This window comes from Antechinus flavipes, chromosome 2 (genome assembly GCF_016432865.1).
Source record: "Antechinus flavipes isolate AdamAnt ecotype Samford, QLD, Australia chromosome 2, AdamAnt_v2, whole genome shotgun sequence".
Lineage (NCBI taxonomy): Eukaryota > Metazoa > Chordata > Mammalia > Dasyuromorphia > Dasyuridae > Antechinus > Antechinus flavipes.
Window position 1 is genome coordinate 643,996,713 of NC_067399.1, and position 72,089 is coordinate 644,068,801.

General features: G+C 39.4%; 1 long non-coding RNA gene across 1 annotated transcript; it reads left to right on the forward strand.

The window, feature by feature from the left end:
- The first annotated feature begins 1,671 nt into the window (after positions 1-1,671).
- LOC127547177 (uncharacterized) lies at positions 1,672-29,237 on the forward strand. The gene is made up of 3 exons (XR_007950086.1): positions 1,672-1,959; positions 11,649-11,710; positions 28,547-29,237. It is a non-coding gene; the product is annotated as an uncharacterized LOC127547177 (long non-coding RNA).
- Positions 29,238-72,089: the final 42,852 nt, after the last annotated feature.

Sequence of the window (72,089 nt, forward strand, 5' to 3'; positions counted from 1 at the left end):
GCTCATTTCAATTCTTCATTGATGGCTTGGATGAAGGCAGAGATGGCACTCTTATCAGATTTGCAAATGGCATGAAGCCAAGGGGGCAGTTAATACATTAAATGTGTTCCCTTATAGAGGAGCTGATGTGTGTTAATGCCATACTGTATGCTGACTTGTGTCCTCTCCTCAGGCACATATTCCTTTCAAAGTCCACTGGACACTGGAAGTGGTCCCATCACTTTAATGAGTCAAATATATTATAAACAACATATTCTTTTCCCCTATCCACACATTTGTGGTGAACAAGAATTCAGAAGACCTTTAAGTATTTGAGTAAATCATCATAGCAAAGACCTGTATAATACAAGATAAATACAGAATAATTGGGAAAAGTCAACTCAATTCCAACCTCAGACATATTCTACCTGCTGTCAAAGGGGAGTCCACAAGCCTTATACCTGAGGAACAGAATTTATAAGTTTATTCAGCCTTTTAAGGGAAATCCTACTTATATAGAGGGTAAGGGAGGACAGTGAGCACTGGTCTGCTTGATCATTATTGTGCATGGCTTTAGCAGCTCATGGGAATATTACAATTCAGTCTGGGTTCCCTCCTACTCCCCTATGTAATCATTGTCTACAAGGTCTTTGGTACACCAAATGACTATGAGGGAAAAAAAGGGCTGAAGTCATACTTCATATAAAATGGTAATTCTCAGTGGATGAGTGGACCACGTTATTATTTAAAAATCTACATAGTGATTCAATCTTCCCGATAGTAGGAGGGGTAGCACAAAAGGTATGTTTGTAGGATTCAGTTCATGTGCTCTGCCCACTAGACAAGGGCAATATGTCATGGAATATGTCACTCTATACCTGGAGGGCAATGAGATGTGAGATAAAATGAGGAACCTCATTAGAAGTGATGTGTTCTCACATGGAAGAGGGATTAGATTTGTCCTGCTTTGTCTCAGGAGTAAAAGTAGGAGCAGTGAATAGAAGCCACAAGGGGAAAAACTTATTCACAATTAGAATTATTCAAAAGTAGAATAGGCTGCCTCAGGAGTTAGTCGGTTCCACCTCATTGGAAGGCTTTAAGTAGAGGCTGGATGACCTCTTATTGAGTGTTAAAGAAAGAATACCTTGTCTAGTGTAGGTTGGGCTAGCTCTGAAATTCTGTTATTCTGTGATTAGTAAAACCACAGAATTGCAAGCTTTCCTTCAGGTAAGGCGGGCAGCCTTTGCAATGGTGAGAAGCCCAGCAGAGAGAATGAAATGAGCCACAGGATCATAGGATCAAAGACCTAGACTGGCAAGGACATAGTAGACATCGAGCCCAATACTCTCATATTACAGAAACGGAGTCCAGAGATATAACTTCACTTGCCCAAGAGGCAGAATTTGAACCTAGATTTTCCTGATTTCAAATCCAGAAATCTATCTACTACATCAATAGCAAAGTGTCACCAAACCATAGGACACAGGGAACACAGTGATGAAATCTAGAACATGCCCTTCCCATTGATGGTGAGGAATTGGTAGGGATTGCAACTGTAAACCATGCCAGTGGCTCCTTAGCCAAAGGATGTACTATCAGATGTCATTTCATCATCATAGCCACCAAAAATATCTAGTGACTATTTATAAAGTCCTCAACATTCCCCATAACTGCTGTTGTTGTTGAGGCACAGAGAGAGTGCTAGTGTATTAAGACTGGCCAGTAGGGATCTATAAGACAACAAAAAGTGTAAGAATCCATCGGAAATTCTGATTTTCCCTTGGATGCAAGGATTGGGATTCAAAGACAGAGCAAGCTCGAAACACAAGCATCCCTGCCTATTTCTGGCAAAGTAACTGTTGTAGAATTTATTAGGGGCTCATGGATGAAAATTTATAGAAGAACATATTGGAGATGACTCTAAATTCAGTGTGGAATCCAAATTCATCTGGATCTATCTGGAGACAGATGTCTAGGAGGGTAAGCGAAGATTCAGTTGACTATAATAAAAATGGTACCTAATGGATCTTTCATTGGTTGATCTCCAGAAGGTCTTAGTGTGCTCTGGGTTCTTCCGGTCAGTGTAGACTCCATCAAAACTGTATCTCCAGACTTCAAAGATGGCTCTGACCATGAGCAGATCCTTCTTCTAGTTCTCTTTAGTCAATTAGTAGTTGTGTTTGCAAAGTTGGGACAAGTAAATGAGAGGAGATATTCCATGATAATGTTGGGTGCATTGATTTCCAATGAGCTATTTGTTAACATCTTAAGATAAAGACTGAAATGCACTGATTCGTTAGGCTTCTATGTGAATTCTATCTCCAAAGCTTTGGAGTGCTTCGGAGCTCTGTGAGAATTCTCATCAGGGTGGAGAGCCTGGGAATAAAATGGGATGAAAACTAAGAAACTGCTGTTGGAGTGGGTTTTTGTTTGGTTTGGAGGTCACCCATTCTAATGGGGCTTCCATCTTTTTGGAGTCCATGGAGTTTTCCCCACTGTGTACCCCCAAGGACTACATCTCCTTCACAGATTGGCATTTTCCCATTTTGGCAGATAGTAGTTAGTGCTGGCGCAGCCACTGGAGGATGACTTGAAGTGGTCTGACATGCTGGGCAGAAACCCAGGAATGGATGAAGGAATCATTGAGGTAAACCACTTCACCCAGTTCTGCCAGGTTTTGGAACTCTCTGAAATCACAATTCTTTAAAGGAATTTTTGCACAAAACAAATGGTATTGCTTTGCATTCAAACTACCTTCCCAAACTCATTATACATGTACTCTTTGGTCCAACCAAAATGGCCTTCTTGCTGTTCCTCATACACAATACGCCCAACACTCCGTTTCCCATTTTAGTACTTTTGTACCGTCCTCCCTCCTCAGCCCTGCCTGTCAGAATACCTAGCTTTATTCAAAGCTCGTTGTAAATGCTACCTCCCACACAAGGCCATATACTTTCCTCTATAGGAGCACCTTTCCCCACCTTGAAAAATCACATTATTTATTCCTTATACATTTTCTATAGTTAAGCACATTTAGTGTGCTCTCTGGACTCATTCTTCCACTATCTACCTGAATTGGTAGATCGGGTTCCTACCTGGTGGCTCTAGGAGAAACCCTGAAGGTCTTGAGTTTCTGATACCATCATTTAAAAACTTTTCACTCCCATGAACCAGTTTAAGCAAGTACAGAAAAAACATCCCCCAAAATTGGAAGGTGCGCCCTAGTCTCATTCATATAAAGCACAAATGTCGTTCAGGCTTGAAGCACCAAGATCCCAAAGCACCCCTGTAAGGAACACGTGGGGCTGAAGCCCAGGCTTTTTGCTGTTCATGGCACCCTCACCAGTGCCTGGGAATAAACCCCTCCCTTGCTTTCAGTACAGTGTCTTAGCTTCTGGCCAGTCCACTGTGGGGTTGGATGGAGCCCTCGGGCTGAGCTGCTCACAGAATTTAATTATTCCTGTTATTGCCATATTCTATCACCTATCCAGCTGCTGGACTTCTGACAGCTCCTCTGCCCTTTTAAAGCCTATGACCCGCCCCATTCTATCAACAAATACTCAGTCTCCAATGCTCATAAAAGAAAGAGAATCACCATACATTCACAGACACACGGTGACAGAGCCTGCTGCCCCTGCCTAGGTCTGCTAGCAATCCTCTCACTCCCTGAGGAAGAAAACAAGAAATAGTCACCAGAACTTTGTGCATACCCGCAGTTCTACCTCAGCTTCTGGGGAGTCATTAGTCCTTCTGCTTTGTCCGCCAACCAAAGGATGTTTTATTATCACGTGGTCCCTCGGAGACGTAAAGTGCTCCCCCAAAGTGCCCCATGTTGGACAATGTATTCCTAAGGTATGGCCAGTACACATACAACTTGCCTTTCCCAAAAGAACATAAGCTCATTGAAGGCAGAGATTATTTCATTTATGTCTTTGCATCTCTAACATTTGGCAAAGTATCTGGATATAAAGGGTTCTTAATAAATGTTTGTTATGGGGCAGCTAGTTGGTGCAGTGGGTAGAGCACTAACCCTGAAGTCAGGAAGACCTGAGTTCAAATCTGATCTCAGACGCTTAACACTTTAGCTGTGTGTCCTTGGGTAAGTCACTTAACCCCAATGGCCTGAGCCAAAAAATAATAATAAAAATAAATAAAAATAAATAAATGTTTGTTGATTGAGTGACTGATACAGACCAGAGTGGGAAAGCCATTTTCCATTTATCTTGTTTACATATTTGACCAGGTTTCCGGCCTTCCTGGAAGTTTAATTTGATGAAATCACTGTCCTTGACAAATAACTCATCGAATTGTGTATCAATGAGATAGAAGGGTGGGATTGCTTCCAGATATATGACAATGTTTGGGTCTCTCTAGTTGTGGCAGGAGCTTTCATTTTTCCTTTTCATGAGGGTCTCTAATGGGGAGGGAAGGGGCCAACTGGTTCTTTTCCAGGACCCATCCCTAGCCCAATAATTAAGGAGATCCTGGGGCTGAAGAGCCTGAAACTAGGCTGACTACGCAATTGAATGTCTTGAAATTTTCTGTCCATCTTACTTCTCTCTCTCTCTTTTTCTCTGTCTCTCTCTTTCTGTCTGTCTGTCTCTCTCTCAATACATATGCACACACACATATGTACACACATACACATATATGCATACATATTATATACATGCATACATATATAATGTATATGTATGTATGTGTGTATATTACATGATCACCAAGAATATATATAAAATCCTGGTGCTGGTGAAGAACATCTCTGTTTCCCAAATAGCTACTTGTTTTGGATTTCTTTGTCTCTAACCATACTCGTTTTAGAATCTTTGCATTTCTAGTAAAACTTGTTTTGAATTTCACTGACTTCTTTACTGTGTCTTCACCATGATCTCAGTAAACTCACCATTGGGAAGTCCCATCATCTTGCCAGATCCAATAAGCTTTCTTACTCACACTTCATCAATATCCCCTGCCCCTCTGATTAAAAGCAGCGTTTTAAACTCCTTCATTTAAGGAAAGAGGTAAGGATAGACCTCAGATATCTCTTCATTTCCCCCTTGCTTATATTCATTTTGAAACTTTTTGACTTTTCCACCATGCCTTCACAGTAACTACTTTCCCCTTTTGACTGTAGTCTTCCCCATCAAATTGTAAGTTCTTTAAGGGCAGATTCTGACTTTCCTTTTCTTATTTATATCCTCTGCATTTAGCACTTAATTAAGACATTTACATATTTATTGACAATTAGCCCCCCAGCTTGGAGGGCTAGGATTTAACATAGCATCCAGTTCCTCATGACTTAACTATATAGCGTCTTCTCTGAATTCCACATGATGGCTGAATTTTATAGTCAACCTACTGATCCTTTACGAGAAATAACAGGGAACAAGTTACGTTGGAGTTTCTGCCAATTGATCAGAACTTACTGTGATCTAGACAAATCCTTTTTATAGATTCTACATGTTTAATTCCGTGCTATATGGAGACCTTGTCTCTCTGCTCTCATGGGTGTGTTCTCCTGGCTCACTAAATTGGATTTATGCAGATATCCATAGATTTTCCCCCCAATTATTATTAGGAAGCTTCAAAGTCGTAGAGTACTTAACTCTGAGTCATTACTAAGTCCATATCATTTGTGAATTTCTTTTTTTATAAGAGACTCATTTTACCCTTATTTATGTATTCATTGACACCTTGATCTGGAGCCAGATGGAACTTTATAGATCATATAGTTTAACACCTTCATTTTATAGATGAGGAACCAGAGGCCAAAGAAGGTTAAATCCCTTACCCAAATTCTCTGATGAGGAATATGTGTGCAGCCATCATGGGCCTTGTACCCTGGTTATATCAACCGTGTAGCTATTCGTTACTGTCTCTTCCTTCTTCTTCTCAGAAATAATAAGCTTACATTTATATGGCACTTCAAGATTTATAAAATGATTTCTACATCACAGTCCTTTAAGTCTCTTTAAAAACCAAATGAGAAAAGTAAAGTTAAGTTTGATTGTGGCTTCCCAGCATTATATAACTAATAAGTATTCAAATCAAAACTCAAATCTAGATCTTCTAACTCTAAAATGAGTGTTTTTTCCACTATGGAAGTCATCATTTGAAATCTCTGAAAAGGATTTTCTGTATAATCCTGGGCAAATCACTTAACTTTCACAGGCCTCAATTTCCTCATCTGTAAAATGAAGGATTTGTATTAGATGACCATAAATGTCTCTTTTGGCTCTAAAACTTCAATTGAGCTAGATCACTATAGGGTTTGGTCATTTTGTAGAAAAAGCTTCAGGGAATCGATTCTCAAATCCATCCATCTGAGGATATATCTCATATCTTTTCTCTTCTCCCATCACTCTAATACCAAAAAAGGGTATCAGATTTGTGATTCTATAATAACTCAATTAATTTTAGTCTTGCAGAACACATTGCCTAGAAGAGAAAGATCCTAGTTCTTCCCCTGGAGAGCCATTCCATCCATTTCCTACAATAACCAATACACATATGACTTCCTAAGATGTGATCTGTATCACACTAAGTCCTCTTGATGGAAGAACAAAGGGACTTTGAGAAATGCCATTGGGCTCTTAATTCTTTAAGATTCATTGCTGGTCCACAGTGTGCAGATAATTTCCATACCTTTATTCCTCAAACAGATGAAATCACAGGTCTAGATTTGTCTCTCCCCACCATTCCTCCCAAGAAATGGAACCTTGGGGGAAAAAATAACAAATGAAGTTCTCTGAGCAATTTTTCTTGAGGGTTTAGGAGACAAGGCCCTTTGAAGGCTGCCTCGGTGACTCAGAACCCAGAAGGTGGCAACTGCTCGAGAGTAGAGGGCCGGGATGTTCTGGGAGATAAGCAGTTAGATGTGGCCTGCATAGTACAATCGAGATTCCCCAACGCTCAGCTACTTATTGAACCTGAGGCAGGCTCATTAATTCATTATTCACCAACCAGGCTGCAAGGGAAGGCATGTTATACCCAAGGGCCAGCACTGATGAACGCAGTAATAAATCTAGCTGTTTACCAGCCCAGCAATTAGAGAATAAGCAGGCTGAAGGGGGAGGGGGCCGGGGAGAGGAACTCTGTAAACTACCGAAGCAAGAATTAATCTATACATTGGGAGCAACCACACAGCCTGATGGTCGGGAAAAGAGCATGTCGGACAGTCAACCAGAGAGCCGAGTCACATGGAAAAATGCATCATTCTCTCCATCCAGAGTCACTTACTGTGAAGTCCCTGTTTCAGAGGGACATTCCTGTGGCTTCAAGTGTCCTTGCTCAGAAATCCTGATCCTGGAACTGGTCTAAAAGTGCTGGTCAGAGTTTCCTGAGCACTTGGTTTCTGGGAAAAAGCTACTGTTCACCCCAGGAAATATCCTGATGTTTCTGTCTTCCATGCTAAAGGAAGGAGCCCTAGGATATAAACCCATGGCAGGTCCCTCATCATCCCGACTCTAATCCTCCTGGTCACTCAGGACTTGCCATCTCAGTTACCTCTGACTTTCCATTTTCTCTCATTTCCCCACCACTCAATCACTGGCCAAAACCCATTGAGCTTATCTCCACAACTCTCTTCTCTCCACTCACACAGCCAGCAACCTAATTCAACCTAATTCATTGACTTTCTCCTGAAACACTGGAATAGCTTCCTACTTGTTCTCCCTATTTCCAGTCTGCCCCCCTTTTAACTAATTCACACCCCACACAGCTGACTCTCTAACCCACCCAAGTCACTGATAGAGAATCCCTTTCCTTACATGATCAAAAACCTTTACAGCTCTCTCCAGATCTAGGAGAAAGTCTAAACATCTTTTGTCATTTGACATTTAAGACCTCCATTAATTGGCTCCAAGTCTAACTTTCCAACCTTGTATCCTATTATTCCTCTTCATGCATTCTATGTTTCAGCCAAACCAGGATACTCACTGGTCCCCAATCTCAGCGTGATATCTCCTAGTGCTGTGAATTTATTTGAACAAGCTGTTCCCATGGCTTATCTCAACTCCCCAAAGGCTTGCCTAATTCTTTTAATTATTAAGACTCTCTCACCCTTCAAATTATCTTGTATTTACCTACTTGGGTACATATTGTAGTCCCCAATTAGGTGGCAGACTCCTTGAGGGCAAAAGACTTTCACTTTTTTCTAGTCCTAGAACTTATCAAAATGAACATAAAAGTATTTATTGAATAGTAGAATAATATATAGAATAATACAGAATAATTTCACATACATGTGTTCATGTATATGTCTGCATTCATACAAATACACCTATTTGCATCTACAGTAGCCATCTCTACAGTGGGCAGGGAGAAAGGGAAGAAAAATTTACATGACAATTTTGTTATTTTGAAAGGAATGGCAAATTGGACTTAGCAGATTTGCAGTTTCATATGCAATTATCTTTTTTTTATTGTGCTGTGTAATGGAAATGCTTGTTTTATTCCATAAATTAAAATTTTTTTAAAGTATATATAGTAGGTACTTAAAATATTTGTTGAATTAAATTGAATGCTATTCCCCTTTTCTAACCCTTTCAAAGGTAATTCAGTCAGATTATGATAATGGTTTCATATAATGAAAAATGTACTAAATTAGAAATAAAAGGACTTAGCTTCTAGGTCCACTAACTGACAACCTCTGTCAAGTAACTTAATAGCCCTGAGCCTTAGTTGCTTCCTCTCTAAAATGGGAGCCACTATGGACTAGATGATCTTTAAAGTTCTGTTCTATGTTTAAATGATTTTTTAAAATGTAACCCAGGATCCACATCTCCAAGTTTGTGCTAATTTGGATTGGTTTAAGCCCTGGGAGTCTCATAAGTCACTTTTTTCCCCCTTTCCATCACTCACCTTTAGAACATTAATATCTGGCGTATTTCTAGTTCTCTACCGAAAAGGATATTAAAATCTTTGATTCCAATGCAAGCACCTAGACTGACAATACATCCAACAAAAGACAGGCTAAATTTCACCTGACATTAAGTAGAAACACACAAAGAATTCCTATTAGGCCTCTGAGTTATCAAGACAATTCCATTTTCCCTTTCTGGTAGGCTCCATCCCCTGTAGGGACAGATCTCCAAATTCGCAGCACTGCCAGGTAGCTGAGAAAAAAGTATTTGGAATTGAGATTCAACCTTTCATTCTGTTAAGTTCCACCTTCCCCAGGGTATATAAAATTTTCTTGATTTACAGTTTTTAAAAAAAAGCCAATTCCCACTGCATCTCCAGTCATCCTGATCCATATCTGGTCTTGGGCCCCAGAAGGCTCTGGAGGGGACAGTGAGATAAGACTGGTGACTTTGCACAGTCCTCCCTCACTTAAATCTAATTCACTTGCAAGTCATGGCATCTCTCCCTGTTGTCATGGTCTATCTTCCACTGCATCCAGGAGCATCTCCCATCATCCTAATCTGTATCTGGCCACTGGACCCAGATGGTTCTGGAAGGGAAAGTGAGGCAGGTGACTTTGCAAAGCCCTCCCTCACTAAATCCAATTCACTTGCATGTCATGACATCACCTTTCTGATGTCATTGATCTTCTTGGAGGACAAGCAAGACTTGGAATGCTATGTCCAGTAGCAAGATATGGATCAGGATGACTGGAGATGGTCCCAGACTTTTCTAAGCTAAGGTCTTGAACAGGTCTCAATTTGACTGAGGCAGCACCCATTCAGTAATTAAGACTAAGTAAAATGGGACAAAGAATTGTTGAACTTTACCTAGTCAAAAATAAAAACAAAATCAATCAGAGAGGGGCAGCTAGGTGGCTCAGTGGATAGAGCACCAGCCCTGAAGTCAAGAGGACATGAGTTCAAATTTGGCCTCAGACACTTAACACTTCCTAGCTGTGTGAGACTCTGGGCAAGTCACTTAACCCCAAGTACCTCAGCAAATTAAAAAAAAAAGTGTACATTCGAAAAAAAAAAAAAAACAATCAGAGAGGAGGGGGCCTTCAATATTTCTGGCCAAAACAGAAGCAATTGCTATTTATATTCATTCTAAACCAATTAGGGATTAGGGCCCCCAAATGACCAAATTAGGGTTGGCCTGGGAACTATTATTGGCCAATCAGTGAGAGCCAGAGTGATCTAGATTTAAGGCGTGGTTCTTAAGAAAGAAATCATAAAAAAGGAAATCTAGCCCATACATCCCAAGATATCTTGCTGGGTTTCAGTCAGCAAAATTGAGAGTCTTTTTAAAAGGATAAACTATTTGGTTAAGGACAGAAAGGAAGAAAGTCATTAGACAATCAACTTTCTTTTAATTCACAGTATAATGGAAGGCAAGGTTTGGGTTTGCTTCTTCCCAGGACATCTCTGACCTTTGCCACTCCTTAGTTTCAGCAGCTGCTTATTTTCTTTCCTCTTTTTCTAGGATGCTTAGTCTAAGAATTCAATATTGTCTAGAAATTCCTCCTTGGAATAATTCACCCTCCAGAAACTCATAAGATCTGATCTCTCAGAATCTGTCTATTCTCTCTAAAGGACAAACCCAAGAATAAATTCGTCTTTCCACTAGCCATGACTCAATCATCCTTAATGTGGTACTGTAAATACTCTGGATTAAGAGTACTGATTCATAAAGAAGATAGCAAAATGATCTCAAAAATGGTACCAAAAGGGATGTTTTATTATGTAAAAGGAAAGATCTCACAATACAACATTCTCACTCTTTGTGTTGTTCGCTTGCATTTTGTTTTCTAACGCATTTTCTTTCCTTTTTGATCTGATTATTTTATGCAGCAAGAGAATTGTATAAATATGTTTACATATATTGGATTTAACATATATAACAAATATTGGATTGCTTGCCATCTAGGAGAGGGGTTGGGGAGAAGGAGGAGAAAATTTGGAACACAAGGCTATGCAAGGGTCAGTGTTGAAAAATTATCTGTTCATATGTTTGGAAAATAAAAAGTTTTAATAAAACAAAAACAAAACAAAACAAAACAAAAAAAGAAATATCTTCTACAAGAATGTATTTGTTGACCATGTCAATCTGGACGAGAATGTCTACATGAATATTTCAAATTTATCTTTCCCTTTCATAAGATCATAAATGTAGAACTTGAAGGCCACAAGATAGTGCAGTGGTTCTACAGATGGACCTGGAGTCAGGAGAGGTTGAGTTCCAGTTCTGCCTCAGATACTTATTAGTTATATGGTTCTAGATAAGTCTCTGTGCCTCAGTATCCTCATCTGTAATGTGGGAATAGTAATAACACCTAACTCCCAGGATTCCTGTAAAGATAAAATGAGATATTTTTAGGTGTTTTGAAAACTCTGAAGTGCTATATAAATGTTAGCCATTATTTTTAAAGATCTCTTAACTCAACCTCTTCACTTTGTATATGGGAAAACAAAGTCTAGAAAGGTGAACTATAACTACATCATTATCATCTCCAATACTGCCATTTTTAGAAAGCTTTTGTAATTGTATTAGGCAATGAGATGTCTCCCATCCAGACCTGGAGGAAATTCAAATCTAAGGCAAGCAGCAGCAACAGTCCCCAACATGCTGAAGATAGACAAGAGCATGGAGACATCAAACAAATACATAGAGAGTAATGTGTTTTTATTATGCAGAGGCCAAAGATAAATGCATTTGGGGAGAGCAGAGAGACCCAGCAGTGACTGTAAATATCCTGTTTCCAGACAGGGCGGAGCCAGAGCCAGTCATCAGAAAATTTGGACCAGCAACCTTCAAGTCAATGAAGGTACATCACATACAGAGTGATTGTCTGTTCTTCACTGTCGGACAGAGCATCAGAGAATGGCCCTAAAGTACAATAGGTTAAAATTGCATGAGTTTTCAGAAGAACTTGATAAAAGCCACATTTGGGAAGCAGGACCTAATAATCTTGGTGTAGGTTATTTGAAGGAAAGGGATTATTTTAAAATAATAATTTAGTCAGCATTTATATGGTGTTTTAAGGCTTGTGAAGCATTTTAAATAGGTTATTTCATTTGAGATAGGATAGATGATTCTTGATCAAGAATGATTATCTTTAGTAATTAGATGCTCCCATGGATCTGTGATCTCATCCATCTTTATATCTCTTCCAATAAGGCAGATCACAAGTCATCCACCCCTGTCCAACCTGTACTATCTCTGTACATGTCCTTCTACAAATTTTTATGCAGATTAATTCAGGTTACTAAATTACCTTATAATTCTCTTGATGCTGCCTGGAAACCAGTGGAACATGTGGCCCATCCAATGATTTTCCCTCTTACTTGTTAGTTCCTAGTTCATTCCTGCATCTCCGATGACATTCTTTATACCCTATTTCTCTTGCATACTTCCAAATTTATAATGTATTACAGCCTGTTCACGCCTACCATATGCTTTTCCATTGCCCTTTGGGTGTTATTCAATTTCAGTTCTTCAGAAACCATGGTATTTCGTGACTCACAGCCGTACATCATCACCAGAAGAATATTGGTATTAAAAAATATGCGTCTTTATTTCAGGGAGAAGCTTAGGACCATTAAAAGAATCATACAGTTTCCTAAGTCCAATCCAGCCTGCTTTCATCATCCTGCTCAATTCTTGGCTCAGCTCATTGGTCATCTGCAGTGTCTGTCTAAGAATGTGATAATACCAATGATGGTACTTGATGGGTTGTCTACCTAACACAGTGTAATTCTTCACTAAAATGTGCCCTTGGGGAGCAGTAGGAATTGGGGAAATAATTTTATTTTAGTGCTAGTGAAAAATTGGATTACTTTAGTATAACAGATGAGAAGGGGACACTTCTTCTAAAAAAAAATTAGCCAAACATTCTATTTCAATGACTCAAATTAATGCTCTCCTTTGGTCTGCCATAGCTGCCTGTGGTTTTGAACTGGAACAAGAAGAGGCAAGAGAACAACTTACAAGTTTCTGAAGGTGAAGGGGGGAAAATCTCCTTTAACCTTGAATTTATAAAGACTAATGAGTAATCTCCCCCAGGAACTGGCTCTGAGCCTTTGATGAGCCATCTGACAACTTGGAGGCAACTTTCTAGTAGCATTAACTAATTAGGCTGTTTCCAAGTTGAAGAGAAAATAAAGTGAGAGCAAAAACAGCAATGTGGCTGCTTTCAGAGGACACCAAAGAGAAAGGATTTTACTGGCAGAGAAACAAGAAAATCAGCATTCATCCTGCTCCACTCACATTCACACAGCTGAGCAAGTTTCAAGCCATAGGAAAATATGGGGGAGGCTACAGATGGGCAGCACATGGTTGAAGTGGTTAAAGGACCTAAACCTTCACTGGATCTCAAATCGACTTCTGCGTCTGCGACTTAGTCGCTGTGTCACCCCAACCAAGATGCTCTGCTGTCCTTCTCCCCAGCTTTCTCCTTTATCAAAGCAGGGGGTTAATTGTGGAAAACTATTTCCATTATCCTAACTGTTGGCATCCTAGCTCCCTTTATTTTACTTTTTCTTTTGGTGATCTTTTCAGTACCCATTATTTTTATCACCTTACAGATAACTCTCTAATCAATATATCCAGTCCTAGTCTTTCTACTAAGTTCAACAAGTATCTATTGGATATTTCAAACTGGCTGCCCTCCCTGTAGATCAGGTCCAAATAAATTCTAATTCTAAATTGGATATTTTATGCCCATTGACTGGATACATACCTCAAGAATGTCAAAGTTGGAAAGATCTCACATATACCAAAATATTCATAGCAACACTTTTTTTTTTTCAGATAGCCAACAACTGGGTAAAAAGGCAGGTATCTGTCAATTAAGGAAAGTTGAAACAATTGTGGAATATGAATGTAATGGAATATTATTATGTCATATGTTATTAACTAATATGAAGAATTCAGAGAAACATGGGAAGACTCATGTGAAATGAGAAAGTAAAGAAAACAGGTACAAGTAAACAATAAACACAATGACTACACTAATGTACAAAAAAAGAATTAAAAAAACACCAGAACAAAGCCAAATGCTATGTAATTGTAAGGACCAATGTTGGCCCTGGAGAAGAGATGAGAAAATCTCCCCTTTCATGAACAATTGAGGAATTTATCAACAATGCTTTAGTGAGGCTGTCTTTCTTTCTACAAATCCTTCAACGATGACCTTTCCCATCTTTTGTCATTTTCACCAATTTGTTAGGTGTGAGTGAAAACTCAGAGTTGTTCTGATGTACAGTTCTCTCATTATTACTGACTTGGAACTTCCTTAACATTTTTTTTTAATAACTTGCAATTCTTTTGGAAACTCTTTAATTATGTCCTTTAACCATATATCTATTGGGAATTACTTTTGGTCTTAAATATTTCTATTAATAAACTATATATCTTGCATATCAGATACTTATAAAGATATTTGGTACAAAGATTCATTCCCAGTCAACCACTTCCTTTCTTTTTCTGAATTCATTTAGTCTTTGTAAAAGCTTTTCAATTTCATGTAATTAAGATGATTAATTTAACTTTAGTGATGGCCTCTATTAAGTTCAATTTTTCCCTGATTCTTTTTATCTAGTCTATTCCATTGATCTTTTCTATTTGTTAAATAGTCCTAAATAATTTCAATGATTGCTGATTTATAACATAATTTGAGGTCAATATAATTAAGGTTTCATGCTTTATTCCTCCCTTCAATCATTATTTTCTTTTATATTCTAGATCTATTATTCTTCTAAATGAAATCTCTTGTTGTTGTTTTGTCTAGCTCTGTAAAGTATCCCTTTGGTAGTTTGATTGGTATAGTACTAAATACCCATGATTTCCTATTTGCCAAATCTAATGATCTTTTCATATTTCTTTTCCTTCTAAACTTTTCTTCAGCATTTGGCACTATTTATTTTACATCCCCCTATGGGTTTTTATGATACTCTTCTCTCCTGATTCTCCTTATATCCCTGACATCTCAATCTCCTTTGGGAGCTCATCACTATATCATGCCCCCTAACTGTGGCATATCCCTGCATCCTAGATCCTTTTATTTTACTTTCTCCATTCTTTTGATGATCTTGTCAGTTCCCATGATTTTTATTACCTTACAGATTAACTCCCAGATCAATAAATCCAGCCTTGGTCTTTCCCTTAAATTCAACAACTACCTCTTGGATATTTTAAAGTGGATGTCCTCCCTATAGACATCTCAAATTGATTATGTTCAAAGTAGAAATATCCACAAATCTTCTGAATTTCCCTATTTTTCTTGAGAATATTTCCATGCTTCTAGTCATCCAGATTCAAAATCATGGTGTCATTTTCTCCCTTTCTACATCTAATCTGACACTAGTTTTTTTTTCCTCCACATTTTAAAAAATTCTCTTTTCATAAAGTTACCAACCTAATTCAAGTCCTCAATCCATTAATTTTCCCTGAACCATCATAATAGACTGCCTACCTCTTATCCAAACTATCTTCTAAACAACCAATAGAATATTTCCCCTAAAACACAATTTTGACCATGTCACTCTCTTTGTCAAGTAGAATCCAGTGGCTACCTATTACTATGAGGCTCAAATTCAAATCTCTCTGTTTGACATTTATGCCTTCACATTTACATTTATAGCCTTGCCTCAACCTACGTTTTTAGCCTTATTACATATAATTTCCCTCCACTCATTCTATTGTACAGTTCTATCAGTCTTTTTGTTGTTCATCACATGCTGTTCATCCTGTAATCTCTACACCTTTATATTTGCTGAACCTTACAAGTGGAATGCTTTTTCTTCTTTTGGAATCCTTATTTTCCTTCAAGACCCAGCTTACAGGTACATTTTTAATAAGACATTTTCTGGTACTTCCTTTCCCTTTCCCTAAACTGCTGGTCCTTTCCCACTTCAAGGTAATTTTCTTTCTACTTTGCAGATGTTTTGTCCACTTTTATAGCCAAGCCTTTATGGAACAAACTCATATGAAATGGGTTTTGGGTAAGCCATTTGTAGCAATCCCATGAATAGGGATAGGGGTATGTATCAAAAGGTGAAAGGGACACTTCCTTAGGTGTTCTTGAGGACAAACACATTAAATCCCCATTCCCAGTCTGTACCTAATTCATTAACAATTATAAATTTTCTCATATTGGGTTCAAAGTCAAATCAAGGAGTACAGTCTGATGTATCCTTATGTTACTAAGAAATATACTCTAATTAGCTCTGAGCTCTTTTAGCTTTTAAAAACTAGAGAACTTGAAATTAAGCCCGAAGGGCTTATAAAACTATACATATCCTTTGACTCAGAAACACCATTACTAAGTCTCTACCCACAAAGAGATCAAAGAAAAGGATAAAGGATCTAATTGTACAAAAGTATTTATAGAAGTTCTTTTTTTTTTCTGGTGACAAAGAATTGGAAATTGAGAGAATGCTCACAAATTAGAGATTGAACAAGCTCTGGTATATGATTATGATAGGATATTATTATGCTAAGAGAAATAATGAACAGTCAGGTTTCAGAAAAATCTGGGAAGACTTATATGAACTGATACAAAGCAAAATGAGCAGAACCAGGAGAACATTGTATATAATAACAGCTATATTGTAACAATAATCAACTATAAATAAAAAAGATCCAAGACATCTCTGAAGAACCTATAATGAAGAATTTATCTCTGAGTATAGATTGAAGCAGATTTTTTTTACTTTATTTACATTTTTTGGTATGACTTCACATGTGAAATTTGTATCATATTGCTTGCCTTGTCTGGAGGGAGGGAGAGAATTTAGAATTCAAAATTTTAAAAACTGAATGTTAAAGATAAATAATTTAAAAGTAAAACAAAATAGAGAATTTCTTTTGCCATAAACTTTTTCTCCTTTTCCATTAATAGCAATAGATATTGCAAAGGAAGATATAAATATATACATGTATGTGTATTGTGCATATATGTGCATAAAAATATACTTTGTAGTTGCTTAGTCTTTTGGTTATCTGTAACTCTTTGATCCCATGGATCATAAGTATCCAAGGAGTTTTCTTGGCCAAGATACTAGAATGGTTTGCCATTTCCTTCTCCTCTGCCTCTGCTAGGCAATCAGAGGTGACTTGCCCAGATTAACCCAGTTTCCTGACTTCTGACATCCACACAGTGCATGTGCATGTACACACACACACACACACATACACACACACACACACACACTGTTTCAACTGTGAGAAATATCCCAACCAGAATCACTTGTCATCAACTGCTGACTCCCCACAGTCCTGAATCACAGTCCAATGATGACATTTCAGCTTTCTCAGGATAGAAGTTAAAGTCTGTTCTGGGAATATCTTCTTCAAAGAATAAGACATAAACTCTGTTCTCTCAAAATGTCTTTTCAGACTCTTCTCCATGACAGTTAACTCAATCTCCCAGGAAGAAGTTGCCCCAGTCCTTTCTACATCTCACAAAGTTTCAACCATGACTTGTGACTCTCTTCAAAGTGAATTAATTTGTTAATTGTTTGTCACTGTCCAGGATTCCATTTCCTTAAAGGTTCAGTAACAATATCTGAAGGCTGCTAGGTGGTAAAATGGATAGAGTATGAGGGTTGTGTGCCTCAGTTTCCTCATCTGTAAAATGTGCTGGAGGAGATGGCAAACCACTCCAGTGTCTTTACCGAGAAAACCCCAAATGAAGTCACGAAGAATTGAACACAGCTGAAATGAACAATAATAATAACAACAAATGTCCTTATGAGAGGGAGGGAGTTTAAATAACTTATGAGAGGGATGAGAGTTTAAATAACTGAGGTAATACCAATATATGTATATGTTGTCTCCCCATTTGGGTGTAAGTTCTTTGAAGTTTAGAACTATTTTTGTTGTCTTTGCTTCCATAGTACCCAGTATATAATAGACACTTAATAAGCATTCACTGAATCCATGAATTACTCTAACTCTGTCCTCATTAAAGTTTATTGTATTTCTGGCCTAGATGACCAAGATTAATGACTGAGAACCTAATCACCATCTCCTAATAATCTAAAATCCTGATAATGCATTTTAATTTTTTAAAAACACATTCTCTTGGTAGTCTAGATTTTATATGCAATTTTAATGAGCATGCTTCTTATTTCATCATCTAAATCATTGATAAAATTTCCCCCCTGTGGAATATTTCCCATACTAGGCCTATGAAAATCACCCATAATCTAGGTCTTGGAAATAAGAAAAATCAAATGAGTCCCCGGCTTTAACAGTTTAACATTCTACTAGAAGAAGCAATGCATACATAGATAAGTCAACATAAATTATATAGTTAGCCCTGAGAAATCACTGTTAGGTATGAGAGTCTAGAGCAGGGTGTGGAGAATATCCAGCACATGGGCCTATGGAATCATTTGGTCCAGCCCTGCCAAGGCAACCACCAGCGATGATAAGCTGAAAGCTAGGTACAACAACTTCCCACTGCTTGAGTTTTTAACTTAACAATTTTGTATGGGCTGTGAATGGCATAAATATCCAAATGATCCTTAGCAGATAAAAGGTTCCCCACCCCTTCTCTAGGGCAAGATTTCTTAAACTTTTTCCACTTGCAATCTCTTTTCTGCCTGAGAAATTTTTACAAAACCTCAGATATATAGACATATAAAATAAGTATAGAAATAAAACATTTCTGATAATAAATCATAATTTCACAACCCCCACATTCAGTTGGAACCCCATATGAGGTTGTAACCCACAGTTTAAGCAGCTTTGGTCTAGAGTAGGGCTTCTTAAACTTAAACCCTTTTCTCCAGAGAAATTTTTATGTGACTCCAAGTATATAGGTATATAAATTGAACATTTACTAATAATAAATCATAATTTCACAACCTCCATATTCAGTTACCAGACTCCATATGGGGTCACAAATCATTTAGAGTACTATACCTACTCCCTCTCCTTGAGGGACTCCTTTGTTTTGCATGAAAGGGAGGGAATTTTGAGGGTGAGATCATTCTCTTCTTTATCTACTCCTTTTTCAGCTCTTTTAGTTTAATGGCCATTAAGAGAACCATCTTGTTATCTCAAAGTGCCAAGTCCCCTGAGTCAGGAATAGTGAGGATGGAAGGAGGAAGGTCAGCTGGATGTTTATATAGATAATATTGGGCTCTGGATTGATAACATTCTGTGTTCCCAACTATTGTCTGAAAGATCTGTGACTTCCTCGACATGAGCGTCCCCTCCACTGATGATCTGTGCCAAGCTTTGTCGGTTTCAGCTCGTGATCTTTAAGAACGTCTCTGGTAGAAAAAGGCATCCCCTGGTAGCGATACTGGTGACAATTCTCCAACAGGCTGGTCTTTGGATATACTGTTTATCTGCAGACCCAAAAAGCCTTCCCAGTTTGGTAAATTTTAATTCAAACATTACTAGATGCTTACTATGGACAGGGCTCGGTGCCAGGAGCTGGGGTATACAGACAAAAATTGGCAATCCTGGATCTGCCAAGATTTGTGCTTCCTTTCCAGATCTCAGGGTCACCTCCATGGCACAATGAAATAGGACCCTAGTGGAGGTTCTCGGCCATTAATCTGGGCAATTAGTCCCAACACTAAAAGGTAATCATGAAAGAGAGACAAACTCAACCACATTCAGGGCTCGTTGAGCACAAACTATTTCCTGAATGTTTTGGGCACGAAAAAAGCCAACTGAGCATTTTGCTTCGAGTACTCCCCTCTCCCCCAATTATTAAACCCATGTGTATTTCAGGGAAATTTAATCCGTCTGTTCCAGATTCATTTACACTTAACTCATCAAAAGGTTGTTTTGTAAGAGTCTGATGCACAAAATTCTTCATGAGCCTTTTTTATAAGCCACTTTAAGCTCCTTTCCAAGAATTAGGAAACTTCATGTTGCCAAGAATAAACATTTCAACCCCCACAAGGTTCAAGTTTGGTTCAGAACTCTAGATCCATAAGGTTGGAAGCAATTTATGTGTTTGGCTTAACTCTGTGTTCCCTCACCAATATAAACCCACTGGAGAAAATCCTCTCCCCAGCGCGGAGCTTCTCATTGTGGATTGCGTTTAATGATCACTTCCAATAGTTTATTGGAAAATCTTAGTCGTGTTAACTAGACAAGCAGGACTTAGGGATTTCGTGGTTGCTGATTTATATAAAAATCAAAAAATAGACTTTGGGGGCCTTTCCCTTTTAAGAATCCTTTGAAGCACGGAGACCGGGGTCACTGTTTGATTGACTGAATGGAAGAGATGACTCGGCCAATTAATTAATTTCAGAATCACAGAGTTGAAAAGGACATTAGAGGCCATTTAGTGCAATCTGTGCTTAAAAAGGATCCCTTGCCATCACACATGCTATTTTCTCTGCAGTAGAATGGAAGTTCTTGAGGAGAAGGCCATTTTATTTTTGTCTGTGCTTCAACTGAGCCATTGACAAGTATTTATTAAGCCTCTATGTGTCCCGAGCTGGTGATACAGTTCCAAGAATTAAACATTCCTCATTAACTATGAGCTTACATGCTAATGGGAGGAGACAAGTAAATATACAAATAGATATTGCAGAAATCTAAATATATATAATATATAAATATATTTATATTCATAAAATATATAAATTATATATAATGTATAAATATATTTATATATAACATATAAATATACATATATAAATTATATATAATATATAAACGTATTTATATATAATATATAAATTATATAGAATATAAATAAATTATATATATGTGATGTGTGCATAGTAGTTAAACGCAAGGTCGTATTTGTGAGGAAGTACACTAGCAATTAAGGGGTCGGGAAAAACTTCATGCAGGAGACTGTACATGACTGACACTTTAAAGAAAGAGACATTATGAGATGATGGCAAAGAGAGAGTTCCTTGGGCATGGGGAATGGCTAGTACAAGGACACAGAGACAGGGGATGGAGATAGTGGATGATAGGAGCCATGTTGGAGACTGATGTCCAATGAAGCCAAAAGTTAGGCTAGAATCAGGTTATGGAGAGATTTAAAAGTTTAATAGAGGGATTTATGGGTTATTCTAGAGGTCAAAGGAAGTCACGGGAGTTGCTTGAATAGGAGAGTGACCCGCACTTAAGGAAAATGGCTTTGACAGTTGTATACAGTGTAAATTGGAATAGAGAAAGACTTGAGGCAGTGAGAGCAATAAGGAGATTTTACATATATTGGATTACTTGCCATTTAGGAGAGGAGGTGGGGGAAAGGGAAGGAAAAAACTGGAACACAAGGTTTTGCAAAGGTGAATGTTGAACCTTTAATCTTTCTTTTTTTTACAAAAGGGGGTTAGAATAATTAGGCAAGAGATGATGAGGGTCTGGACTAAGATGGTGATTGTATGATCATCCAGAAGGGATAGGGAATGAAAAGTGGTAGGAACAGCAAGACTTAGCAAATGACCCAATATAGAGATTGAGGGCGAATGGGACTCGGGGGCAATACCAAGATCACACAACTGACACATCCTTGTGCCTAAAACGGTATTGTCCCAATGTTGCGTTTAATTGAATTCTTGACAAGTCATCATTCAAACAAGATCCCCTCTGTCTTCAAGCCCTTATCTCCTTCCACATATGCTATCACAATAGTCTCTTTAATTGCCCTTGCTGCTTCAGACTTTCTCCCTTCCATTCATCTTCCACATTGATTTCAAAATTGATATTCCTAGGGCAGAGGTCAGATTGTGCCATTCCTCTGCTCAAGAATCTTCGCTGGCTCCATCTTGCTTCTGGAATTGATTATAAATTCCTCTGTGCAACAGCCCAAGCCATTACAAACTATCTCCACTCCTCTTTGGAGACTCATTTCTCATCACTATCCTTCATGCACTCTGTGTTCCACCTAAACTAAGAGGAATTCTAAAACTTGCTCTGCAGTCAACTTGGGTTAAAATCCCACCTGCCATATTTACCATCTGGGTGTTGGACAGGAAAATCATTGGATATCTCTGACCTGTTTCCTCAACTGTAAAATGAGGAGAATTGAATTAGATGATCTTTGACACTCCTTCCAATGTGAGATCTTTGGTCTGATGGATAATCTTCCTTCTCCAAGTCAGGTTATTCTCCATGCACTCCCTCCTTAATTCCACGTCCCCAAATCCTTCAAGGCTCCGTTTACATGAAGTGTTCCCTGACTCTCCAGCTTTGGCATTCTCCTCCCATCCCCCAAATTACTTTGCATTTACTTCTATATATGTCATTTCCACTAAATAAAATGTAAGCTCCTTGAGGGAAAGCATTGTTTTCAGCTCTGTAAATCCAGGGCTTGGCACAATGCTTTGTACTTAGCAGGACCTAGATATAAAAATTCATCAAGGAATGAACCCTCTGCCTCCAAGAGCATCCCATTCTCCCTGGGAATGCATAGAAATGAACAATTGTTTCTTTATGACCAGATGAAATAATGATCTTTGTAGCTTCCTCTCAAGGCTCCACAGTGCCCTTTGGTGGGACCATGAAGACATTTAATCCTTCTTTTTTTGTGGTAGCCCTTAGAATACCCAAAGATACAGGATATCCTCTCTCATTCAAAGTGTGCTATCCCCACAGGGACTCAGAGAGGAGGAAAGGTCAGGTGATGGCCAGCATAGGACCCAGGCAGCCTGTGCCTGAGCTACAGAAAGAAGAAAGGACCCGACCAGGCAGACCATCAGGCACAACATGGCTGGTAGAGAAGGAACGTTTAGAACCGTGGTTCTCAAAGTATGGTCTAGAGAATCCCGGGGATCCCTGAAACCCTTTTAGAGGGTCTACAAATTCAAAAATAGTTTTTATTTCCAACATGGTAAATGTCTATGAATATAATCCAGATAAACAAAAACGCTTTGGAGAGATCCTCAATAATTTTTAATAAGATAAAGATACTGAAAACAAAAGTTTGAGAACCACTGGTCTAGAAAGATACATTTTCTTCCACTTGTCTGTCATCTCCACAATTCTCTACCTTGTTATATTCTTAGTCCAAGTTGTATATAATCCTCTGTCTCTCTCTGTGTCTCTGTCTCTTTGTCTCTCTCTGTCTCTTGGTTTCTTTGTAATTCTCTGTCTCTCTGTTTGTCTCTGGCTCTTTCCCTCTCTATCTCTCTTTCTGTGTTTCTCTCTTTCTCTCCCTCTTCCTCTCTCCTTCTCCCTCTTTCTCTCTTTCCCTGCTCCTTTTTGTTCTCCCTCTCTCTCCCTCCCTCCCTTTCTCCCTCTCCCTCCTCTCCTTCTCCCTCTCCTTCCTCTCCTTCTCTCTCTCTCTCTCTCTCTCTCTCTCTCTCTCTCTCTCTCTCTCTCTCAGAGAGAGGAAAGAAAAGGAGAGGAGAGAGGGAGAGAGAACGAGAGAGAGAGACAGAGAGAGAGAGAGGAAGGAGGAGGTTCAAACTCGAGATTTCTGTAGCTATAGCAAATTCAAATAGAAACTGGTTCCCTGAGGAGGGCAGAGACAGAGACACACAGAGAGACAGAGATAGAAACAGACACAGAGAGGGACAGAGGATTATGTTCATCTTGAATGACAGATAAGCAAGGGAAAATGTGTATATTTGACACAGAGAGATAGAAAGGAGGCAGAGAGCATAGGAAAGAAAAATACAAAACAAAGTTATGAAAAACAGCCCTGGCTGTCATGTTCAGAATCTAAAGTGATTATGATTGAATCTATAGAAGGAAAAAAGCCAACACTATAGACTGAATTTCAGAGAAACAGACTAAACGTGCTTGATGTGGGCAGATATTTGTGTTGTCTCAGCTCAGGGATACTGGGAGCTGCAGAGAATGATAGCGGGGATGAGCAATGGCCAACTGTCAATTCTAGGATCTAAACTTTAGAATTTTCATCAAAATGTCTTTACAAAACTAATGTGGAAGAACATACTGTTCTTAATGGTCTTCCCCTGATGGTACTGTAGGTGCTAGACTTGGAAGCCAAGGGTATGGGTTCAAATTTTACCTCCAACACCTCCAACTGGGTCACCTCTATGACCCCGGGGGTACATCTCTAAGCCTCAGTTTCCTTTTCTGTAAAATGAGGAGGTTGGATTAAATGGCTTCTTAACGTCTCCTCCCTTTCTAAATCTCTGATCCTAAGAGAAGTAAATGTTCATTTTTGGCAACTGATTTCCTACTTTAGAATAACCATATGAAAAATGCATTCCAAGTTGTTCCCTGCCTTGCACTTGGTTCTTTCAGCATTTGAATTGTAGATCCAAATTGAATTTTCTCAAATATTTCATGAGTCACAGGGAACAGTATTCCTGTTTTGAAATGATTTGTTTATTTTAAAAAAAAAAAGCTACCCATTAGGAATATACCAAATCTATCAACAAAATGGAGGAGGAAGGTGGGGGGGGGGGGAGAGCAAGAGGTAGGTAGGGAGGAGGAAGGAGTAGAGAGATGGGGGAGGGGGAAAACACTTAACTCCATTCAACACAAGAGATGAAATGAGAGCTGCAATGGAAAGAGATGAGACTAAAAACATGCAGAATAATCTCAGTTGTTCCAAGCCGAGGGCATCAGAAAACCCAATGTCAGCGAGATCCAGGGTGTTCTCCAGGGACATGTGAAAGACAAGATGGGAAGACAGCCGGTGATGGGCACCGACAGCTGGCTGCCCTTACAACTGGAGACGGAGTTGCAATTATAGACAAACATGGTGTCCTGCAGAGAGGAGGGCAGCTTTGTTAGCACTTCTGCAAATCTGACAAGCTAGGACAAGAAGCAATTCTCCTTCCATCAGTGGGCCAAGGAAAGAAACAGGGGAGAGGATCTCCCATCGATTTATTCCTTCTGGTTTAGGATATTAAAGAAATCCAGAAGAAGGACACTGTAGCTCAATAGGTAGAGATGGAGGTGGGGAGAAGGAAGCAGTAGCAGACAGGTCAGGAAGTTTGACAGCCAGGGAATGTACCTGGAGACCAATGCACCCTGGGAGCAGGGCGGGTAGGACCATGTGCACTTAGGGCTTAGGACAGATGTCAGAAACTGGGAGAGAAGTGAGTGCTATGGTAGATGAGAACCTTGGGATACCTGTCTAATAAAGCACTGAGGGGAAATGCTCTTCCAAGCAGTGGATCTTCCTAAAATGGGAATCTGCATATGAGTCCAACAGATAAGGAAACTGCTCTCAAGGAATTGCAGAAGGAATGTGAGATCTGCTTTGGGAGTACAACAATGGACGTGGTGACAGCTGAGGGGGAAATGGCTGTTCCTGGTCACATGTATCCTCCCATTGATCAGCCTGTTAATCAAAAAAGAATAATACCCCTGATGTATCCTATACAAGTCTGATTGGACTCCTACAGGTGTAAAAACTCAGTAAGAAGCAAAAAGCCAAGACACAGGCTCAGCAGCAGCTCTATGATTTAGCAACATCAGCCCCCTGGCTGTTACTTATGTGCAGAGTTCCTCTCTAGACCCTTTGCTTTCGTACTTGCTGCCCCCACCCTCATCTGGCTTCCTTCAAGGCTTTGCTTATATTCCACCTTCCACAGGAGACCTTTTCTAGCTCTGGGGCCTTTGTTTCTGAGATTCTCTCCCATTGGACTGCGAGTTTCTTGAGAGAAGAAACTGCCTTTGCAACCCTAGTATTTAGTAGAGTACCTGGGGATGATTGAGATCGCCTCCCATTTTTATATGTGTATATCTATTTATGTATGCATGTATATATACATGTGTTTATAGGTATATTTGTGGGTCTATATATACACAAGTATATGTGCATATGTATTTGTGTGCATGTATATTTGTATATATATATAAAACATATATATACCGAGAGGGGAAGAAAGGGAAAGAGAGGAAAGGAGAGAAAGAGAGAGTGAAGAGAAAAGAGGGAGGGAGAGAGGGGCAGGGAGAGAGTATATACCCACTCATTTTACAAGTGAGCAAACCCTGGAAAGATGAAGTCACTTGGTTATGCTCCCATATAGAAATAGTGGTAGATTTAAGAGAAGAACTCAGGCCTCCTGACTTTTATTCTTTTCCCTGAAAAAAGAAGAGGTTCCAGATGTCTTAATTTATATAGCATACAAGTTGGGCTAGTTATCAAAGACTAAGTCACTCTGTGTTTTGATTTCTACTCTCTGGAAATGCTACATGATGGAAATGAAAAACATCAAAAGGGGAGATCTCTCTTCCCTCTCTCTTTTTTTCATCACTTCTCTTGAGAATCTCATCAACTCTCATGTATTTAATGATTATCCCTGTACCAATGACTTCCAGATTTATATATTCAACTTTAATCTATTTCCTGAACTTTAAAAACGCTTAATGTCTAATAAGTCTTTCAAACTCAGTATGTCTAGAAGGAAAATCATGTTTTCTGCAGAAACTATCCCTCCTTTAAGCTTCTCTATTTCAATTGAAGGCATGTCCATTATTCCAGCTACCCAAGTTAATAACCTCCGTGATATCCTCCATGTTTTTCTCTCCTTTGTAAGTCACTTTGTCAGTTGTCAAATCTTGTTGATTTTACCTCCAGAACATCTTTCACACCTTTCATCACTTCTTGCCTAAATCATAGTATAGTTTCCTAATTTGTCCTCTTCTTCCTGAGTCTCAATTTCTAAAACACAGATTAGATTATGACATTCTTTCACTGCTCAAAAATTTTTATTTGCTCTCCATTGCGTCTAATCTAGAGTAAATATATAAACTCCTTATATTGGTATTTTGAACACATCTTCTCTTCTTCACAATCTACTCTGCCAGTCTTATTTCACATTACTTCCCTTAACATATCCTCCATGCCAAACTGACTCTTCAAATCACCTCCAAGCTCTTATGCATCTGAAATACCTTCTCTCCTTTTTTCTGCAAACATTTTTCCATGAGTCAACTCTCATGCTATCTCTTATATAAAACATCTCTTGATCTTATCAGTTGTTAGTATTTTCTCTCTCCTACAATTTCTGAGCATTTACTTCACATACTTTTTTAAAAAAATTACTTACTTCCATGCAGATTGTATAACATGGTTAAGTAGACTGGAAGCCCTTTGAGGCAGGTATTGTTTCTTGGATTTTTTTTTTTTTTTGTCTTTGAAATCCAGCAACTAGCCTAGTGCCTTACATATAACAGGACCTTAAATACTTGATTAATTCCATGCATTTAGAGTCCTTCTCACCCCCACCCCAAAGGAGTAGAGCAAGCTATTTACCATAAATGGATTATCCACTTTGCAGATTCCTTTCATCTAAGAAATATTTACAGGGCACTTGTTAGGTGAAAAGTGCTCTGTGTTTCATTATGTGAGGTGACATTTACACAAATAATAATTATATAAAACGATGTTTGAGGAATGATATCAAGTGCTATAGGATTCTGGAGGGGAGAGAAATTACTTCTGGATGAGATGGTCAGGAAAGCCACTCAGACAAAGTGGATTCATGCCAATTCTAAAAAAAATTTGAACAAGATCTTTATGAGCAAAGATAATCTGAAGGCTGGATCATAGGACCCATAGGATGGAATGGATCTTGATAGTCTTCAAGTCTCCTCATGTTAGAGATAAAGAAAAACAAGTTAAGTGATTTGTTCCAAGTCATACAATAAATGTCTGAGGTATGATTCCAAACCCATGTTTTCCTGGTTCCAAGTCTAATATTTTATCTCAACAGCAGAGAAGATGGAAAGATGGTCTAAGAAGAAAGAACCCTATGGATAAACATTCAATCACTGACAAAATTGTTTATTACTTTTAGAGGCATTGTAATGATTGCTGGGGATAAAGGCAGGGAGACAAGATAGTTAAGAAATGGGTGGAGCATGATATTCATTTAGGGAAATGATGAGAGCCCAGATCGCAAAGCTGGGTTAGAATCAGGTAGTGGAGAGTTTCAATGTCAGCTTCAACTTTGTCCTGTGGTCAGTGGGGAGTCACTGAAGGTCTTTGAGCTGGAGAATATTATGATTAAATCTGCATATTGAGAAGACTCCCCTGACAACTATGTGGAGAATGGTAAAAAAAGAATTGTGGCAAGTCAGCCAATGAGCCCATGAGATTCAAAGTAAGGGATTGGGTGATGCTGATGGAGAGGGATTTCTCATAGTGAATCATTGAATTTTTAAAGTTAGAAGAGATTATTCAGAGAAATCACAAAATATCCCAATTGAAAGAGATCTTGGGGACTTGGCTCAACCTACACTAAACTAAAACTCCCATTTAATGCTCTTTCACTGAATGGAGACTCACTACCTCCTGAAGCAACCTATTCCACTTAGAAATCACCCTAACTATCATGCAAAGCAAAATTTCTCAAGCTTTAATTTGCTTCTTTTTAACTCCTACCCATAACTCCTAGTTCCTCCCTCAGGGGCCAAGTACAAGTCTAGGCACTTCAGCTCATCCCAGGCTGACTGAATCCTATCTTTCCTGACTAATCCCATATTATTTCTCCCCCTCATGTACTCTGGCATCTTTGCACAAGCCATTTTCCATGATGCTGAGAATACCTCTTCTCTTTACCAAGGCCTCCAACAATCCTCTGCTTCCTTCAGGGCTTAGCTTAAGTGAGAACCTTCCACCCACCCCCAATGAGAATTTTCCTGACACGCTCCCTCGTTTCATTGTTTCTTCCGTCTAGAAAATGTAAAGTCCCTGAGGAAAAGAATTGTTTTATTTTTGTTTCTGTTCTCTCCCCAGATTTAGTACAGTGCCTGATACACACAGTAGACATTTAATAACTGCATGTTGAAAGGATGGCTTTTCCTGGAAAATGAATGGATGCCCATCAATTGGAGAATGGTTGAGTAAATTGTGGTATATGTACGTTATGGAATATTATTGTTCTGTAAGGAATGACCAGCGGGATGAATACAGAGAGGACTGGCGAGACTTACCTGAACTCATGCTGAGTGAAATGAGCAGAACCAGGAGATCATTATATACCTCAACAACAATACTGTTTGAGGATGTATTCTGATGGAAGTGGATCTCTTCGATAAAGAGAGCTAATTCAGTTCCAATTGATCAAGGATGGACAGAAGCAGCTCCACCCAAAGAAAGAACACTGGGAAATGAATATAAACTGCTTGCATGTTTGTTTTTCTTCCCGGGTTATTTCTACCTTCTGAATCCAATTCTCCCTGTGCAACAAGAGAGCTGTTCGGTTGTACACACATATATTGTATCTAGGATATACTGTAACCTATTCAACATGTAAAGGACTGCTTGCCATCTGAGGGAGGGGGTAGAGGGAAGGAGGGGAAAAATCGGAACAGAAGTGAGTGCAAGGGATAATGCTGTAAAAAATTACCCTGGCATGGGTTAAAAAAATAAAAAAATAATAATTAATAAATAAATAAAAAGAAAGGATGGCTTTTCAGATTGAGTGGGGAGAGATACATTTGGAAATAAAGGTTCTATAAAAGCTTAAGACCTTAATGAAAGCCTCCTATTTTTTAAAATGGATGATTGTTGCATAAATTAGTAAGTTCACAAACCTTGAGTACTTACTCTATATCAGTCACTCTGCTAATCAAGGGGGTTATATAAAGGCTAAAACTAGAATTCCTGCCTTCATGGAGCTCACATTCTACTGGAAGAGAACAAGAAAACAGCATTGTACAAACAAGATAGATCCAGGGTGGCTGCAAGGTAATCTCAGAAGGGAGAGCCTGGGGTGGCAAAGTTTTCCTGTAGAGTATGGGATTGGAGCTGATTCTGGAAGGGAGAGAGAGAAATCGGGAGGATGGAGCTTTTGTCTTCTTCTTTTAGCAGCAATCCTTCAAAGAATGGGTTATTGGATCCCCTGTGCAGCAGGAGGATGGGAGGGAAAGGAAAAGGCTGGGGATATTTTTTGTGACTAGCCTGCACACTCCTGCTACCTAGAATTTTTCCTCTTCATTCACCAAATTTACATCAGCCTCCACATGCACTGTGTTTGCAATCTATTTGGCTGTTAATTCAAGCATAACCTCACTAGGGACACCTACCTGCTGCAATCAAACACAAAGTCATGAGGAAGCAAACCAGAGGCGAGTATCAGCAATCCTTGCACTTCTCACATTTAGGTTTCTCCAGCCTAGGAGTGAAAATCAGATAATTTGTACAACTTGTAGACACAGGATGTGAGTTGGAATCCTAGATCTTCCGCTTCCTATCTGTGTGACCTTGGATAAATGGAATGCACCTCAGTTTCTCCATCTGTAAAATGTGGTGGAAGGGAGAGGGAAGACTAGATGGCCTCTGAAGGTCCTTTCTGGATGGATATCTAAGATGCTATTATCCTATGGGACATTTTACTTCAAGGTCACAAATAGAATTTTTAAGAGACTTTTTAAAATTTTAATGTTTTAAATGATTTAAAAATTTTTTAATTTTTTAAAAATTTAATTTTTAAAAAGAAATTAGGGGACATTTGGAATTCTACTGGGCTGAGGATTGGAGGTGGGAGGAAGCTCTTCCTGTCTTCTAGGATAAAGATGGATTGGTTTCCATGGTGCCTTCATTAAAAGATAAGAGTGTCTTTTGAGAGCTGGTTTGGTTAATTATAAACCAGATGGACCAAATGGCTTCAAGAGGCTGTTTTATGTGAGATATTTGATATGGTGAAAGTATGAAGGAGCAATCTTCCCCATCCCCTCCCCCACTTTTACCCCCACCCCTACTCTCACCCCCACCTCCCACCTAGCCAGCTGATCCCTCAGTGATCTGAGCTGTCATCCAGGGGCTGCTTAGTATTCAGGTCACCCCTCTAAGCTCCTCTAGGGTTAATATAGAGACCAGCTGTGACAGGTGTAAAAGGATCTATATTTAGAATGGTTACTGACTTGAAGAACCAAGGGAGAAAAACAGAGTCCTTTAGAAGGGGGCAGCTCGGTGAAGACATAAGAGCAGTCAGTATGGAGTGAGGAGAGAACCGGGTTTGAACCCCACTTTAGACATATCAGTTGTGGGACCTTCGGCAAGTGTCTTAAATTCTTTGAGCTTCAGTTTTCTCATGTAGTAAATGCAAATAATGATACCATAAAGTGGGCACTTTTCAGAGCTACTATAAAAGTCATAAAGTGGTACATGTACAAAAATGTCAGCTAGGGAAGGGAAGAAGCATTTATATAGCACCTACTATGTGCCAGGCACTATGCTAAGCTCTTCACAACTATTGCCTCCTTTGGTCTTCACAACAGCAAGTTGGGGAAAATGAGGCAGACAAAATTAAGTGACTGGCCCAGGGTTACATAGCTAGGAAATGTTTCAGGTCGGATTTGAACTCAGATCTTCCTGACTCTGTCTAGTACCTCACTGCTCACTTTAGAACATCTTCTAAAGGCACTGAAATGTTAAGTCACTTGCCCTGTATCATAGTGACCTGTATCGGTCTTGAATGTAGCACTTTCTGATTCCAAGTTTGTCTTTATCCTTAAGAAGGTCAAGTTGGACACTGTTTGAGCTACTTTGGTGGAGAGAGTTCCCTCTCTAAGCCACTGAAATCCCAGTTCAGATCCAAAACATGGATTATAGATCATAGAAAGTTCTTTGACACTGCTCAATAATAGATACAAGAGCCATCAGAACTATGAATTCCTGGTAAAGGGATTCTCTCTTTTTACTCTTCCATTTAAAAAATGATCTTACACTTGTCTCTTGGACTAGTTAGAACTATTAAGGACTGGAACCATTAAGTAAGGGTGCTGAAATACTGGCCATCCCCAGCTTTGTTCACATTGGGATTCTTTGTGCTGCTGAGAAAAAAGAAGATCACTTCTTCCCCGTGGAAGTACACGGGGCACTGTACTCTCTAGTTCTAAGACTAAGATGGTATCATAAGTTGCTTTTCCCTCTGACACTTAAAAGTGCTTCCAGGCTGCACTTCATCAACCAGGTCCCTGGACATGACCTCATTTGGGAAATGAGCCCATGAAATGAGAATGCTTACTAATACACCACTGCCAGGCACTTAAAATCTTAGAGATTAACTTAAAGGGCTCAGAGTTTGTTTGGACAAAGAGATGGGTATATTTCAATACTTCCCTAGTTGCATGATCTCATGGGGGTGGATACTCTCTCTTGTGAAGCGGATCCAAAGTCATCCACACCCTCGCATCTTATGTGACTCTTGTCCACACCTTTCCATAAATCCTCCGTGAAAGTTCCACCCTCTACCCTGTAGACCTTTGAATATTTTATGAATATCAGTATAACATCCAGTCCTTCTGTCATCCTTTATTCCCACAGCTTATTCAGCCCACTCCTTTTCCCTGTCATATGTATATTGAATGACATATATTATTTGTTTATCACTTCTCATATTTAAATCCTCCTTAGCAATATGTTTCAGCCTATTTGCCCACATCATATCTTTCCATTGGCCTTTGGATTATCTATAATGGTGATTCTTTTGAGATCATGATATCCCATGATTCACAGCTATATAGCATCACTAGGGAAAATAGTGGTAGTCAAAAGATGTGTTTCCATGGCAATGAATGCAGTGTGACTTGGAATCACAAAGTTCTGTACAGTTTCTCAAATATGAGCAAATATAATCTACTCTTTATTTTGGTTCTAGTTCATTGTCCATATGTAGTATTCAGCACTTAATTCAGCAAGTAAAAGGCACTTAATAAATGTTTGCTGTCTAGCTGACTGCCCAAGACCTATGTAATGGTCTAATTAAGAGGATTATCTATCTAGTACATAAATGGTTAATATGTATTCTTCATCCACTTTTGTTTTCTCCTGTGGATGGCTAGGTTAATTTATTTTGAGTGGATGTAGATTTTATTTATAAAATCCCATGTTCTGAGGTTTGATGGAATCAGCATATTGTTACCTACAAACAGGGGCACCTTTAGAATCTTTCCAAAGATAGATATATCTTCTCTTTGTCTTTTACATAGAATGTCTTCTAGGAAAATGGCAACTAACTTTGGTTTGCTTTGCCAGATAGTGACACTAAATCTTTGGACAATTTTTTTTCTATTGTCACATTTTTCATATAGTCTGGAGACAAAATAAATGCTTTCCTGGGTAATGACTAAAAAAAGTTGTGATAGGGGCATCTAGGTGGTGTAGTGGATAGAGCACCAGCCCTGAAGTCAGGAGGACCTGAGTTTAAATTTGATCTCAGACACTTAACACTTCCTGGCTGTGTGACCCTCGGCAAGTCACTTAACCCCAATTGCCTCAGCCAAAAAAAAAAAAAGAAGATGTGATACATGAATGTAATGGAACATTACTATGCTAAAAGAAAAGTGTGAAGAATACAAAGAAATATGAGAAGACATACATGAACTGATTTGAACAAAATGATTTGAACAAAACCAAGAGAGCAATATACATGTTGACAGCAGCAATGTACAGCAAAAAAGGATGAAATTAAATGTTCTAGAATTTAGAGTTTTTTGTGCAGAGGAATGACATGGTCAGATCTGTGTTTTAGGAATATCACCCTGGCCTCTATATGCCGAGAGAGGCAAACAAACTGGCTGGAAAGCTATTGCAATCATTCAGACTGGAGCTGGCAAAGATCTGAACTCGAATGTGTCTGAACTAGAAGCATGAACTAGAATGATTGTGTGAATCGAGAAAAGGGAACGGATGTAAAAGGTGTTTTGGAGGAGGAATTGAAAAGGCTTGGCAATTGATTGAATGCAGGGGATGGAGAATAATTAGCTTAATTTGACTCAGATTGAGGGCTTAGGTGACTGGGAAGGTGATAGAGACTTCAGCAGAGATGTGAAAGGGGAAAGACAATGAATTCTACTTTGAACATAATAATTTTATTATGCCTACTAGACATCTAGTCTACTATGCTACTAGGCATTATCTTCATTTTTCTTCTTCCTTATTTCCTAATACTTCATGACTTGGCTTTCTATTTCATTGATGACTCAACTGAAAATACTATCTTAAGAATTACCATGTTTCTCATCCTTCTTAACTTCTTTGCATCATTTGAAACTGTCAGCCACTTTCTCTTTCTATATAGTCTTTCTTTTTGAGTTTTGTTGACTTTGCTTTCAAATAGTTCTCCTTCAATTTGTCTGGCCATTCCTTTTGCGTCTCCTTGGTTGGATCATCATATTTTCTTTACCCATATACTATCTGTGAATATCCCAAATGTCACTGTTAACTCTCAAAGTAGTATTTTTAGTTGAGTAGAATAATAGGAATCTAGGTCACAAGGCATTAGAAAATGAGTGAGACAAACAAAATCAATGCATCCAAGATTAGAAGGGAAGCAGAAAACTGGGAAATAATTTTTACAGCCAGTGTTCTGATAAAGGCCTCATTTCTAAAATATAGAGAGAGTATTGACTCAAATTTATAAGAATAAAAGTAATATCCCAATTGATAAAAGAGCAAAGGATATGAATAATTAACAGCCATTTTCAGATAAAGAAATTAAAGTCATTTTTAGTCATGAAAAAAATGCTCTAATCCACTGCTGAATATAGAAATACAAATTAAGACAACTTTGAGGTACTACTTTCCACCTCTCAGATTGGGTAAAATGAGAGGAAAAGATAACGATAAACGTTGGAGGAGATGTGGGAAAGTTGGGACATTAATGCATTGTTGGTGGAGTTGCAAAATGATCCAACCATTCTGGTGAGAAATTTGGAACTATGCCTAAAGAGCTATGAAAGTATAAATAACTTTTAATCTAGGAGTGTCACTATTGGGACTGTATCCCAAAGAGATCATAAAAAAGGAGAAAGGATCCACATGTGCAAACATTTTTGTAGCAGTTCTTTCTGTAGTGGCAAGGAACTGAAAATTGAATGGATGCCCATCATCTGGGGAATGGCTGACTAGTTATAATATATGAATGTAATGGAACATTAATTATTCTATAAGAAATGATGAGCAGACTGATTTCAGAAAAGCCTGGAAAGACTTACATAATTCTGAGTGAAGGGAGCAGAACCAAGAGGACTTTGTACACATAGTAACAGCAAGATTATGTGATGATCCACTGTGAGGATTTGGCTCTTCTCAGGATTGTAGTGATTCAAAACAATTCTAAGAGACTTGGGATGGAAAATGTCATACTCATCCAGTGAAAGAAGTATGGAGACTGAATGAGGATTGAAGCATAGTAGTTTCACTGTTTTTGTTTGTTTGTTCACTGTTTTCCTTTTGGTCTGATTTTTCTTACAAACATGGACATATATTTACAAGGACCACACATATTTAACATATTGTATTGCTTACAATCTTAGGGTGGGAGGGAATAAAAGAGGAAAGGAGAAAAAATTGGAATACAAAGTCTTACAAAAGTGAATGTCAAAGACTATCTTTACATGTGTTTGGAAAAACAAAACAGTATTGAGAATAAAAGAAAATGAGTGAGAGAAAAGGAGACAATGAGAATCTTTATAGATCTTTTCTATTTTTTCTGTTAATTGTCTTTCTTTCTGTGTCATCCTATAATTTCCTCTGGAATGATCTGGCTTAGTTTAGTCTCTTATAAACCTTCTTCAAATTTGTTTTTTTTTTCATCTACTATTTCTTTTTGTATTAAAAGATGATACTGTTCAAAATTTTCTTCATTTATGTGCTAAATTGGCATAGCCCTATATCTCAGCTTAGAGGGAGGAAAAAAGTAATTACTGGCTGAGTAATTCCTAAGCTCTTTTTGCCTCCTTAAAATGAATATGGATTTATATCAATTAACCTTTTTTTTTTTGGAAATTGTGTAGATGTCTGTTCTTTTATCTATTCTCCCCCCCCTTCTATTAATTTGTTGAAGTAAATGAGGTTGAATGTCATTCACTTGCACATTTTTTCCTTATTTTTATTTTTTCTTCTAATGCCATGTTGATTTGGATCTTTGCTCTAAGAAGTTGGTGGCCTGATTGTACACAGATATTTGATTCAAAAATAACTTGAAACCCAGTAACCAGACATTTCCTGTCAGTTAAAATACAAGGTGGACTAAGTGTGATAGATTCCCCTCTCTCGCCACTATTCCACAATGCCTCTCTTAGCAGAGAAAACAGAAACAAATATAAAAATTGAGCAGTGATGCCTTCTCCTTTACCATCATTATCTCATATACCATGAGCAGAGGTCTGATCTCTTGTTTGATCTCTTCCATAGGAAGGTAACTGTAACTTATGCACCAATAACTTTCTTAGAATGCAGAAATTGAGAAAAGTTCCTTCAAGTGAGATCAATATCCCTCTTGGAATTTGTTATGTATGAAGGTGGACATAGAAGATGACAATAAAAACCATGTTGAAAAAATATAGTTGAGGAGGAAGAAGTGAAAGAGAACCAAGATTCCTAGCTTCATTCATCCTTTATATCATAAATACATTTTAAAAGAAAAGTTTGAAAAGCTTCAAATGCCTAATGACAAGAGAAATTAAATCAAAACAGTTCAGAAGCTTTGCTTCTTCTAGCAAATTGGCAAAGATTACAAAAGATGGGAAAGGTCAATGGTTGTTGTTAGATGAGTACACTAATACATTATTGGTAAAGCTAAAAATCAATCTCATTATGTGAAAATCCTTGTGTATTTAAATGAAGGAAATGATTACAATGTACATATCCTTTGATCTAGAGATTCCATTGCTAGGAATATACCTACCCCAAGGAGTCAATGATTAAAAAGTAAGGTCCCCTATATACCAAAACATTTATAACATCATGTATTATAGTGCCAAAGGACTTAAAACAAAGTAGATATCCATCAATTGGGAAACAAATTACGAAACATCAATCTAGGGTATGCTGAAGCCAGCTCTAAATAACCAGTTATTAAAATTTCAATGTGAGCATTTATACCTTAGAAATCAGCAAACCTTGCAAATCAGAGCTTGATTTACTATTTTGTGGATCATCTAGACTTAAGAAAGTGATGGAAGAAATGTTAATAATTCAAATTAAACTTAAAAGTGTATTTTGCAGAGAACTAGTTGTTAAATATTTACCAGCATAACCCTGAATGAAATACAATGTTTCTGAGCTGTGAAAAATAACAAATATTAATAATATACAGAAGCTCAGGAAGATATAAATTTATACAAAATGAAGGAAGAAGTAGGAAAACCACATATTAAGTGGATGCAACAATACAGATACAAAGAACAATCAAATGATAATCAAAAGTGAATGATACAAAATTATAATAACCAATCTTGGCCCCAAAGAAGAGATATAAGGAAGTATCTTCCTGATGTTTCCTTTCAAAGATAAGAAATGCTTAATATAATGTCATAAGTTTTCAATATATTTATTTTGCTCAAACTGGACTTTCATTTGCTCATCTATGTAATGAGAGAGTTGGATTAGATGGACCCTGACTAACCTTCTGATTCTAAATCTATGAACCCATGAACTGTCACCCCCACCCCTGCCATTTTAGTCTTTGTCATAAAGGACCGCTCTCAGAGAGAATGCAGAGATATATTGAGAAATATAAATGATGTGAAAACAAAAGAAATCAGAAGAAAATATTTTTAAAAGAAAATAAAAAGGGAAAGATTGTTAAGCAATCTTGGGCTCAGACAAGAGATGAAGAAACACATTATCTCCCTCTCAGGAGAGAGGTGGAGATCTATGGATGCAGAATATTGCATGAGATGAAGGTTGTGGTTTTGTTGCTTGATTTCGCTTAACACTATCTTTTTTAATAGCATTTTATTTTTCCAAATATATGCAAAGATAGTTTTCAGCATTCACTTTTGCAAAACCTTGTTTCCCCAAAATTTCCCCCTCTTTCTCTTATCTCCTTCAAGACAACGAGTAATCCAATATAGGTTAAATATGTGTAATTCTTCTAAACATATTTTCATATTCATCATGCTGTGCAAGAAAAATCAGATCAAAAGGGAAAAAACATGAGAAAGAAAAAAACAAGCAAACAAACAACATTATTTTTTGTTGTAAGGAAGGATTCATTAGGAGGGCAGGGAATGTGCAGAAATCACTGTGGAGTAAGAAACAAAGGGCATCAAAAAAACTTTTTTTAATGTAAAAAGAAAGCAAGAGAGAAAAAAGAAGATTGGCAAATAGAAAAAATGCTGCTTTTGTTCTTGGCAAATCATTTTGCCATTGACATCCTTTGGCATAACCCCCCATTATCTCAGTCCTGAAAAGAGCTTGGAAATCAGCCAGGTATATAGGCCATCTTTATAAAGACATTTGCAATCCTTCAAATCCAAGGAGGGAATCATGCCAAATCTCAGCTGCTTCAACTCGGGCTTTCAGGCAACGGCAGCGCTACTGGCAAAGAAATTCCAGAATGTTCTTTCCACTGGGAAAGAAGACCTTACCCTTTCTGAATTATGAAAACACTAGTCTTGACAGTCCAGTGCCTGCTGACTTACATCCAGACCGTATTTTTGTTTACTATCTCCAATGGGTTAAGTGGATAAATGGGCCCAAATCCTAAAGGTGAAATTCACCCCTAGAGTCTCCTAGCAGATCCCTTTCAGAAGTTCCATTTCCCAGCTGAGTGACAAGATAGAATTAGACAAAGTGGAAGTTCAGAAGCAAAACCCAAGTAGGGAACTGAGGGCTGAATCTGGCCCGTGTATTGCCTTTTCTGGGATCCTGCTAGGAAGGAGATGCTACCAGCAGAGATCAGACTAGAGCCCTGGGTTTCAAAAGCACTTGTTTATTTTTCTCATGTCTACAGCCTCGTAGTTAGTTTCAAAGAAATAGAACCAAAGTCCCATAAAAGTAATAATCATGAGAAGCACTGTGGAATAGTGAATGGACTGCTGGACCTGAAATCAGACACATGCTGTCTATAAGACTGAGGAATCACTTAACTCCTTTAAGCCTCAGTTTCCTGAAATAGGGAGACACTATACCTTTGAGATATCCATTACATTATTAACAGCATACTAGAAGCTCTAGAAAAAATAAAAATTCAATTTTGGCCAAGCTATGGGTATTTATAACTGTTAAAAAGAAAAACAAAAGGAAACAAAAGATAAAGAGTAGAACAGTCATTCAAACATATTTTTTGAGTGGGAAGGATCTTAGAATCTGACTTGGCCAAGATTATACAAGTCAGAGGATTTGAACCAAAATCTTTAGACACTAGAACTGCGCTCTTCCACAAAATTCTGTTGTCTCTACAATCAATTGATCATTTAGGAGCGTTGATCATAACAGAAAAAAGATAGATTTGGGGCCAAGGGGGAAATAGAAAAAGAGTACAGAGAAACAGAGACAAAGGAAGAAAGAATGATAAACAGAGATAGAGTGAGAATGAGAGAGAGACAGAGACAGAGACAAAGAGAGAATGAAAATTATTGTTATTAGTATTCATCAGATATTGTGAAGAGTCCTAGTATACAAATAAAAGCGATCAAAACAGTCCTTGACTTCTAGGAGCTTATATTGTAATATGGGAAAACATTACATAAAGAGAAACTGAAAAAGGGATGAGGGTGTATGTATAGTGATGTGTGCAGGGACTGCTGTGGGGACCTGGGACAGAGCAAGATTAGGTCAAAGCCAGCCTACCCAAACATATAGTAATTTGGGAATGTGATTGGATTTTCTGATATGGAGAGAGTAGAGACAATGGCCCAAGCTGTCTGAAACCAAGCATCTTAGAATAGGTACGTGGATAGTTTAAGGAAGGTACAATTGTGGGAAGAATGAGTAAGGAAATAAATAGATAAAGCTAGGTGGGAAGGAGGTGACAGAAGGGTGCTAGAGATATAAAGAAATGGAAGAGACAAGGGAAGCACAAAGCGGAGCATAAGATAAGGAAAAGAAGGGAGACAGAGGGTAGAAGGGAAAGAGACAGAGGGATGGAAGAATATGGAGGTAGGTAGATAGGTAGCTGGATATAGGTAGGTGGAAGAAATAAAGAAGAGAAGAAGGGTGGCTTTCCAAAAGTGAATCCTGAGGACTTACTTTTACTCTTTAAGAAAATAACTCTGAAAGAAACATTTGGCTTTTTTTTATTATGATTATTCAATCAGCCTCCCCTCCAGTGGTTTAGGGAAAGATGATTTAATATCCTTAAAAGGTCCCAAACTAGATTATCAAGAAGTGAAGAATCAGCATTCTTGCTTCCCTCCATCTATGTACATTGAGGTTTTAACCAACAAAATCAAAATGTGGCTCCCATGGCCAACCCCGCTTAAGGCAGAATAGAGCAGTCTCCATCGCTTGCTTGGATGACCCCGACCTGGTCTGGTCCAGTCATTTAGAATGCTGCTGGAGACGCTACTGTGGCTGCTGTTGCTTAGAGGAATAACAGGAATGACTGATTTGTCCTGGACTTAGCCCTTTGGTCAGTCTTGTGCCTGAGGGCAGAGAAAGGAGTGAGATGCTTAATAATGAGTTGTATTCTTTCTTTCAAGAGTAGAAATAAAATACAGAGAGGTGGGAGTAGCTGGGGATTATACAGAAGGGAAAACTCTACAGAGGTAGTCAGGTGATGGAGAGGATGAAGGATTGAGAACTGGGTACCAATCGGAACTTTAATGTTGAAGGGGGTTCCTGTGGCTCTGAACCCCAGCAAGATCCCCTAGGAAGGAGAACTGCTAGAGAAGGACTATAAAGGGAGAATTATGAGACTAAAAGAATAAAGCCACTGCTTCAAGCGTCCCTAGCAAGTCTAAGACCAAGACAGGCTATCAGAAGTAGAGCTGCGAGAATTCTTAAGTCAGTCTCTCTCTCTCTCTCTTTCTCTCTCTCTCTCTCTCTCTCTCTCTCTCTCTCTCTCTCTCTCTCTCTCCCTTCCCTCCCTTCCTTTTTCTCCTTCCATCCCTCCCTCCCTCTCTCTACTCCTTCCTCCCCCTCTGTCCCTACTTTGTTCCCACCTTCTCTCTCCCTTCCTGGAAAGATGCCACTTAAAAGAAAATCTCCATTAATAATAATAATGATAGCTATCATTTATATAGAACTTTGCTTTATAGATGTTTTTAGCTCATTTTGTTCTCCAACTGAAAGGTAAGTGTTCTTATTATTCCCCATTTTACAAGTGATGAAACTCAAGTTGCTATAGGTAAAATTACTTGCTCAGAGTCACACAGAGTCAGAGCTCAGGTCTGAGCTCTACCTACTGGGCCACCTAGTTGCCTTCCATGAATGCAAATCACCTCTCCAGGAACAACTTTCTGACTCCCCCCACTGTAACCTGCTAGTAAGGCACTTGTGCTTTCTCCATGTCTCTAGCTACAACTGTTCAGTATCAAGCTTGCTTTCTCTTTCAGTGAAAAGTCCAGCCTCAGTTTCCATTGCTACCTATAGCTCACCCTATGTACTTAATCAGGCCTGAAGTTTTGATTTCCTTTCTGTCTTTGTATGTTCAGTTCTAGCACAGTGTCTGGCCCAGAGTTGGCTCCAAATAAGCGCCATCAGGTGACTGAAGAGTCTTGCTCTCCCTGTGTAGCCACTTCATCTTCATCCATATTATTTAGGTTTTAGGAGACAGTAGGGAGGTGGTACCCAGTAACTGGGTGTAAACCTGCCTCAGAGCCCCACTAAGGGCACTGTTATTTACTGGTGCCCTGGGTGATGGGTTATGATGGAGGCCTGGGGAGAGAGGAGTCAGAGACATGGAGGTGGTAGTTAGGAAGGCAAGAATCAGGCAAGGGAAACTTTCAGTGCACCAGCACCAGGAAGGGAGCCTGCTCTGTCTCCTTAAACCCTTCTCTCTTCCTCTCTCCCATGTCATCTCCTGGAGTGAGGGTGGGGGAGATCTCCAGGAGGAATCTTCAGTTCTCAGATGCCTAAATTAGGGGCAATGAGCTCTTCCAAAGCCAGTCAGGACTTGTACTTCCCAACCTACTCAGCCCATGCAAATGGGGCCTTTGATCCATTCCATGTCTACACTCGCTCCCACTTGTGTGGCTGCAGCTAAAGCCAGGACCCAGACTATGTCTGCTCACCCTCTCCACCTTTTTCTATTCTATGTACCTGATAAAAATTCTCTTTTCTCCCAGACCTGAGGTTGTCTGTCCCTGTGGCTTGTGGGTAATGGATGCTCATTGCTTATGCAAACTGCATGCTTTAAGTGCAGGTCTGGAGTCCTATCTGCTTAAATCAAAATGGAAAACGATTTTCTCACCAAAGCTTTTTTGGCAATAGTTCTGCTGCCCCTTTGATAGCTAATTAAGCAGAGGCTAATAATAGCTCACCTTTCTAGACCATTTTATGGTTTACAAAAGACTTTACTTATAGCATCACTGGGAGGTAGGACTGACTGTTAGTATTCTCCCCATTTTACAGAGGAGGAGACTGAGCTCAAAGAGGTGACCTGTGGTCACATGGGTAATGAGTAGCAGAGTGAGTCTTAGAGACTGATCTCTTGAGTAGGGACTAGGGACATGTAATCTAGTGGAAAATAAATCTTGGCAAAGGTGGGAGTGGGTGGGAAACTGCATTAAATCCAATATAAAGCATTTTAACATTCAGAAAAATAAAACCTATTAAGCCTCTGTCCAGTTCTAGGTTCTGGGCTGGTATTAGGTACACCAAGGACCCATGAGGCAGAGTGAGAAACAATGGACAGGAATTGCAGAGAAGGAGATTTTGGCTTAATTATAAGGAAAAGCCTCCTAATAAATTGAGATGTTCCAAATTGATTGGACTGACCACTCATTGGGGGTCTTTAAGCAAAAGCTGAATGAGAAATTACAGAAAGGATTCCTGTTGATAATCTATGAAGGGCAACTGGCTGGCATAGTAGATAGAGCTCCAGCTCTGGAGAAGGAAAACATGAGTTCAAATCTAGCCTCAGACATTTACTAACTGCGTAAGTCACTTAATCCTGTATGCCTCAGTTTCCTCCTCTGTAAAATGAACTGGAAATGAAAATTGACTGAAACAACTCACCACTAACAAAAAGATGCTCTCTGAAGTCCCTTCCAAGTGAGAGGTTAGGATGACTTACCACTCAGTGCTTTTCCATTATACCACACGGTTTCATTGGAATTTCCAGGCAAAGAAGTTCCCTCTGCCAGTGCAGGTTGGCGTCCTTCTCTTCCACTTAGAATCTTGGAAAGTCCCCTAGATTTCTGAGGTGTTAAGTGACTTGTCTAAGGTCACACAGTCAACATATACTTGAACTTCGATCTTGCTATTTCCTCAGTGCTTCCTGTCACCGTGCTTAACCAATTACCTGTTTCCCATTTCCCAGATTTCTTTCTTGTAAATTCAATAGCTGACTATCAATTGCTGAATCCAAACCCCAAAAGAATCATCTGGATTCTATATCAGGAACTTTGATGGGAGTCTTTCCAAAGTGACTAAAACTATTGTCATCAGATGGAGTTACAGCTCTGAACATAAAAACGGGAGCAAGTTGGGGGCAAGACTCCTGGAAAACAGCAACAACAGAGCAGAAATCTCAGGAGGCTAATATTAGTTCACAGATATTGTCAGTGCATTGGAGACTTCTCTGGGAGAAAGCTCAGTGGTCTGTGCCCATGCAGCTGTGTTAAGTGAAATTAACATCACATGCTATTTTCCAATGGTGAAGGGCCTTATTTCATTCAATAAACATTTGCCAATAATTATAGTCTTCTGCATTTTCATGACGAGGGCTTTATTTTTCTTTCTTTTTCAATGAAAGAGAGGTGGGAGGGAAAATTAATTTTTGTTCATTGAAATAATTTAATTTAATTGAAAATAATGATAGTCATATTCAATTATAAAAACTGGTCATTTTATCCACCCGCAAAAATGTCCACAGGACATTCAATATAAAAAGATAATAACAGGACAGTAAATTCATTTTTATCTTAACTCCATCAAAAAAGATGAGAAAGATAATAGTGATAACAATAATAGCAATAATTGTAGTTGAATAAGTGCTTACTATATGCAAAGCACTCATGCTAAGTGCTGGAGATTCAAAAAGTAGGGCAATCCCTACTTTCAAGGTTCATTCTCATGGGAGAGACAATAGCCAAGGAAGATTTCAGATGGAAAGGTCTCATAGTCCTTGAGATGCAGCAGCAAAATGGATGATGATTCTTTTTACGGCCGTTTCCAATTTCTGAGGTTGAACCATTTGACAGGGAAGAGGACCTTGGGAGCAAGACCTTCCTTTTCTAGATCTTCAGAAATGTACAATAGCAATTTAAGATAATGAAGCATTTCGCATACATTTGATCGTCCCGACAACCTGTGAATTAGACTTTATAGATCTTATACCCATTTTCAAATGAAGAAACTGAGGATCAGAGATGGTAATTAATTTAGGTGCCTCCTTGCTATATGCCCAGGTCCGTTCTTGATGCCACAAGAAATTTCAAAGAAGTAGAAAGCATCATCCTGCCGTTTCCACAAAGGGAAAGAAGTAAAAATGATCCATTGAGCTGGAAAGTAGTGGCTGTTGCCAATAAACCCAGTCGAGGCTCCAGCCTCTCTTTCTCTGCGAAGTTGCCTATAGCCAGTCTAGAAAAAATAGACCTGTTCAGGTCTAGAAGCCACGTTTCTAAATTGGTCTTAATACTTCAAAGATGACACAGCAATTGGCAAAGATTCAAACATTGCTCTGGCCCATAAGATAAATAGTAGATGAAGATAATGGGTCAGTGAAATAGATTCAGAACAGGCTGAAGGAAAAGATCCAAAGAGTAGACATTAATGTGTCCTTATCAGCTTGGGGAGTGGGACCAGAGGAGGTGTCTAGGTAGAATCCCAGTGATTTTTAGTTCTGTGCTTTTTATCAAGTTTTAGAATGAAATAATAATACCAATAACATTTATAGTATACCTGCTAAGTACCAGGCTTTGTGCTAAGTGTTAAGTGCTTTACAAATATTTCTTTAAGTGATCCTGAAAACATCCCCAATAGGTAGTTGCTATTATTACTCCCATTTTACAGATGAGGAAACTGAGACAGACAGAAGTTAAATGGCTCTCCCAGAGTCATACAGCTAGTAAATATTGGAGGACAGCTTTGAATTCAGGTCTTCCTGATTCCAAGCCCAGCATTCTATCCACGCTGCCGCATAACACACAAATGGCAAATATAAAATTTGCAAATGACAGAAAGCTATGAGATTTAGTTTCCCTTTTCTGTCCTTGTATTTCCATTACTGGCACATAGTTAATAAATCTTATTGGATTGAATATAATAAAGGAATAAAACAAATGTAGCTACATGTAGAAACATATTTATATCAACTTTTGTGCATAGCAAAAAATTTGGAAATTGATGGGATACCCATCATTTGGGAAATAGCTAAATTAGTTGTGGTATCTGGTTGTGATGGAATACTATTGCGCTACAGGAAATGATGAGCAGGATGGTTTCAGAAAAGCCTGGAAAGTCCTGTATGAATTGATACAAAGTAAAGTGAGCAGAACCAGTAAAACATTGTACACAGTAACAGCAATATTTTAACAATGACCAACTGTGGAAAATTTTGCTACTCTGAGTAATAAAATCATCCAAGACAATTCCAAAGCATTCATTATGAAAAATACTATTGACTTCCAAAGAAAATACATACTTTGAGTGCAGATGGAAGCATAATTTTTTTCCTTTCCTTTATTTTTCTTGCTTTTCTTTTTGCAATATGACTAATGTGAAAAGCAAATCATGCTTTGTATGATTTCATGTGTATCTTTGATATTATTTGCTTACTTTCTCCATGAGTGAAGGAGAGTCAGAAGGGAGAGACAGAATTTGGAACTCAATTTAAAAAAAATTAATGTTAAAAGTAAATAATAAATTTATCTTTTACAAAGAAAATAAATAAATAATACTTCATTTGATTCTCTCAACAACCCTGGGAAGGAATGCTATTTTTATTCTCATTTTATAGCTGAGGAAACTGAGACAGACAGAAATTAAGAAATGACTAGATACTCATAGATAACAAGTGTCTGAAGCCAAACTTGAACTCAGGTCTTCCTGACTTCTTTCCATCACTTTATCCATTCATTGCTTTCCCTAGCTGTCTTAAGGAAATTATAAAAGTTTTACATATACTTTTTAAAAACTCATTTTCCAAGTAAAATAATAACAATAACTGGCATTTATGTGTTGCTTTAAATTTTTCAATCATACTCTCTTCAGTGCTTCATAGAAAATTATAGAAGTGATACAACATATAAGGGGAAGTTACCGAATCAGTCAATTAACCCCATTCCAAAAGAAGTAATTGATATGATTCTATGATCTGTTTGTTTATCCAAGTGAGAATGCAATTGAGTGAATGAAAGAATTTAGACAAAGTGCAAAATGCTTTGGCAATATTGTCTATGGCCATGGATTTGGTTTAAGTTTGGGAGTCAGAAATGGCCCCATTCTCCATTGTTCATTTCAAGTTAATCCAATCTCTAGTTCAAAGCAGACAGTTCCTTAAGCCTCTCTGTCTCCCCTTCCCCTCTCCCCCATGTCTCTCTGTCTCTGTCTCTGTCTCTGTCTTTCTCTGGTTGTCTGTCTCTCTTTCTCTTTCCCTCTCTCTCTCTCTCTTTGTCTCTGTCTCTTTCTCTGTTTCTGTCTCTCTGTCTGTCTCTGTTTCTGTCCATTTTTCTCTGTCTTTGTCTGAATCTGTCTCTGTCTCTGTTTCTGTCTCTGTCTCTATCTGTCTCTCTCTCTCTTCCCTCCCCGCAACCTCTCCTCCTCTTTTCCCACCTTCCTTACTCCATCAGCTTTAGGGCTTTGCAATTTCAAGTTAAGGTCCATGGAAGTATTACGTTCAGTGTTTAAAAAGCTATTTTATCTTCACTTGGCAAACATGATTCTGGAAGACCCAAGTTAGCTCCCACTGCTCTCTGGTCTTTTGACTGCTCCTGGCACCGGCACTCACAAAGCAGGACTAGATCAGATGTCTCATGGATTTCTCTTTCAGAACAGTGGCTCTGGGCTCAGGAACCGGAAGGAAAGTCTGCGTGTCTTCGTGTTCCAAACAGCACCTGTTATCCTAGAAGTGGTTCTAAGAAACATGAAATGAGAGCAGTCTCCACAAGTCATTGCTGATCACAGCAGGTGACAGACAGGCCCATGCTTCAGAAGCAGAGCACTGAAGAGAACAATTATCTGTTGAATTGTGTTGGCAAGGATGGCTCCATGCGTTATGCAGTAACTAATGTGTATTTCTTAGGTTCTGGAAGGTTCAATAGGCTGTCTGCTGAGGCAGGTTAAGACCCACAATGACCGCCCCCCCCAGACCTCAGGACTTTAGAGACCTTTCTTTGTGGTTTATAAGGTTTTTAGGAAAAAAAATTAAATGATATAAAATGTTTTTCACACAGGAAAAAATGTTTGTAGTGATTTCATTTAGATATTTTTAACAGCAGCCAGGGGCAACATCTATTTAGAATATAAACTCATTTGCAAAGTATTACGGTGAAGAATGATTGAGAATTAATGCCTTATTAAGCAGAAAGAATGGATGGTGGTTCAAAGACCATTTGGCATGAGACTCAATTGAGCCAGATCAGCCCCCAAACCTAAGAGAATGACGATGGAAAGGGGACAACCAGAAACCCCCAAAATTATAAAGATTCGGTGAGATTTCTGCAAAAACATCCTTTTCCCCTCAGTGACAATAGATATACCACATTGGAATTCTACCATCATAGCTCTTGATATACAAGGCCACAAGAGACAGCATGTGTAGAGTGACTGGACCAAGCCAAGGACAGAGGGACAAGGTCTTCACTCTACGGAGGTAATGAAATTTTAAGGATACTGAGAAATTGATCTCAGGATACTCGAGAGAAGGGAAGATAATAAATGATTAGGGTGGGGGCAGGGAATCACAGATGTTAAAACTACTGAAAAAAGACAATCAAGGAAATGTTAGCAGCTACCAATCCATATGCCTCCTTTTTCATCTCTATAACATCTTTATGAGAATAATTTGCACATATATGAAGAGCATCTTTGCTAAAAATATGAGGAGGAAGCAAGAGCTCTGCAAATGATATTCTACAGCAAAGCTCATCTTAGAGACACGCGATTGATTGAAAGATACAAGAAAATCCAGGATACCATTGTGCTTATTATTTGTTGACTATAAAAAAAAAAGCATCTGATTTAGTAGAGCAAAATGTGGTCTTAAAGGCTCTCCTTCATCACGTATCCCTAAAGCATACATTAAGCTTATCTACATGCTTTCCTCCCAAGATAGAGCTAAAGGCAAAGAAGGAAGTTGTGCTTCCCTCCCCACCCCGTTACCATCCCACCAAGACAGAAATTTAATCAAAGGTCCTCAGACAATTGTAGATTAATGAAACAAGGGGGAGGGAAAGGGGAAAAAATTAAGAATTTGTATCGCATCTACTGGGTGTCAGGCCCTGTGCTAAGAGCTTTGCAAATATCTCATTGGTTTCTCACCCCAATCTTGGGAAGTAGATGTTATTATTACTCATGGTTTACAGGTCAGGAAACTGGTCTGTTAAGTGATTTATCCAGGGTCACACAGTTAGTAGTTGTCTAAGGTTGGATTTTATTATTATTATTATTATAGCTTTTTATTTACAAGATATATGAATGGGTAATTTTTCAGCATTGACAATTGGAAAACCTTTTGTTCCAACTTTTCCCCTCCTTCCCCCACCCCCTCCCCCAGATGGCAGGTAGACCAGTACATGTTAAATATGTTAAAGTATATGTTAAATGCAATATAAGTATACATGTTAAGGTTGGATTTTAACTTGGGTCTTTCCAAAAATCTATCCACTTAAATACTTGGGCTGTGTGCTAGGGAAATAGGAAAAAAATGAAAGTGTCTTTATCCTTGAGGAGTTTACATTCTATTGAAGAGGTTCAAAATTATGTATGCATAGACACAGACATAGACATGCATATATATATATACACGTATATACATTATTTTTTAAGCAGACCTATCATTTTACTGTCTGTGAATGGCCAATGAGGAATCTCAGAACCTGTTCTACAAGTTCTCTTTCAGTGAATTTAGACATCAGGTGACTTAACCAGGGTCATAGAGCTGATATGTAGCAGAGATAGGACTTGTATCCAAGCCTTTCTGCCTAATCATCCCACCATGCTGCCTCTATATAAAACAAATGCAAGGTAATGATTTTTGCTGGGGGAGGGGCACACATTGAATGTTTAAGGAATCTCTTCTGGTTTCTAATGGGCAGAAGGGAGGAGAGAAGGCATTCCAGGCAGGGAGCACAGGCCGAGCAAAGCTGGAGAGATAGGAGATGGAATATGGTGTATGAAGAATGGTCATGATTCCCACAGCCACAAATATGAAATTCAATGTTCCCCACTTCCGTGGGGGTATACGGATATTCAGGGAAGACTCACAACTCTGGTATGAGCCCTTCTCAAGGCTGCTCATTTACTTTTGGTGAATACCTGTCACCCAGTTCCCACTAATGGCTCCAAGAAGCTGTAGCCATACCTAAGAAAACTCAGGAGGGTAAGTGACAGGTATCACACCCACTGGGGAGTGAGGGAAATGTCTACTCAAACCTTCAAAGAGTTCCCTGGAGGAATGGGGGAAGGAACAGTTTATTCCACCAATGGGTTATTAAATATTCAAGATACCAAGATCATCTACTGCCTTCTGAGTCCCCACTGGTCACTGGTCCTGATTCTGTCCTGCCATGGGACTTCAGTGACTCAGGAAGAGTGAAGCAGATTCTCCCTCCCTCAAATCCAATTCCCATACAAGTCATCATTCCATGATGTCATTGGTCTTTTTCTTTTCTTTTCTTTTTTTCTTTTATTTTTTATTTACTTATTTTTTAAAATAACTTTTTATTGACAGAACCCATGCCAGGGTAATTTTTTTTACAGCATTATCCCTTGCATTCACTTCTGTTCCGATTTTTCCCCCTCCCTCCCTCCACCCCCTCCCCCAGAAGGCAAGTAGTCCTTTACATGTTGAATAGGTTACAGTATATCCTAGATACAATATATGTTTGCAGAACCGAACAGTTCTCTTGTTGCACAGGGAGAATTGGATTCAGAAGGTAGAAATAACCCGAGAAGAAAAACAAAAATGCAAGCAGTTTATATTCATTTCCCAGTGTTCTTTCTTTGGGTGGAGCTGCTTCTGTCCATCTTTGATCAATTGAAACTGAATTAGCTCTCTTTATCGAAGAGATCCACTTTCATCAGAATATATCCTCAAACAGTATCGTTGTTGAGGTATATAATGATCTCCTGGTTCTGCTCATTTCACTTAGCATCAGTTCATGTAAGTCTCTCCAAGCCTCTCTGTATTCATCCTGCTGGTCATTTCTTTTTTTTTTAAATTTTATTTTATTTAATAATAACTTTATATTGACAGAATCCATGCCAGGGTAATTTTTTACAACATTATCCCTTGCACTCGCTTCTGTTTTGATTTTTCCCCTCCCTCCCACCACCCCCTCCCCTAGATGGCAAGCAGTCCTATATATGTTAGATATGTTCCTGCTGGTCATTTCTTACAGAACAATAATATTCCATAACGTTCATATACCACAATTTACTCAACCATTCTCCAATTGATGGGCATACATTCATTTTCCAGCTTCCAGCCACTACAAACAGGGCTGCCACAAACATTTTGGCACATACAGGTCCCTTTCCCTTCTTTAGTATCTCTTTGGGGTATAAGCCCAGTAGAAACACTGCTGGATCAAAGGGTGGTCTTTTTCTAAATCAAAGGATAAGCAACGATCTTCTAGTGACCTAAGACATTTCACAAATAGGCCAGGAGTGGGGCAGCTAGATGGTGCAGTGGATAGAGCACCAGTCCTGAAGTCAGGAGGACCCGAGTTCAAATCTGATCTCAGACACTGAACTGTGTGGCTGTGTGACCCTGGGCAGGTCACTTAACCCCAATTGCCTCTGCAAAAATAAATAGCCTAGAAAAGGAACAAGCTTGAGTGTTACTCCATCATCACTTGATCTTTAAGTCAGCTATGAAGAACACTGAATACAGTAGACATCTGGTCTTTATTGTGAATGTCAATGCAAATAAGCACCAGGTCAGAAAGGCTATAAAGAATCTATTTGAGGCAAGCTAGATGATAACAATGGATAGAGCACCAGCCCTGAAGTCAGGAGGACCTGAGTTCAAATTCAGCCTTAGATACTTAATACTTCTTAGCTGTGTGACCCTGAGCAAGTCACTTAACACCAGTTGCCTTTAAAAAAAAGAAAGAAAGAAAGAAAAAGAAAAAGAATCCGTTTGACATGGAAATAACTAAGGTCAGTTCACTGATTTGGTCTGATGGAGAAAAGGTCAGCACACACCAAAGGGATGCCCCAGACTCTTGAAATCATCTCTGCTATGTTCCAGTTAGCCTCTTCCATGTGAAATAAATACTTTTTTCACAATAAAAAAATTATACAAGATCCTGTGATAGACATGAACTGGGCTCACACGAACCAGATTCAGTCCCGGAACCTGACCCCAAAGGGTCAATTATTTTTTCCTTCGGCTTATTGTCCGCAGCCAGAATTCTCCAGGAAAATCTCTCAAATGAAATTAATGGACTGTTTTAACCCCCTGAGAAGGAAAGTACATAAGTCCCTACCATCTGCCACTTCTGTTCTAGGAGCTTTTAGAGATACCAACAAAGTGACAGGCATAGTTCTGCCCTATCTCCACAATAAGTGAGGCAGCAAAATTGATTTTTGGAGCCTCATGAATATATTCTCCAAGAAAAAAGATTGGTGAGCATCAAATTATTCATAGTAGTGTGTGGAATTGAACAGAAATGCAAATCACAAAATTCTGAGGCTCCACTTCACATTCAGCAAAATTGGTGAAAATGACAAAAGATGGGAATGGTCAGTATTGAAAAGTGGAAAGATGGTCACATTAATGCACTGTTGTTGGAGCTGTTAATGGACCCAACAATTCATAATTAGGTGAAGAAAACTATTAAAATTCTACTTATCTCTGACTGATTCTACCACTAGATATATCTGCCCCAAGGAGGGCAATAATTAAAAGATAAATAAAGGCACCATGTGCACCAAAATATTTACAGTAGCATTTTTTGTGTGTGGTGCTCCAGAACTATAAACAAAGCAGATGTTCATTGATTGGAGACTGGCTAACAGAGTTGTGGAACATGGTGTAATGGAATACTATTGAACTTTAAGAAAAAGTAGATGAGAAAAGCACATAAAGAAAGACATAGGTATTGATGCAAAGTAGGGTAAGTAGAATCAAAGAAGGGAAAGTCACAATGATTATAATGAAAACCAAGAAACTATGAAAATCAAACGCTACAAAATTATCATGCCCCTAAGTAACTTATGAAGTATGATGTAAATATGAATAAAGAAGGACTCATGGCCTGCCTCCAAAGCAGAAATATTAAAATTTCACTGGAACAAGGATGCATTGATGCATGCAAGTGACAAATGTTTATAAATTGTGAGAGAAAAATTGTCTTCAGAAAATTCAAAAAATTGTGTCAGTTATGAATTGAATGGGATGATGATAAATGTAAAATTAAAGAAAAGTATAGTGATCCAAAAGGGTCTTTGCTCTTTACTCTTCTTGAAAAAAGGAAACATTATTCCTTTCCTTCCCTTGATGTAGACTAGGGATTTTTAAACTTTTTCCAATCATGACCCCTTTTTGCCCGAGAAATTTTTATGTGAAATTATACATAAGTATGCAAATCAACCATTTATTGGTAATAAATCATAATTTCGAGACTCCCACATTTGGTGTTAAAACCCCATATTGGGTCACGAGCCACAGTTTAAGAAGCTGGGAACATGCACACATTTAGAATTGTCCTTACTGTAAACTTTCAGCTTCCTAACTGATTGGGGCTTTCTTGCCTATGACATCAGATGGACCTGAGCGAGGTCCTACTACTCCTTGGAAAGCACATTCTCTCCCATTCAGGACTAACTGAAATATAGGAGTTCTTCATCTTTTTTTTTAATATTATGAATCCCTGTGGCCACCTGGTGATGCTGATGGATCCCTTCTTAGAATATCTTGTTGATTATGTTCATAATTGAAGAAAATTCCAAGTTTAAATGAGAGTTTGGTAAAAAATAATGATGTATTATTTTCTTCTACCCATGCAATTAATTTCCCTGAAATCTATCTGTGAATTACTTTGTGGGGAGAGAAGGGAGGGGAGAGATCTGTAATCCCAGGTCAAAAATCCCTGCTACTGTTGGAATAATCCAGGTGCATCTACACCCAACTGGGCAGGAGTCATAAAAGTCTGGTGTAATGTGACCATCAGGTCCAGCGGACACCCCTTTCATGACCATCAATCCCCTTCCTTCTACTCTGAGTCATCCATGGTCCAGTTCCCCTTCTCCATCAATACAATACAAAATATTGTAGATATTTTCTGCTTCCTGACTCCAATCCTCTTGTGGTCTTATTTCTGCAGTGCTCAAGATATCCATTTGTCTTCAGACCTCTTGCTTCCCCTTTCTTCCATCATCACCCTGGTGTCCCACAAGCTGGGTGCCTTCCCTTGGATGAGGTGATGTGCTCTTCTGATATCCATGATGAAATCCTCTTGTTCTTAGCATCATATCTAGGTTTGCTTCCAATGCTTAGCACAGTGCCGGGCTCATAGTAAGTATTCTATAAATGCTGGCTATTAGCTATTAAATTGCATTGTGATACAACGAGAAGTGTTGATGTTAGGCAACCTGAGTTCATGTCTCACCTTTTCTAGTCTCTACTTGCATGATTTGGAATTAATTTTAAAAACCTTTTTAGACTTCATTTTGTTCATATAATAATAACAATAATAATAACTAATATTTACTTTGCACTTCAGGGATGCAAAGCAAATTGTCAAGTTGAAAAAGTAAATTGTCTCATTTGATTCACCTGAAAAAAAATCTGTGTGGCAGATACTGTTTCCTGAGTGGATTGAGACTTAGAAACATTATACGACTTTCCTAGAGTCCCAAAGAGCTTGAACCCATATCCCCGTGACTAAATCCAGTCCTTGTCTCACTGTCAGTTGGAAAATGAAGTATTGACGAGATGACCTCCATAGTCCATTCCATTTATAAAATCTGTGACTAATGTAATAAAGGCAGGGCCCCACTGGAGAGCCGGGCTTTCAGACCTGGAGTTAAAAGAACAGTCCTGCAAGTGAGGTCTGGTTTAGGCGTTCGTGGTGATGGCTGGGAAGCGAGGGAGGCCCTGGCTACCATAGAGCTTATTAACTGGAGTCCCTCCTTAGCCCATGGGCATTAGTTCAGATCAGGACCCAAAGGCTGCGATTTGATGGCTGTGGTGGGTGGAGGGAGCTGGGGCACAGCCAGTATGTAAACAAACAGCTGGAAACCTGCCCCTGGAAACTGGGCACCCTTGTCGGTGCCCTGGTAGGGGCCTCTCCTCCCAGACTGAAGAGCCCATGTAGAAGAGTCATTCTGTTCCCACAGTCCCAAGAAAAGCTCAAGAGCCCAAGAGAAGAACTTAGGGAGAATGAAGAGCTGAAAAGAAGAAACAATTCTGTCTTTACCTGTTTACTCACAAAATAAAGCACAGTTTGAGAGAGAAGAATTGGAACAGGATCAATGATTTTATTGATACCAGGAAGCCCAAAGCCTTAGTGCAATTATAAACTTTGAAAGCTGGGATGGGGAAGATGAGTTCAAATACAGCCTCAGACACTTATTAGCCTGGAAAATCACATCTGTCTGCCTCAGTTTCCTCAAGTGTAAAATGGGATAATAATAGCACTAATCTTAGATAGTTGTTGTGAGGATTGAACAAGAAAATATTTTAAAGCACTTAGTAAATTACCTGACATATAGTAGAAGCTTAATAAATCATTATTTCCTTCCTTTTTCTTCCCTCTTTTTAATAGGAAAAATCCCTGATGAAGCAGCATTTTTTCCAAATAAAGGTTGTTATCAATTCTTCAACATCTAGCTGTAGGGAAGAGCTTCTTTACCTGAAGGCCATAAACCCCTAGAGTTTGGGGATTGATTTTCTCAAATGATGAGAAAATGTGTCTTTATTTCAATATAATCTTATGTGTTTTATTTGGTGTATTTAAAAACTTTATTCTGAGATGGATATGTGGATTTTATCTGATTGCCAAAGGGTCCAGGACATAAAAATAAAGGGTATGTGACCCTTGTTTCCCAAAGCTCTAAGAGGTTGTGATTTGTCCAAGGTCAACATAGGTATCAGAGGTTAGTCTCCCTGTCTCTAAGAAAGAGAGAGGCAGAGACAGACAGAGAGACAGAGAGAAAGACAGAGAGACAGATAGACAGAAAATGAGAGAGAGAAAGAGCAAGAGAGAGGGGGGAAGGAAGGAGAGAGGGAGATAGAGACAGAAACACAGGCAGAGAGGGGGAGAGACATGGAGAGAAGTGGAGAGACAGAGAGACACAGAGAGGGAGTCTCTGTAGACAACGAGAGAGACAGTGAGAGAGAGAGACAAGGAGAGACAGAAAGAGGCAGAGGGAGAGGGAAAGAGAAGAGAGAAGAGAAAGGAAGGGAGGAAGAGGGAAAAAGAGAGAGAAATAGAGAGGGAGGAAAAGATAGAGACAGAGAGAGAGGAAGAGAGGGGTAGGGAGAGGGGAAAAGAGAACCAGGCAGAGACAAACAGAGGGAGAGGGAAGGAAGGAAGGGAAGAAAGAGAGAAGGAAAGAGAGAGACAGAGAGATAGAGACAAAGACGAGGAAGTGGAGGGAGGGAAAGGGAGAAGAGGAAGGAGGAAAGGAAGGGGAGGGGGAGGGAAAAAGGGAGAGGGGAGAAGGAGAGACAGAGAGAGCAGCAGCTCAGCTCTCAGCTTTTCTGAGGATCAGAATCAGACTAACAAGTGGGAAGAGCAGGTTCCAGGCTCAGATCTGATCCTCCCTCTTGTCCTCCGCACCGACAATCATTAAAGTCCTTTGAGCTCAGAACTGTCGGCCCCCCTCTCCCTCCTAGGCCCTCCCTCGTCTCCTCCCCCCTCCCCAGCCCTGCTGCAGAAATGGAAGGGATCCGCCGTCAGGGTTTGGAAACCCCGGGACCGGAAATCCCGCGAAGCTCTCGGCGCCAGCCCCCGGGGCAAACCCAAAGCCTGCGCCTTTTCCCGAAGGGCTTTGGGTGAGAGCGGGCCCCGGGCCACCAGCTCTGCTCCCAGGCTGCCTCTTTGGGGCGCTCAGAGGATGCCCAGGAGGCCCACCCCCTCCTTTTACAGACGGGACAGTGAGGTGCCCGAGGTCACACGGGGAGTAACGGGCCGGACGTCCGAACCTGGGTGCTCCCCCTCCAAATCCAGCACGGCCCCCTACATCTCTTGGCAGTGGTCGTTCATTCCTTTCAGTCGTGTCTGATTCTTTATGGTCTCGTTTGGGTTTGTTTTTATTTGCTTTGGCAAAGATACTGGAATTATTTGCCATTTCGATCACCAAGTCATTTTACAGATGAAGAAACTGAGGCAAATAGGGTGAAATGGCTTACTCAGGATCACAGTGAGAAAGTGTCTGAAGTGGGATTTGAACGCAGGTTCACCCGACTGGAGGCCTGGCTCTCTATTTCCTGCACCTCCTAGCTGCCCATAGCATCCTTTGGGCCTCCCCTAACAAATCTACCTTTGGCCTTTGGCAGCCCCGTCAGGAGCTTTCAATAAGCTGCTATCTGAGGCCTTTACCAAGTATTTTACTTTAAAAATGGAAAGATACTTCATGCTGCCTTTATTTACAGACCCCCAATGGGAACAGCACAGAAAGCAGAGATCTTGAGCTCAAATCCTTCTTTTGCTGCAAATTTCTTAATCACTATGGTCCTCATTGTGACTAAGAGAAGGTTGGACTCGATGAGTCCCTTCCACACTAAATCTTTAATAGTAAAATTCTTGTTGAAGATAGCTATTAAATAAATATCCTAAAAATCTTAATAGAAGAATCTTTGACTCCAAAATCTGAAGGGATTGTCAGGAAGGGTCAAGGAGGAGAAGATTGTCTGTTTGCCTTGGGGAGAGTGAAAGCTCCCAGCACAAACAGCCCACTGTAGGCCTGCTCCTGTGTATAAACACGGCCCACAGGAGGGCATTCTGTGCAGTGGGGAGATAGGGGGCCTTGGAATCCTGGCTGCTGAACAATGCCCTTTTCTTCCCTGCTCAGTGGCCAGGCCAAGCTTTTAATAAACACATAATCCAAAAAAATAAACGTGTCTGCAATTTGGCAGCAAAGAAATACAGAATGTTACCCCACTGGGACACAGATAGACCTTGTGTAGAATAGAGATTTGGATGTGGACGTGTATGTGTGTGTGTGTGTGTATGTGTGTGTGTGTGTACCAGCCTGAGTGCCCTTGGGCTCACATGCATAAGAGAGAAAACACTTCCAATTACTAGAGTTTCTACACATTGCTTTCCTCCCTTCACTTAGCCTGAAGCCTGCTCTTTGCCTTCATGGCTGATCCACATGGAGGGGGAGTTTTGAATTCTGAAGTTATAGGAGGGACCTTCGAGGCTTCTTAAACTTTTTCCCTTTTCGCCCAAGAAATTTTTACGTGACCGCCAAGTATATAAGTATATAAAATAGGTGTACAAATCAAACATTTACTGATAATAAATCATAATTTTACAACCCCCCACATTCAGTTATGAGACCCCCATATGGGATCACAGCCTAGGATTTAAGAAGCTGGGATCTAGGATAATCCACTCATTCTACAGTTGAAGAAACAGGCCCAGAAAGGCTATGATTTGTTCACATAGTAATAGGCAGCAACAAAACTTGAACCCAGATTCTCTGCCTTCTATCCACCGTTACATGGAATGATTGGCTCTGGCTTCTGCTTCAGACTGATCCGAGTTGCTTTAGAGAAAATAGACCAGAGCTGGTGGGAACCTTATGGGTCATCTAGACTCCAAACCCCTCGTGTTACAGATGAGGAAACTGAGGCCCAATTATGCCCCAGATCCCTTTGGGAGAAGTCGAGTTAGAAATGGAACCCAGATCCTTATCACTTTCAAGCTGCAGCGCTTTCATCTATAATATGGGGATAATAATAACACTGTCTCATAGGGTTATTCTTATAAGCCTGAATAACACTATACAAATGCCAGATCCTCTGACTTGCCCATCATGGCTGGAAATATGGGTGAGCCACAACTCTGAAGTGGACGTGGCAGTTTCTACCCAACCCAGTAGAATTCATTTTTCAGATACCCTGGAAAAAGAAGTCTGAGCGTGGTTCTGAATCTCTGACTGAGGAGCATCTTTCTTGGGCTCCGGCTATGTTTGAGTATGGAGGGCAGTACTGGCCATTGGTACAGGAAAATGAGGGCTAGGGGAAGTGCAAGGATGTGGGCTTCTTGTTCAGGGGCTGTGGCTGTAGCTTATGGGCTGTTTATTAGGGTGTGGTTTTTTCTTTTCTCCAAGTTTGTTTGTTTAAGTTGGAGTCATTTCAATATCGTTCTGTTCCTGAGTAGGAACACACACACACACACACACACACACACACACACACACACACACACAGAGCCTACCTTGTCTATACATTTATTTTACATATATATATATATATATATATATATATATATATATATATATACACACACATACACACATATATGCGCAAAAAAAAAAACATGGATAAATATATATGTGTGAGAGCGAGAGAGAGAAAGGAGAGACAGAGACAGAAAGACAGAGGGGGTGGGAGAAAGGAAAGGAGAGAGAGAGAGAGAAACATGTGAATGGAAGGTTCATGGGAAATCATTGATTAGTGCACTCTAATTCTGGTGGGAGGAAATAGCCTAGCTGCCAGAAACACTAGAATCAGAGTGTTTGATAGTATCTGAACTTTCAGAGTTATGCTCAGCCCTCTCCTTTCCTCCTTGTGCAGCCCCCTCCGACCTCTTCCTTCTACAAGACCTCTTTAGGGAGTCATATTCATGCTCGTAAAAAGCAAAAATTCTGCTGAGGAAGCTCCATGGATCATTCTGGAGAGCAAATGTTTTTATCAAGGATCCCCAACATCGCTGCCAGGGAGACTGAGAGGTTCGGCTGTGTGTGTGTATGCATAATATTATCTCAGCCCCCACCCCAAGGAGGATGGCAGCCTTGTTAAAGAGACAGTCTATTGATTGGAGCAAAGTGGCTTTTTATGGGGCTTTAGGCCCTGAGACAGGAAAGAGAAAAAGCTGAGGGAGGCGGGACCCCTCCTTTTGAAGGTCAGAACAAGCCCTATAATCAAAGGTGGGGGGAAGGGATGCTAATGAGAATTCTGGGGTCCCTGAGGGAAGCACACTATGGAGTTGGGGAAGCCACAAAGGAGACTGGGCTGAGTGAGGGGCATTCTTCCATCCCATGCTCCCTCAGTCAGGCGGGGAGAGAGAAGAAAGCTGTCAGGTACTGACAGGGGCAGGGGTCTGTATGACTCAGATGGATTCAGGACTGAGAATTTAAGATATTAAGACACTGTTCCCTCCTTGGGGAAGGAGTAGTCCTCTGGAGGTGAGGATCTGCTCAGGAAAATCTCCTTAAAATTCCCAGAGATACACAAGCAAGCAGCACAGTTTGATATTAACATATTGAATGCATCTTATATCTAAAAACCACGCTCACCATTTCATGTACAATCCACATTTTTCCCCTGTTCTTCTTTGTATATAGAAATCCTCATCTTGGAGTTGGCCAAATTCAGAATAACAAAAGTACTGGGTTCATAAAAGACGAGAAGTGATTGTTTTAAACCAAATTCATACAATTAAATGAAGCCTTTCTTGTGTATAAACTTCTTTATTTGTCCGCTTCCTTCCAGGAAATCCTGATTCCAAGGACTCTGCATGATTCTGACACTATTATACAACATGGAAACAGAAGTCATGAATATTATGTTCATTTCATGTTAAAATGTCTTCTGCCTTTGAAATTTCTCTCAGCAAACCTTCCTTGGGAATTTCTCAACAGCATCCGGTACCACAAGATTTCAGCCAATTGAGTCCAATTTCGAAAAGATATGTATCTGTAACATACAATTTTTTGATGCTTATTTTTATTTATATGTAACCAACAGTTGCGTCTTACATTTTATATTATTTTAAACAGCTGTAAAATTAAATTGCAAATTATCTTGCAAATAAATTTTACATTTTCCTCTTTAAAAAAAAGGAAAGTCTCATTTAAAATCTAGACTGAAGTCTAGACTTAAGAAATCCTTTTTTGGCGCAGGCCTGGATTTCACCAATGCAGATAGGTAACTGGTCTATCACTTATGATCTTAGGCTTTGAGAGGTTAATGACTTTCACAGGGTCACCTTGCCAGGATAATAGTAGCTAACAGCCAACATTTATATAATAATAATCGCTGACATAGATATAGCACTCACCATGTGTCGGGCTTTGGGTTAAGTATTTTACAATCATCTCACTTGTTCCTCACTATATAACTCTGGGAGGTTGGTGATATTAGGAATCCTGTTTTGCAGATGAGGAAACTGAAGGAAACAGGGGTTAAAGTCTTGCCCAAGATCACATGGTGAGGAAGTGTCTGAGACTGGATTTGAACTTGGACCCTCCTGACTCCAGGCTTGTACACATGCAGCCACCAACTGCCCAAAAGATGCCTGAAGATATTTTTCAAAGGCAAGATTGAACTTCTGAGGCGAAAGCTAGCTCTTCATGAATCTTTTGTGAATTTGAGCCTGGGGACAATCCTGCAAGGAAAGCATTAGCTAATGATAACAGCATATTTGCAAAGTGCTTTAATTCAGGGGATCCCAAAAGCCTAAAAGGGCACTAAGACTTTTGGGACATCTTGTATGTTCTTCCACCTTTGATTCTCTTTGCAACAACATTGTCAGGTGGGAGTTATCATCATCCCCATTCTATGAGTGAGAAGACTGAGGCTGAGGGTCCAGTATTTTCCTCTACATCACCTGGAAAGGACACACAACTAAGATGGCAACCTCAGGACTCAAAGTCGGGTCTTGTGCCTCACTCTCCAATGCATACACATACAGACCTTTTTTTTAAAATCAGTAGGGGGCTGGCTCATGATGAGTCATCATGGAATGGAAAGAAGAATAGATGTACCAGGGTGCAAATCAATCAGTGCGCCAGGTTGCAAATCCTAGCTTGGCCATCTGTTACCCACTCCATGTCTGTGCCTCGGTTACCTTATGGGGAAATTAAGGGAATATTTGCCGTGTCCTGGTCCAGACGAGCGCCAGTGACTCACAGTTGAGAGAACAGGGCATTTTTTGCCTCATGTGCCCCCCCTGTTGCCAATCATGCACACACACACACACACACACACACACACACACACACTCACCTTGGCAGGAGGAAATGGGACAAACTCTTCTAATTCCCCCATATCTTGCCACTCTCGGTCCATCCTCAAGCCCCTCCATGGTGTTGATCATCAATCATATGATCAAGGCTTAGAAGACACCTCGTAAAGTCACCTAAGGAAGGTCTACTAGAATCACCTAGTACAACCCTCTCCCCATTTCACAGATGAAAAAAACTGAGGCTACAAGATGTGAAGAAGTGATTTGCCTAAGGTCTAGTTCACTTAGGATTCAAAGTCAGGGCTGTGACTATAGGCGCCATATTCCTCTGCCTTCCTCTCAGTCCGGACTCTCTAGAGAAAGGGGAGAAAGGGACAAAGTTCCTCTAGGATATAAGATACAAACTTCACCAATGTTAAAGACAAGTTCTCTTATTTTCATTTCATGGAAAGGAAGAAGGAAGGCTAGGTAGGAAGCAAAGCTGGGCTGGGAGAAATGGATCTTCCTCCTGCCACCATAGTGTGGGATAGTCTCTACTAATGTTCAAAACCAAAGGGACTCCTTCTTCCCATCAGAACTTGGGGTCTTAATAAATATCTGTTCTCAGAATATTTTTTTATCAAAACTGCCATTCCATCTAGGATACTTTTCCACGTCTCTGGTTGTGGTGAGACAGCAAAGCATAACAGAGAGAGTTCTGGACCCACCATCAGAAGGACTTGGATTATACCCAGGAGTGTGCTGGTAAATATTTTACAACAAGCTCCCTGAGAATGCTTTTAAGTTTATCTGTATTATATGAGCCCCCTTAGGAAGCACGCCAGCTGCATCACGCTTGGCAAGTCACTGGACCTCGCTCAGACTCAGTTTTCTCATCTGCAAAATGTGGGTACAAAAATGCTCTCAGAGGACTGTTGTAAGGCCTGAATGGGATAATATATGCAACATGTTATATAAATCTAAGTTATTATTATTATTATCATAGATGCAAGAAGAGAAATGTTGAGTGACTCTGTGACTCTCACCAGTAAGCTGATTTCTTTCTTTCTTTCTAAAGGGAAAGTTTTGACTACACTTAGATGTGAACTAATAGTCACTCAAACAACAAGCATTTATTAACTGCTTACTGTGTGCCAGTTACTATATAAAGCACTAAGGACACAATGACCAAAATGAAAGTCTCTGTTTGCAAAGAACATACATTCTACAGTGGGAGATCACAACCAATAGTCACTCAATCAATAAGCATTTATTAAGTGTTTACTGTGTGCCAGTTACTATACAAAATACTAAGGATACAATGACCAAAATGAAAGTCTCTGTCTGCAGAGAACTTACATTCTACAATGGGAGATCACATTTACATCTCTAAGTGCATATAAAGCTAGTGCAAGGTAAATGTATTGAAGAAAACTAGCCGCCAAGGGAATCAGGAAGGGCTTTGTTTATAAGGTGATGCTCAGATAGAAGTTTGAAGGAAATATGGGATTTTAAGAACGAAGGAAGGAGTACATTGTAGACATGGGCAGGGGATACTGCTAGTGCAAAGGTATGGAGGTGGGAAATGGAATATTTGGGTGGAAAAAATAGATATAATATCTGTATAATGCCTGTGATTATCTTCTTCTAATATCAAGATCCTTTCCAAGATCATGTTGGTGCTAATTAAGTGGCCATGGTAGAGCTGGTCAGTGTGAACATTTGCCTTTCAGAATTCAGCAAATATTACAGATCAAGATTGGAATTATTATTTTCTTGATCTTCTCTGGGTTTAAGAAAGTGATGGAGAAAATGTTAAGAGTGCATATGAAACATTTAGAGCATTTTCAAAGAGCTGGTTGTAAAATATTTACCAGCACACTCCTAACTTAGACATTTTTTTGAGTCTGTCTTTCTACAATCAGCAAGATGAAAACCCAAGATGAAGAATAACAGAAGCTGCTACAAGGCAGAACTAAAGGATATTAACAGATCCCAAGGGAGGTCCCGGGTCTGGAAGAGCCTTTGGTTTAATGGGCAGGGCATGAAATGTATTAATAAATGAGGGGAGGGGAGGGAGAATTTGTCTGCACTCAGAGCCTGCCTGAACATGTCTGTCTGCTCCACCCGCTCTGATTCAAAGGCTGGACTTTATAAGCAACACTTTAACCAACAGATTTCTTTTTAAAAAGACAAAACACATAGACTTCCTCTGAATTTTCCTATTAAAAACGCAGTCAACCGACTGCAGCCTTTGCTTTATGGAAATCTCCCATAAAGACTTTCATCATCTCTTGGGGTGAGATCCTGAGAAAGGGACAGCTTGGGCTGATGAGGATTCAACTCAATAGGGAAGGGGGGGAAGAAGGGGCCATTTGCCACGGGAAAACATATCAGAGGATCAAAGCAGACGCCTGCAATTATTTAAATTAAATATTATGTTTCATTAAGTGTAAGATATATAATTAATAAAGTTCCCTCTCCTTATTTTTTTTTATTGCCTGACTGGGCTGTATGGAGCTTATTACTGGAATAAATCCCTCCCACAGCCTCCGTGACTGTGATGTGTTTGTGTGTATATTGGTGTGTGTGTGTATATGAGTGTGTGCCCGTGCATGAGTACACGGGCAAATGACCATGTGGGGTCCATGTGTACTGTTTTCGTGATGGAGAACAGAGTTGTAATTGTGTGGGGGCGTATGTCAGTGAGTCAGGATGTAGGTGGAGTGGGACTACAACACGCAAAGCTTGGTTCTTAGTTACATTCTTAGTCTTCTTTGGAGAATCTGATAATTACTCATTAACTATCTTTACACCTACCCTTAATGAAATGCTAACACAAATCACGTCAGGATTATTTTTAGGACTCAATTTCTTAAAGAGACAACATTGAGGCATCTGTTGATTTTTGAGGATTATGCAAACCAGGAAGAAAGAAGAATTTAAATTGTGGTTAGTGGGAAAAGGAAGCAAAGGAAGAGAGAATCACAGAATCACCTAATTCCATCTGAGCATCACCTTGTACATAAAAATGGGACCTTGGCAATCAGCTCAAACCCTACCTCACAAAGACTCCCCATTACACCATGTTTAACCATATTTTCTGGCTTCTTGAAAACTTCTAATGAGAAGGAATCTACAACTTCCCATGGTAGCCCATTCTATTTTTTGATGCTTGCTCAGACTTTTTTCCTAACTTCAAATTGAAATTTGCCTCTGTTCCTTCTTTCCATTGTTATTAGATTCCAGTCCATCTTCCACAGTCCTTAAAATTCTTGTAAACAAAACTATCATGTCCCCCTACTAAGTTTCTCTTCTTCAGGCTAAACATTTCCACTTTCTTTCAACCAATCTTCATATATGGTGAAATTAAAGTCTTTCATCATCCTGGTTCTCTACTCTTAATTGCCTTTTGAACCTCAGTACTTGTAAGGGGAGCTGTCCAGATTATCAGTAAACATCCTTCCTAAAAGTGGCTCCTAAAGCTAAACATTATACTCTAGAAGTATTGTGACTTACACAGAGTACAACGAGGGGTTAATAGGAGGTAAAAGTGAAAAAACATTCATGGAGGAAAAACACCTCATGGGAATAGTGGGACTTGTTCTGGTCTTTGAAGAGAAAGAAGGCTTCAGATCCTGGCAAAATTATAGAATGTATTTGTCAAAAGAGGATTGATGAACATCTCCAAAAGGAGCAATAATCATAGAAAAACAGTATGGCTTCATTAAGAGTGATTAATCATATCTGATTAACGTCACTTCATTTCTGAATGGGATTCTGAGTCTTAGAGACCAAGGAGAGGCTGATGGTAGAGTTATTCTAGATTTTAGCAAAAGAATTTGTTAAATGATCCCAAGCTACTCTTATCTTGTCTTATGGACAAGATGGTGAAATGTGGGCTAGCAGGTATTATAGTTAAGTGAAATCAGATGATTGAATGATTGGGCTTGAAGAATCATCACTGATAGTTTGATACCATCAGTAGTCTCTAGTAGAGTACCTCAGGAATCTGTATAATATTTTAATCACTAATTTAATGATAATAAAAATGATAACTAATATTTATATAGCATTGTGTGCCAGTCATTGCACTAAGTGCTTACAATTATTATGTCATTTGATCTTTACAATAACTTCAGGAGGTAGGTGCTATTATTATCCCCATATTATGACGAAATAGAAGCAAACAGAAGGTAAGTACTTGCCCAAGATGACACAGATAATAAGCATCAGAGGTCAGATTTGAACACAGGCCTTCCTGTCTCCCGGACCACATTTTATCCACTGTACCATTTTTCTAAGATATGTTTATAGGAACAGAAAGGCAGATAATACAAAATCAGGAGTTGTACAGTTAACATGCTGGCTGCCAAAATCAAGATACAGAGAGACCTTCACAGGCTAGAACATTGGGCCAAGTCTAATAAGCTGAAATGTAATAGGTATAAATATAGTCTTACACTTGGTTTATCAGTACTTTGATAGGGAGACATGGCTGGACAACATTTTGATTGAAAAACTGCTGAGATTTTTACTGAACTTCCAACTTAATATGAGCCAACAGTGTGATATGGAAAGCAAGAAATCTAAAGTAATCTTGGATAGAATTAAGAGAGGCACAATCTATAACTAGTAAAGAGGTAGTTCTCTCTTTTTTTTGGTTAAAGCTTTTTATTTTCAAAACATATGTACGGATGATTTTTCAACATTGATCCTTGCAAAACCTTGTGTTCCAAATTTTCCCCTCCTTTTCCCTCACCCCTCCCCTAGATGGCAGGCAATCCAATATATGTAAATATGTTAAAATCTATGTTAAATCCAATGTGTGTATACATATGTATACAATAGTCTCGCTGCACAAGAAAAGTCAGATCAAAAATGAAGGAAAAATGAGAAAGAAAACAAAATGCAAGCAAACAACAACAAAAAGAGTGAAGATGCTATGTTGTGAACCACATTCAATTCCCACAGTCCTTTCTGGGTGTGGACGGCTCTCTTCATCACAAGATCATTGCAGTTGAAGAGGTAGATCTCTAATACAATGTCTTGCCCAGATCATACCTGGATTATTGTGCTCCGGTCTCAGGCTGCACTCTAGGAGAGGAGTTAATAAACAGGAGTGCCTATAGACCAGGAGTAATTAAGCTTTTTCCACTTGATATCCCTTTTCACCCAAGAAATAAAAATTTCTTTTTCTGTGACTCCAGGTAGATTAAGGTATATAGAATAGGTATAAAAATCAAACATTTACTGACAACAAATCATAATTTTACAGCAGTTATGCAATCCTCTATGGGGTCATGAACCATTTTAAGAAATTTGCTTTAGATGACTCTAAGATGGTCAAGGATGGCAATATCATGTCTATGAAGACTGGGTGAAGAAATAAGGGATGGTAAATCTAAGAAGCTCTCTTCAAATATTGGTGTCCATGGGAATGAGCTTGTTTTACTGGATTCCAAAAGACAGAACTGGAATTAATGGGTAAAATCTCAAAGAGACAGTTTCAGGTTTAAAATTAGAAAGTTTAATTCAAAAGGGGAATGGGCTGCCTCAGAGGAATTAGGTTTTTCTCTCATATTTGAAGTCTTTAGGCAAAGGTTAGATGATGGGAATGTTGTAGGGGATTCTAATTAGAGGATGAGTTGGACTAATTGGTCTCTGAGGTCCCTCCCACTTTTGGGATGCTGTGAACAGCAGAGTAATAAAGCAAATTGGTGAAAGGAGAATTTGTCTTTGGGTTGTAATCTCTCTCCCCTGGCACAGCCTCCAACCTGGCCCTCACTACCTCTCACCTAAAGAATTTCAGGGACCTACCATTGTCTCCTTGTCTCAAATCCCTCCCCACTTCAGTCATTTAGACGGTCCATGTGGCCATTCACAAATCTACACTGGACTGCACATAAGCTACACGCAATTAAACTGAATGGTATCAAAGTATAGTGACCAATCTTAGCCCCACAGAAAAAAAAATTAAGGTATTTCCACCATTTCTTTTCAAAGGTTGGAGACTATGGGTATAAATTCATAGTTGTTTGCCTGTGTCTCTTCCACGAGACTGGATGCTTTTTAAGGCCAGAGGCCTTTTACTGCTTCTTTTTTCTATCCCCAATGTATAAAACAGTACCTGGAATATGGTAGACATTTAACAAATGTTTGTTAACTGCCCGAGTCGGGAGTGTTGATCAGCCAGTGCCAACCTTGGCATGGCACACAGTAGCTGTGTAGCACTGGCCAATTGGTTAATATCCCTAAACTTCAGCTTTCTCATCTGTAAAATATCAAAAATACCCATATTTATATATAACATATTATATAACATATATATAACATATTTATATATAACTTTTTGTAGTAGCAAACAAAATTTTTTAAAAAAAAGAAACAAAGTAATGTTTATCAATTGAGGAATTGCTAAAGAAATTAGTATATGTTGATATGATGAATAATAATGAGCACTATAAAAAAGAATGTGATGAATATAGAGAAGCTTGAGAAGACCTATATGAACTGATGCAAAATCAAGGAAACATGAAACAAATTTGTTTGTTCTTATTTTTTAATTGTCATTGTTGTTCAGGTTTGATATCAAGGAAATAAAAATAGAAAAATAAAGAACGTAGAATGAAAGAAAAAAAATATTCTCTTCATTGGTGGAAAGATTAGTTATTTAACAGTATGTACCTGGAAAAAGGGATAGAGTTGGTGCAAGAGCTTTGGAAAAAAGATACATTCTTTATACCTGCATCAGAAGAAGATGCTCTTCAGGACCAACTGGAGAGAGAGATTAAAAACACAACAACAACGTAATTTTGAGAAGAGGCAGACATAGAAAAAAGGCATCGTCCCATGTTCCCAATTTCCAACTTGTCTCTCTGAAGGCTTTGGGAAGTTTTCCCTTGAGTGATGTTGATGCCTTTGTCTTAGTTGAGCTTAGATATCTTACTTTTAGTGGGAGAATTCATTTGCTCTTTATTTCTTGGTATTTTGTTATCTACAGAACTCTGATTTCTATGTGATATCTGGTTGTATATGTGGATTTAATCACATCACTGTTTGTCATGATCTTTTGTGTAACTGACATTTGGGGAGGAGTCATGACTATGTAGAAAGGGATTATTTCTCTTCCGTTAAGTAATAGTGACCATGAAAGAAACTTAAATCTAAAATAAATAAATAAATCATAAGGTGTTTCTTAGAATGATTCCTATGCACATGGAATATTTAAGGAAATCATTAGATATAATTCCAGTCAGAACTTCTCTCTCTCAGAACAGAACAGCCTGCCTTGTGATTTTTTCATAGTTCCCTCCAGGCAGGAATCAAAGTCTCCCTTGAAAAGAGATGTACAGAATTCCAGAGATATATTTCAATGCTTTCCTAGAAATTACATTTAGACAATCCATGTGGCCATTCACAAATCTACATTGGGGTACACAATTAAACTTAATGGTATCAAAGTCTAGTGACCAATCTTAGTCCCAAAGGAAAAAAAAAATTTAAGGTATCTCCACCATTTCTTTTCAAAGGTGGGAGACTATGGGTGTGGAACATTGCATACAATAGCAATTTTTTTTTCTCTATGTTGATTAGATTCTCTTTTTGCTTTTCTCTTTTATAAGGGATGGCTCTCTAGGGTGATGAGGGGAGAGCTGCTTTGGGAAATGTATGCGACATTTAAAAAAACATCAATAAAAATTTCCTTTAAAAAAGAATACCTTACCTACCTCACAGAATTGTAATGAGAAAAGTACTTTGTAAACCTTAAAATGGTACACAAATATGACAGAGTAAATATGTGTTAAATGGAGCGTGAGAAAGAAACGATTTTCAAGCTCTAAAGGAAAAAAAATATTTACAAATAATGCTAACTGAACAAATACTAAGCTTCTATAAATCAAAGTTATCTCCAAACTTCCTTTTCACTATTCTGAAACTGGCCTCTGGATCTTGCAATAGAGAGAAGGGGGAAGAGGAGGAGGAGGAGGGAGAGGGGGAGGGAGGGAAAAAGGAAGGAAAGTGGAAGAGGAAGAGAGTGAAAGGGAGAGAAAAGGAAGGGGAGGAGGAAGGAGTATGGGAGGGAGGGGGAAGGAGAGGAGGGCAGAAGGAGAGGAAGGAGAAGGAAAAGGAGGAAGAGGGAGGGAGGGGAGCAAAGAGAAAGAGGGAGAGGGAAAGAGGAAAGAAAGGGGAGAGGGAGAAGGGGGAGCAAAAAGGGGAAAAGAAGGGAGAGGGAAAGGGAAGGCTTAAATGACATAATATGGTATGCAAAACCCTCTGGAAACCTTAAAGCACCATAGAAACCTCAGCTACTATTTTTATTCAGTCCTTTTAGTCAGAGGTGGGGCGGGGGGGGGGGGGGGGAAGGAGGGAGGAAGGGAAAAAAAGAGAGAGGGAGGGAAAGAGAAGTCGTATGTGTGCAGAACAGGGAGAAAAGAGAGAAGGAAAAGGCAACCTGGGCCCCTAGAAGAAGCTATAAAATAGGGCTGGGCTCTGATAGGCCCCCAGATTGTCCATTTAGCTGCCCTGCCCAAGGCACTGTCTCCATCAAAGTGGCAAGTAGTGGCAAGAGCTCCATTGGTACTTTTTCCTTGTTTGACCTGAGATCTGGTATGTGCTTCAGAGAGGGCTAGTTCAGATGCTGCCTCAGACATTTACTGTCTATGTGACTCTTGGAAAGCTTCTTAGCTTCTGTCAGCCTCACTTTCTCCTTTGGTAAAATGGAGAAATGGAGATAATAACAGCACATATCTTACAGGGTTATTGTGAGGATGAAATGAGATAATGAATATGAAGCATGTTAAAAATCTATCTTACAAACCAATAAAAATACTAGTTATTGTATTATAATTAATTATTAATCTACTATAACAGTGCATTGGTATTAATGTTGTTATACATCATTTAGGTAATAATCATATGTTATTATTATTCACATGAGGTTGAGGAATGGAAGAAGTGAGCTTTGGGGTCACCTGAGGCAAGGAAGAGGGTACCAAGAGCGCCCTGAGAGAGCAGAAGCAAGCATAAGTATGGGGCTGACTTATGGGTTCCTGGATATTTCCTAGTCCAACTCCTCATTTTACAGATGAACTAACAGATTCAATGACTTGCCCAAAGTCACGCAAGTAGTAAATCAGCATTCGAACCCAGGTCCTATTCAATATTTTTTCCACTGTATGTACCTTTCCATAACACCTCCCTTGGAGAAATCCTAACAAAAGAAGAGTTAGACAAAAAAAAAAAAAAAAAAAAAAAGTCAAAGGAATTGGGAGAAATGAGATCTAGTTTTCCTTTAATCCCACAATGGTTCTTTCAATATAATTTTATTATTCTCATTACTTCACGTCTTATTGGAAACATAAACTTGAGGAAGAGGCTATAGTATGGGTGAGGGGCTATCTGCGTGAGTGGAAGGAGGTTCCATACTGGGAGTTTCCTAGGCCAGCGTAATCTTAGATCTGCAGCCAGAGACGCTGGGTCTGAATACCCCCTTGCATCTTCCGTGACTCCTGGTACTTAGAATCTATCTGCGCCGCTCTGGATAGCTTGCTTGACTGCTCTGGCTCAGTTTAAAAGGAGGTGATTGGGCCAGATTTCTCAAGTCCTTTCCACCGGTAAAACTCCTTTCCCAGAGCCAGCTGGCAACGGAGAACACAGGAAACAGAGAGAAGGGGGAAACAGCTGGAGACCTGTAGGGGGTATCAGCGAGCTAAGACCTGGGCAGATGCAAAGAAAACCTGGCAGATTGTAGCCCCATGACTCCATGCTCCCCATCCAAAAGCTCATTCCCTCCCAGCCGGGCGTCATCCTGGGATGCCCTGAGCCGCCTTCTCTCTCCCTGTCATGTCTCCAGCTCCCTCCTTTCTACTCTATTGATTTTCCCTTGATGATGTAGCCTAATAAAGCATATTGACAGAGGCCACTTGTGGTGTCTCGTTACAACCAGGCTCCTTGGCACCCGCACAGGGAGATAAAACCTCTCCCTCCCGGTACGACATGGATCGGCTACTTACAGCCAAAATGGCCTTGCTTAATGAGAGCCCATTCCCAGGAAGGAAATGGAAGTGATTTCCATTTTTCTCCTCCTGACCCCCCCAAAAGCCTTGCATCTCCCCCTCCCCAGGACTTTGCTCCCCTTCTCTGGAACTGCTTTCCCATTTTTCTTCCCTTATCTCGTGCTATTCATCTTTCAAAGCCCAATTTGACCCGGCCCTTCCCTCCTCATCTCAACCAGTCCCTTCCTTCTCATACTTCCTCCATCACTCTCCATTTGTCTTATTTATTTGCCATTTAGGACACACACCATTGCATTATTTGCTTCATCTCCCCCATTAGATGGTGCTCCTTAAGGACAAGGGACCATGTGTCCTACAGTGATTTGCATTCATGAGGGGCTGAATAAATAGCTGCTGACTGATGAATCACAGAGGGTTCAGCTATTATAAATGGACTACTTTGTCAATGCTGAGATTGAGAGCATGTTTTTCCTGAAAGATACAACTCAAGGACAGGGTTGGATAACCCGTGAGCCCTTGGGCTTTGTCCTTTCCCATTGGGTGAGGGGAACATCCATGGCCGCGCTCCCTTGGGACTCTGCCCAGTGGCCTGGGATCGTGGGAATGTGTCGAGCTTGTTGTGGAGTCAGCTGTATCTCTGCCTGGGTTGGTGGCAGGCCTTCTCAATCACCACTTCTGGGCAAGGGTCGATGGGCTGGTCACTGAGTCTCTAGGACCATCAACCCACCCATCCAGAATGGCCAAAATGGAGGCCATTCCAAGAATTTACTGCAAGTCATTCAGGGGCAACTTGCTTTCAATCAACGAGGAGCCCCTGACAGGTTTATTTCCTTGGGTTGCTACTAAATTAATCTCACTCATGGGAAAATAATAAAAATAACACACAGAGGAAGTGCATTATAGTCAGTTGGCCAATAAGCATTTTTTGAGTACCTACTGTGTTCCAAGTACTGGAAATGCAAAGAATATCAAAAGACATTTCCCTGTCCTTTAGGAAGTTACAATTTAATAGTGGTTACCATAGTAGAGGAGAGGAGGGAGGGATAGAGGAAGATGGGAGGGGAGAGAGACAGAGACAGACATAGGCAAGACATACAAAGAGGGAGAGAGAGACAGAGACAGAGAGAA